Source organism: Aegilops tauschii, chromosome 4 (genome assembly GCF_002575655.3).
Source record: "Aegilops tauschii subsp. strangulata cultivar AL8/78 chromosome 4, Aet v6.0, whole genome shotgun sequence".
In the NCBI taxonomy this organism is placed as follows: Eukaryota; Viridiplantae; Streptophyta; class Magnoliopsida; order Poales; family Poaceae; genus Aegilops; species Aegilops tauschii.
The window spans coordinates 22,689,016-22,761,104 of NC_053038.3; the positions used below are offsets into that span (position 1 = coordinate 22,689,016).

General features: G+C 43.2%; 3 protein-coding genes across 4 annotated transcripts; all 3 read right to left on the reverse strand.

Annotated features, from left to right (window-relative positions):
- Nucleotides 1–19,679: 19,679 nt before the first annotated feature.
- LOC123493498 (uncharacterized) lies at nucleotides 19,680–23,448 on the reverse strand. Its single transcript, XM_045227198.2, has 3 exons — nucleotides 21,910–23,448; nucleotides 20,018–21,597; nucleotides 19,680–19,835 (listed from the first exon to the last, which is right to left on the reverse strand). The coding sequence occupies exons 2-3, from the start codon at nucleotides 20,426–20,428 to the stop codon at nucleotides 19,680–19,682; spliced, it is 567 nt and encodes a 188-aa protein (XP_045083133.2). The 5' UTR covers nucleotides 20,429–21,597; nucleotides 21,910–23,448.
- LOC141020634 (protein FAR1-RELATED SEQUENCE 5-like) lies at nucleotides 21,040–22,414 on the reverse strand. Its single transcript, XM_073497462.1, has 2 exons — nucleotides 21,910–22,414; nucleotides 21,040–21,452 (listed from the first exon to the last, which is right to left on the reverse strand). The coding sequence occupies exons 1-2, from the start codon at nucleotides 22,412–22,414 to the stop codon at nucleotides 21,040–21,042; spliced, it is 918 nt and encodes a 305-aa protein (XP_073353563.1).
- A 3,655-nt stretch (nucleotides 23,449–27,103) lies between the features above and the next one.
- Nucleotides 27,104–37,563, reverse strand: LOC109780745 (translocon at the outer membrane of chloroplasts 64). Of its 2 annotated transcripts, XM_020339327.4 has the most exons (13): nucleotides 37,172–37,562; nucleotides 33,385–33,537; nucleotides 33,081–33,205; nucleotides 32,017–32,142; nucleotides 31,730–31,912; nucleotides 31,513–31,657; nucleotides 30,861–31,020; nucleotides 29,368–29,502; nucleotides 28,682–28,882; nucleotides 28,110–28,237; nucleotides 27,905–27,956; nucleotides 27,634–27,703; nucleotides 27,104–27,550 (listed from the first exon to the last, which is right to left on the reverse strand). In XM_020339327.4, the coding sequence occupies exons 1-13, from the start codon at nucleotides 37,375–37,377 to the stop codon at nucleotides 27,468–27,470; spliced, it is 1,767 nt and encodes a 588-aa protein (XP_020194916.1). In that variant the 5' UTR covers nucleotides 37,378–37,562; the 3' UTR covers nucleotides 27,104–27,467. The 2 variants fall into 2 exon arrangements, with proteins under 2 accessions (XP_020194916.1, XP_073352217.1); XM_073496116.1 differs by having other exon boundaries at nucleotides 27,905–28,237; nucleotides 37,172–37,563.
- Nucleotides 37,564–72,089: the final 34,526 nt, after the last annotated feature.

Genomic DNA, 72,089 nt, shown 5'->3' on the forward strand with positions numbered 1-72,089 from the left:
TGGTAACACTGTGGGTTTTGTTCGTGATGCATGATCCGTTTTCGCGATCTGATCCATCGATTCGCGGGCGGGCGCGGATCGGAACCCGCACCGGATAATCGTGTTAATCAGTCGGCTTCACGGGTTACGGCGCTGTGATCGCGTTCCCCCATCTGACCTCCCCGCCCCCGATATATGCCCCTGCTCCTGGCCTCCTCACGTGAACCAACGAACGAACGAACGAATGAAACCCGGGTCTTCAGCCCAGCGGCGCCGCAGAATTCCAACGAGAAAAGAAAAGAGATGCGTTGCCTGTGCTGCTGGCTGGACCATGCGCCGTCAGAGTTGCTTGCCTGGCCCTTTTTTTTGAAAGGTTCGAAATGTCGCACGGCACAGGGGATTGCTCAAACCGAGCAGTGCTAGAGTTTTCAAACGGCATTGGTTCTGATGAGCGCTGCGAGATTCTCCACGAGCTCAGATAATTTGGCCATCCTCGACAGTATCTCTCTCCGAAAACTGTGCGCTACGTGCTGATCTATTAGTCCAACCATTACACAGTTATAGAAGATGTGACATGCACCATCGCCGGCATACTTGAACTGTCCCCAACGAACGATTCCAGGCATGCAACTGCGAGAGTAGACCCATACTGTCCGGTCCAAGATCGCGAGAAATTCCGCCGGGTCATTTTCGAGCAAATGGGCTTGCACCGGTGGCGATGAGCGGTTGAGGGGCTCACCCGGATGGGCGAATAATTTTTGTTCGACCGCGACAGCGTTGGTCCGGTCGGTTCACCAATCCATGTCTCTCCACGGCCTGGTTCCTATCCGAATCCGAGCACAAAGCATGCATGCGCCTTAGCAAGATACATACACCACTTAAATCTCAATGAGATCGAGATGCCCTAATTAGTCGTTCCGTCGCATACATTTGGCCCCCTTTACGTTTGGTTGCTCTGAGGTTGACACCCCGCTCTATCTAATTTTCTTATCACCAAGATATTAGTTGTTCACCCTATTCTAGACGTGGATGAACAATGCTGTGTGGTTCTCTGGTGCCCTCGCCAGTCGCTACCTTCTATTCTCCATCTTTTTTTTTTTTGAAGTGCTTTTGCTCTCTGCATCTCTTTTTTTCTTTTTCATGTTCCATCTTCGTGCTGGCTAGGGGCCGGCTATACCATCTTTGACGAAAGGTGAAAGACGTTACTACGAGCGTACGGCTTGTGAGAACGTGAGGAATGAAGCATAGCTCGCCATGGTACAGTGTTACGTACCGTAAAGCTCCGCCAATCCTGTTCTGAGCGACTACGTGCCATGCCATGTACTAGTACCGGCGTAAATACATGCATGACTTCAGCCTGATGATTCGGATGTCGCCTTCTTCTTATGGTCAACTTTTTCTCGAGGACTCTCCTGGTAGGCTGGTACGCGTCAGAACGTGAGTGAGATATCAGGTTTTGGACCGGAGGAGGAATGCGCCTGAGAAAGTCACCTGTGTCCGTCGGAAGAAGAGAAAACATTTTGTCGTTAAAAATTATACCTAAAATCTAAAAAGCGGCCGGCCACCAACTAACAGAAACAGGCGGCTGATTCCTGGCCGTTCGATCGCGCCAGCGATCGCGCCCAGATCCGCCAGGTGCCACCTGGTCTGGATTGGCCCCGCGCCGCGGTCGTGGGCGGTTGTCCATATCCGGATGTGGGCAGGCCCACCTGTAAGCGGTAGAGGAGGGGAGTAGTGGGGGTCGTGGGCGGCGGTTTTCGAAATCCGTGCATGAAATCCCTCGCCGCAGCGTGCTCTCTCCCCATTCCGTCTTCGTCTTCCTCCTCACCATCCTCTCCACCGAACGGGGCGTCGCGGCGGAGTGCTCAGATCGGCGGCGGCCTGCGGGTGGTTCTCCTCGCGGGGGAATCGTTGGTGCTCCTCGCCGTCGGAGGTATGCTCGCCCTCCACTTCTACATGCTTCTCCTCCCTCTCTCTATCTCGCGGAGCGCGGATGGTGCCGAAATGTGAGGGGAATGCTCTCTAGGGTTCGGGAACGGCGCGAACTACCCCCGCTTATCCTCGATTTTGGTCACGTTGAGTTCCCTTCTCCTATCTCGTAGCACGCGCCCAACGGTGGTCGGGATCTACAAGGAGGCGTAGTTCACGGCACGGGGTGGCTGGCCAGGGTCAACGTGTAGTTGGCCAGGGTACGCGGTAGTCGTTAGGTAGAAGGGATGCATGTCCATGGCGCCCGTTGCGCGATTTTAGGGCGATTTGACTGTTTAGTTCATGTTCCGTTCAATTTTGTAGAGGTTTGAGATCTGTTCATGATTCTTAGTCATTCTGCAAGTTGTATTAGATGTGCGCAATGTTGTGTGCAATGCATTGGCTGATTTCGTAGTTGGTGTTCAGAGATTTAAGTGGTTAGTTGCACAAAATTCTCCTCAGTTGGCTGCGTCCATATAGTACTTGGCTGTCCATATGCTCTGCAGTTGCAGCAGTTGTCTTGGTCAGTTGGCTCACTGTTTTTACTAGTTGGTTGTCTATACGGTGTTCAGTTGCACAAGTTGCCTGCTCAGTTGGCTGTATCACTTTTACTAGTTGGTTGTTCATATGTTATACACTTGCGCTAGTTGCTCTACTTAGTTGGCTTTGCTGTTTCCCCCTCTGCTGTGTGCAACCAGGGACTCTTGTTTGTGTAATTTAGCACCAATGCTTGCCAATTTTCCAATATAGTCTACCCAATCTACCAGCCTTGTGGTGGCTGTGCTGGTTCATGTGTTTTCTCCTGCTTTGTGCAACTAGGGCCCCTTGATTGTGCAAATTAGTACCAATGCTTGCCAATTTTCCAATTTAATATTCTCAATCAGCAAGTCTTTGTTGTGGATGTGGTTGTTTTCATGGGTTTCCCCTCATGTGTGCAACTAGGGACGCTTATTTTTGCAAACTAGCACTAATGGTTGCTAATTTTTCAATATAGTATACCCAATTGTTTTGCTGGATTTTTTGCTTTGCATTTTTTGCTTGTTCCAGTTTGCACAAGTTATCATACTGAGCTTGTTGCCTTTAGTTAACTATTTTCTGCCTAGTTATTACTTGCCACAGTTGGCAAGTAATAACTAGGCAGAAAATAGTTAGTTGGCTTATATGCTGTCCAGTTTGCACAAGGTTTACTGCCCAGTTGGCTGCATCATTGTAGTAGTTGGTTGTCCACATGTTTTTTCGTTTTTTGCAATATGTGTCCTGCTTATGTGTAGATGTCTGCAGATCAAAGCAACCTTCTATGATTTCTCTAGTTTGTTTCCACATCTTCTAACTATGTTTTCTTTTGTTGTATTTCCTCCCGCAGGGCAAAAATGGTTATAATAGGAGGAGATGCGGATGGCAATGAAGAAGATGTATTTTTTCACTTTTTTCTGTGTTTTTGAGTTGTTTTCATCTTATGCATGTATGCTAATGTCCTTTTTTCATGTTTTCTTTTGGTTGCTTAATCAGTGTTCTAGAACTCAGTCGCTTCGCCGGAACTCGAAGCGTCCTGCTAATCGCTAGCCACGACCTGCGCGGAGTGTTGAGCAGGGAGAGGATGTTGAGGTAAGTGGCATGCTGATGAAACAAGCCCATTTTTCGGTTTTGTTTGGGTCATATAACATTTTTTTGTTTTTTCCCATGCTCATGTTTTTTATTTTTTCTTAGGATGCTGATCAGTTCCGTGTTGTAAAGCGGACTAGACGTGCAGCACTTGGAAAGGGAGCTGAGTCATCTTCTAGGGTAAGTAAATTCTCGAATATAAGTGTTTCTCGCTTTTTAGACGCTGATGAAATTATGCAGCAGTTCGCACCACTATTTTTGTTTTTAGTTTGTCAATAACAACCTTGTAGTTGACATCTCTAGTCATCTTGATCTAAATACAGTTGACATTAGTTGGCATCTTTTATAGTTGACATCACTGGTCAATTTTTTGTGCAGGCAGCAGTTGCTGGAGGAGCTGTCGCATCTTCCGCAGCAGATGCTGAGGTATGTGGGTTTTTTTGTGTATTTATGAGCTATTGAACAGTTCCTTGCAAACCTTTTTTTTAGTTGCTGTTATCTTGTTGCAATATCATTTCTTATTATTGCACATCCGCTAGAACTTTTTGTAGTTTCCAGGTCTCGTATATTTTCTTAGTTTTTTTTTGAAGGTTGCACACTGGCAGTCTTCAGTTGTCCTCATGAGCTTTATTAGTTGCACAAATACATCATATTAGTTGGCATGATCCATTTTATGAATATATAGCTTATTCCAATACTGATCCAAATGATGATTGCTAGTTTTTTTTCATTTTCATTTTTTCTCTTGTGTTTAATGTTTCCTTAATGTTTTTATCTTCTCATCAACAGGCTAGCGGTGAAGGAGTTGAGGTGGCTGCAGGGGAAGATGTGGAGCGACCATCACAAGCAGGCAGGATAAGGGCATCACTAGCGCGGTTTGCAAATTTCAACGCCTCTCTAACCCCACTACAGAAGTCAGAGCTAGTTTCGAGGTTGTTCGGGGGGCTATTGAACTTATCAGACACACTTCCAGCGGACCTCACTAAGTTCCTGGTGCAGTCCTACCAGCCACAGACCTCTGAAATGGTTTTCCCAGGAAGGGGAAGGATCCGTGTCGATGCTGACAGTGTTCAGAGGGTATTTGATCTCCCAAACAGGGGTCAAAAAGTCAAATATTTAGTTGACAAGGATGCCACTAGGAGATTCAAACAGGATTTCAACATAACTGGAAATTCTCATCCCCAGATCACTACATGGCTTAAGATGATTCAGGATATGTGATACGTCTCCAACGTATCTATAATTTTTGATTGCTCCATGCTATGTTATCTACTGTTTTGGATAATATTGGGCTTTATTATCCACTTTTATATTATTTTTGGGACTAACCTATTAACCGGAGGCCCAACCCAGAATGTTGTTTTTTTGCCTATTTCAGAGTTTCGCAGAAAAAGAATATCAAACGGAGTCCAAACGGAATGAAACCTTCGGGAGCGTGATTTTTGGAACGAACATGATCCAAGAGACTTGGACCCTACATAAGAGAAGCTTTCAGGAGGCCATGAGGTAGGGGGGCGCGCCCTCCACCCTCGTGGGCCCCATGTTGCTCCACCGACGTACTTCTTCCTCCTATATATACCTACGTACCCCCAAACGATCAGAGACGGAGCCAAAAACCTAATTCCACCGCCGCAACCTTATGTACCCACGAGATCCCATATTGGGGCCTGTTCCGGAGCTCCGCCGGAGGGGGCATCCATCACAGAGGGCTTGTACATCAACATCATAGCCTCTCCGATGAAGTGTGAGTAGTTTACCTCAGACCTTTGGGTCCATAGTTAGTAGCTAGATGGCTTCTTCTCTCTTTTTGGATCTCAATACAATGTTCTCCCCCTCTCTCGTGGAGATCTATTCGATGTAATCTTCTTTTTGCGGTGTGTTTGTTGAGACTGATGAATTGTGGCTTTATGATCAAGATTATCTATGAACAATATTTGAATCTTCTCTGAATTCTTTTATGTATGATTGGTTATTTTGCAAGTCTCTTCGAATTATCAGTTTGGTTTGGCCTACTAGATTGATCTTTCTTGCAATGGGAGAAGTGCTTAGTTTTGGGTTCAATCTTGCGGTGTCCTTTCCCAGTGACAGTAGGGGCAGCAAGGCACGTATTGTATTGTTGCCATCGAGGATAACAAGATGGGGTTTTATCATATTGCATGAATTTATCCCTCTACATCATGTCATCTTGCTTAAGGCGTTACTCTGTTTTCATGAACTTAATACTCTAGATGCATGCTGGATAGCGGTCGATGAGTCGAGTAATAGTAGTAGATGCAGGCAGGAGTCGGTCTACTTGTCTCGGACGTGATGCCTATATACATGATCATACCTAGATATTCTCATAACTCTGCTCAATTCTGTCAATTTCTCAACAGTAATTCGTTCACCCACCGTAAAATACTTATGCTCTTGAGAGAAGCCAATAGTGAAACCTATGGCCCCCGGGTCTATCTTCATCATATTAATCTTCCAACACTTTGTTATTGCCTTTGCTTTTTACTTTGCTTTTATTTTACTTTGCATCTTTATCACAAAAATACCAAAAATATTATCCTATCATATCTATCAAATCTCACTCTCGTAAGTGACCGTGAAGGGATTGACAACCCCTTATTGCGTTGGTTGCGAGGATTTATTTGTATTGTGCAGGTGCGAGGGACTCGCGCGTAGCCTCCTACTGGATTGATACCTTGGTTCTCAAAAACTGAGGGAAATACTTACGCTACTTTGCTGCATCACCCTTTCCTCTTCAAGGGAAAACCAACACAGTGCTCAAGAGGTAGCAAGAAGGATTTCTAGCGCCGTTGCCGGGGAGTCTACGCAAAAGTCAACATACCAAGTACCTATCACAATCCCTTATCTCCCGCATTACATTATTTGCCATTTGCCTCTCGTTTTCCTCTCCCCCACTTCACCCTTGCCGTTTTATTCGCCCTCTCTTTTTCGTTCGCCTCTTTTTTGCTTGCTTTTTGTTTGCTCGTGTGTTGGATTGCTTGCTTGTCACGATGGCTCAAGATAATACCAAATTGTGTGACTTTACCAATACCAACAATAATGATTTCCTTAGCACTCCGATTGCTCCTCTTACCAATACTGAATCTTGTGAAATCAATGCTGCTTTGTTGAATCTTGTTATGAAAGATCAATTCGCCGGCCTTCCTAGTGAAGATGCCGCTACTCATCTAAATAGCTTCGTTGATTTGTGTGATATGCAAAAGAAGAAAGATGTTGATAATGATGTTGTTAAATTGAAGCTATTTCCTTTTTCGCTTAGAGATCGTGCTAAAGCTTGGTTTTCGTCTTTGCCTAAAAATAGTATTGATTCTTGGAACAAGTGCAAAGATGCTTTTATCTCTAAGTATTTTCCTCCCGCTAAGATCATCTCTCTTAGAAACGATATTATGAATTTTAAGCAACTTGATCATGAACATGTTGCACAAGCTTGGGAGAGGATGAAATTAATGATACGTAATTTCCCTACTCATGGTTTGAATTTGTGGATGATTATACAAAAAATTTATGCCGGATTGATTTTTGCTTCTAGAAATCTTTTAGATTCGGCCGCGGGAGGCACTTTTATGGAAATCACTTTATGAGAAGCTACTAAACTTCTAGATAATATTATAGTTAATTATTCTCAATGGCACACTGAAAGATCTACTAATAAAAAAGTGCATGCGACAGAAGAAATTAATGTTTTGAGTGGAAAGATGGATGAACTTATGAAATTATTTGTTAGTAAGAGTGTTTCTTCTGATCCTAATGATATGCCTTTGTCAACTTTGATTGAGAATAATAATGAATCTATGGATGTGAATTTTGTTGGTAGGAATAATTTTGGTAACACGTATAGAGGAAACTTTAATCCTAGGCCTTATCCTAGCAGTTCCTCTAATAATTATGGTAATTCCTACAACAACTCTTATGGAAATTTTAATAGGATGCCCTCTGAATTTTAGACTAGTGTCAAAGAGTTTATGAATTCGCAAAAGAATTTCAATGCTTTGCTTGAAGAGAAATTGCTTAAAGTTGATGAATTGGCTAGGAACGTTGATAGAATTTCTCTTGATGTTGATTCTTTAAAGCTTAGATCTATTCCTCCTAAGCATGATATCAATGAGTCTCTCAAAGCCATGAGAATTTCCATTGATGAGTGCAAAGAAAGAACCGCTAGGATGCGTGCTAAGAAAGATTGCTTTATGAAAGCGTGTTCTTCAAATTTCTATGAAAATAAAGATGAAGATCTAAAAGTTATTGATGTGTCCCCTATTAAATCTTTGTTTTGCAATATGAATCTTGATAATGATGGGACTGAATATGATCCACCTTTACCTAGAAGGCGTTCCAAGAATTCGGAGTTTTTAGATCTTGATGCTAAATTTGATAAAAGTGGGATTGAAGAAATCAAAACCCTAGATGTTGCTAAACCCACTATTTTGGATTTCAAGGAATTTAATTATGAAAATTGCTCTTTGATTGATTGTATTTCCTTGTTGCAATCCGTGCTAAATTCTCCTCATGCTTATAGTCAAAATAAAGCGTTTACTAAACATATCGTTGATGCCTTGATGCAATCTTATGAAGAAAAGCTTGAGTTGGAAGTTTCTATCCCTAGAAAACTTTATGATGAGTGGGAACCAACTATTAAAATTAAGATTAAGGATCATGAGTTCTATGCTTTATGTGATTTGGGTGCTAGTGTTTCCACTATTCCCAAAATTTTGTGCGATTTGCTAGATTTCCACGAATTTGATGATTGCTCTCTAAACTTGCACCTTGCGGATTCCACTATTAAGAAACCTATTGGAAGAATTAATGATGTTCTTATTGTTGCAAATAGGAATTATGTGCCCGTAGACTTTATCGTTCTTGATATAGATTGCAATCCTTCATGTCCTATTATTCTTGGTATACCTTTCCTTAGAACGATTGGTGCAATTATTGATATGAAGGAAGGGAATATTAGATTCCAATTTCCATTAAAGAAAGGCATGAAACACTTCCCTAGGAAGAAAATAAAATTTCCATATGAATCTATCATGATAGCCACTTATGGATTGCCTACCAAAGATGGCAATACCTAGATTTATCCTTGCTTTTATGGCTAGCTAGGGGCGTTAAACGATAGCGCTTGTTGGGAGGCAACCCAATTTTATTTTTATTTTTTTTCTTTTGCTTCTGTTTAGGAATAAATCTTTGATCTAGCCTCTGGTTAGATGTGTTTTTATGTTTTAATTAGTGTTTGTGCCAAGTTAAACCTATAGGATCTTCTTGGATGATAGTTATTTGATCTTGCAGAAATTTCCAGAAACTTTCTGTTCACGAAAATAATTGTTAAAAATCACCAGAACGTGATAAAATACTGATTCCAATTGCTGTTGATCAATAAACAAATTTCCTAGGTCTTCCTATTTTGGCTGATTTTTTGGAGTTCCAGAAGTTTGCGTTAGTTACAGATTACTACAGACTGTCCTGTTTTTGACAGATTCTGTTTTTCGTGTGTTGTTTGCTTATTTTGATGAATCTATGGCTAGTAAAATAGTTTATAAACCATAGAGAAGTTGGAATACAGTAGGTTTAACACCAATATAAATAAATAATGAGTTAATTACAGTACATTGAAGTGGTCTTTTGTTTTCTTTCGCTAACGGAGCTCACGAGATTTCTGTTGAGTTTTGTGTTGTGAAGTTTTCAAGTTTTGGGTGAAAGATTTTGATGGATTATGGAACAAGGAGTGGAAAGATCCTAAGCTTTGGGACGCCCATGGCACCCCCAAGATAATCTAAGGACACCAAAAAGCCAAAGCTTGGGGATGCCCCGGAAGGCATCCCCTCTTTCGTCTACTTCCATCGGTAACTTTACTTGGAGCTATATTTTTATTCACCACATGATATGTGTTTTGCTTGGAGTGTCTTGTATGATTTTAGTCTTTGCTTTTTAGTTTACCACAGTCATCCTTGCTGTACACACCTTTTGAGAGAGCCATACATGATTTGGAATTTGTTAGAATACTCTATGTGCTTCACTTATATCTTTTGAGTTATATAGTTTTGCTCTAGTACTTCACTTATATCTTTTAGAGCACGGTGGTGGATTTGTTTTATAGAAACTATTGATCTTTCATGCTTCACTTAGATTATTTTGAGAGTTTTAAATAGCATGGTAATTTGCTTCAATAATCCTAATATGCTTGGTATTCAAGATTAGTAAAAACTTTCTTATGAGTGTGTTGAATACTAAGAGAAGTTTGATGCTTGATGATTGTTTTGAGATATGGAGGTAATAATATCAAAGTTGTGCTAGTTGAGTAGTTGTGAATTTGAGAAATGCTTGTGTTGAAGTTTGCAAGTCCCGTAGCATGCACGTATGGTAAACGTTATGTAACAAATTTGAAACATGAGGTGTTCTTTGATTGTCCTCCTTATGAGTGGCGGTCGGGGACGAGCGATGGTCTTTTCCTACCAATCTATCCCCCTAGGAGCATGCGCGTAGTGCTTGGTTTTTGATGACTTGTAGATTTTTGCAATAAGTATGTGAGTTCTTTATGACTAATGTTGAGTCCATGGATTATACGCACTCTCACCCTTCCATCATTGCTAGCCTCTTCGGTACCGTGCATTCCCCTTTCTCACGTTGAGAGTTGGTGCAAACTTCGCCGGTGCATCCAAACCCCGTGATATGATACGCTCTTTCACACATAAACCTCCTTATATCTTCCTCAAAACAGCCACCATACCTACCTATTATGGCATTTCCATAGCCATTCCGAGATATATTGCCATGCAACTTTCCACCATTCCGTTTATCATGACACATTCATCATTGTCATATTGCTTAGCATGATCATATAGTTGACATAGTATTTGTGGCAAAGCCACCATTCATAATTCTTTCATACATGTCACTCTTGATTCATTGCATATCCCGGTACACCGCCGGAGGCATTCATATAGAGTCATACTTTGTTCTAGTATCGAGTTGTAATCATTGAGTTGTAAATAAATAGAAGTGTCATGATCATCATTTAATAGAGCATTGTCCCAATAAAAAAAGGGGGAGAAAGGCCAAAAAAAAGAAGGCCCAAAAAAGAAATAAAAAGGGGCAATGCTACTATCCTTTTTTCCACACTTGTGCTTCAAAGTAGCACCATAATCTTCATGATAGAGAGTCTCTTGTTTTGTCACTTTCATATACTAGTGGGAACTTTTCATTATAGAACTTGGCTTGTATATTCCAACAATGGGCCTCCTCAAGTGCCCTAGGTCTTCGTGAGCAAGCAAGTTGGATGCACACCCACTTAGTTTCTTTTGTTGAGCTTTCATACATTTATAGCTCTAGTGTATCCGTTGCATGGCAATCCCTACTCCTTGCATTAACATCAATCGATGGGCATCTCCATAGCTCATTGATTAGCCTCGTTGATGTGAGACTTTCTCCTTTTTTTGTCTTCTCCACATAACCCCCATCATCATATTCTATTACACCCATAGTGCTATATACATGGCTCACGCTCATGTATTGCGTGAAGGTTTATAAAGTTTGAGATTACTAAAGTATGAAACAATTGCTTGGCTTGTCATCGGGGTTGTGCATGATGAGAGCATTCTTGTGTGACGAAAATGGAGCATGACTAAACTATATGATTTTGTAGGGATGAACTTTCTTTGGCCATGTTATTTTGAGAAGACATAATTGCTTAGTTAGTATGCTTGAAGTATTATTATTTTTTATGTCAATATGAACTTTTATCTTGAATCTTTCGGATCTGAATATTCATACCACAATTAAGAAGAATTACATTGAAATTATGCCAAGTAGCAGTCCGCATCAAAAATTCTGTTTTTATCATTTACCTACTCGAGGACGAGCAGGAATTAAGCTTGGGGATGCTTGATACGTCTCCAACGTATCTATAATTTTTTATTGCTCCATGCTATGTTATCTACTGTTTTGGACAATATTGGGCTTTATTATCCACTTTTATATTATTTCTGGGACTAACCTATCAACTAGAGGCCCAGCCCAGAATTGCTATTTTTTGCCTATTTCAGAGTTTCACAGAAAAAGAATATCAAACGGAGTCCAAACGGAATGAAACCTTCGGGAGCGTGATTTTTGGAATGAACATGATCCAAGAGACTTGGACCCTACCTAAGAGAAGCTTCCAGGAGGCCACGAGGTAGGGGGGCGCGCCCACCCCCTCAGGGCGCGCCCTCCACCCTCGTGGGCCCCACGTTGCTCCACCGACGTACTTCTTCCTCCTATATATACCTACGTACCCCCAAATGATCAGAGACGGAGCCAAAAACCTAATTCCACCGCCGCAACCTTCTGTACCCACGAGATCCCATCTTGGGGCCTGTTCCGGAGCTCCGCCGGAGGGGGCATCCATCACGGAGGGTTTCTACATCAACACCATAGCCTCTCCAATGAAGTGTGAGTAGTTTACCTCAGACCTTCGGGTCCATAGTTAGTAGCTAGATGGCTTCTTCTCTCTTTTTGGATCTCAATACAATGTTCTCCCCCTCTCTCATGGAGATCTATTCGATGTTATCTTCTTTTTGCGGTGTGTTTGTTGAGAGCGATGAATTGTGGGTTTATGATCTAGATTATCTATGAACAATATTTGAATCTTCTCTGAATTCTTTTATGTATGATTGGTTATCTTTGCAAGTCTCTTCGAATTATCAGTTTGGTTTGGCCTACTAGATTGATCTTTCTTGCAATGGGAGAAGTGCTTAGCTTTGGGTTCAATCTTGCGGTGTCCTTTCCCAGTGACAGTAGGGGCAGCAAGGCACGTATTGTATTGTTGCCATCGAGGATAACAAGATGGGGTTTTTATCATATTGCATGAATTTATCCCTCTACATCATGTCATCTTGCTTAAGGCATTACTCTGTTTTCATGAACTTAATACTCTAGATGCATCCTGGATAGCGGTCGATGAGTGGAGTAATAGTAGTAGATGCAGGCAGGAGTCGGTCTACTTGTCTCGGACGTGATGCCTATATACATGATCATACCTAGATATTCTCATAACTATGCTCAATTCTGTCAATTGCTCAACAGTAATTCGTTCACCCACCGTAAAATACTTATGCTCTTGAGAGAAGCCACTAGTGAAACCTATGGCCCCCGGGTCTATCTTCATCATATTAATCTTCCAACACTTTGTTATTGCCTTTGCTTTTTTACTTTGCTTTTATTTTACTTTGCATCTTTATCACAAAAATACCAAAAATATTATCCTATCATATCTATCAGATCTCACTCTCGTAAGTGATCATGAAGGGATTGACAACCCCTTATCGCGTTGGTTGCAAGGATTTATTTGTATTGTGCAGGTGCGAGGGACTCGCGCGTAGCCTCCTACTGGATTGATACCTTGGTTCTCAAAAACTGAGGGAAATACTTACGCTACTTTGCTGCATCACCCTTTCCTCTTCAAGGGAAAACCAACGCAGTGCTCAAGAGGTAGCAATATGGCTGGAAGAACGGATGACACATTCTTTATGGCCTGGCTTGCGGTTGCCTTCAGCACTTTTCTAGCACCAACCACGGCCTTGAAGCTCAGCCCAAAGTGCTACGGACTTGTGCTAGATCATAAAATGCTCAAGAACACAAACATCTACCTCTTTGTAGCAGAACACATTCATGAAGCTTTCCGAAACATGGACCAGGAGAAGCAAATTGTCTGCTGCCTTGTATCACTTGATGGTTAGTGAAAACGACCACTTCCATCTGTTCTTTTTCTTTTGTGCAGTTATAGTTTGCTGAAATACTCATAATAATGACTGAACTTGGCTTTTCTTTTGTTGGGTCTGGTGCAGATACTATAACTTGATGCGCTCGTACATGACATCCCAGTAAGCAACTGCGCGATACGATCGAATGCATGGGATAGTACTCTAATTGCCAAGGTGATCAAGAAGGATACTATCTCTCCTGGTGTGTTCGGCAAATTACAAGTGAGTTCTCTTTGTTTTTTTCCAACAGTGTCTTCTTTTTATGTTCTTTTGATGTCTGGTCACTTTTTTGGAAATTGCACAAAAAACTGTCATCAGTTGGCACAACAATGCATGTAGTTGCACACCTTGTAGCTTTAAGTTTGGCAATTGCACACATGTTCATTTTAAATTGGCACACCATCTTTTTTAAGTTGCACAGTTTTACTAATCTTGTTGCACAGATGTGTGGCATCAGTTGGTAGAAACTTTTTTTAGGTGCCATATGGGTTGCACAGTTTTTGTGTCTTTGTTCAGTTGCATATATGTATAGTCGAATTGTCTACCCCATTATCTTGTTGTAGTTGCACAGGTTATAATGTTTGGTTTCGTTCAACACACAAATCTGTTTTGATAACCTTGTTCTTTTCTTTTTCTCTTTTTTTACATCAGCTTAAAGAGGAGTATAGAGGCACGGAGCAGACACCACTGTTTGGTGGAATTTTGCAAGCTGAAGCATTCGTGGCATCCAAGTTACCAATAACCTACAATCCGCAGGTTAGTGTTTTGCATACAGAAATTTGTACCACTTACCAACAGTTTCTTTTGGCTGGGATGTATGTTCAGTTGCACATGTATAACTTTTGTAGTTGCGAGAATACAGGATTCAGTTGGCTGGGATGTATGTTTAGTTGCACATATAAGCTTATGTAGTTGCACATGTTCTTTGGACAGTCAAAGTGTTCGTTTGCAACCATTGACATCAAGTTGGCAGAATGCATGTTTTTAGTTTGTGCCACAGTGCATGTGTAGTTGGCTAGAATCATGTTTTTAGTTGGCCAGAAAGTGTGTCTTAGTCGGTTTTTGCTTATCACATCATGGTCAGTTACAGACATTTTACTTTTTAAAAAAAAAATCTAATTGAATCAGTACTGAATCTTTTTTTTTATGCAGAAAAAGGCAAAGATTGCGAAAGTGGTCAATGACCTGTGCAAGGCTGTAACTGAACAGGTTGGCACCTTCATTGAAGCAGTTGCCAAGATCGATGACGAGGAACCGGATATTGATCCTTACGTACAGCGGCCATCAATGGGTACCGGGCCGTCACGCCGTGCTCCAAAAAGAAAGAGACGGGGGTCAACTATACAAGAAGAAGAAGAGTTTGTTGAGGAGGAGTCGGAAGAAGATGAGGAAATGGAAGCAGCGATAGATGTTGACGATGACGAGGACACAGATGCGGATGAATCAGAGGAGGAGGACAAGGAGGAGGATGACAAAGAAAAAGATGTAGAGGAGGAGGAGGAGGAGGAGAAGGAGGAGGAGGACAAAGAAGAAGAGGACAAAGGAGAGGAGGAGGACAAGGAAGAAGATAGTGAGGCAGAGGAGGAGGAAGAAGAAGAAGATGAGGCCAAAGAGGGGGACGGGGACAAAGGTGCAGCAGTTGATGGCAGTGAGAGGGGAGAAGACAAAGGTGCAGCAGTTGATGGCAGTGAGAGGGTAGAAGACGACGATCAAGAAGACGAGGATGGTTATGGTGATGATAAAGGGGGATCCAATGGAGGCAGCGACAGCAGCGATGATGATGATGACAACGCCCCTGGTTCTGGTGGTACAGGCGGCAACACATCCAGGAGGACTAGCACTTCTGCCACCCCTGCCAGCAGCAGCAATTCATTGAGTAGCAGGAGCACACTACAGATGTTGATTGACAAAACTTGCTGGAAAGACAAGGATTTGCCGAAGTCAAAGAAAAATGACGAAGCAGAGTCTCAGGGCAGCATTGATATGTTCAAGCTCTGCAACTTGAAGCCAGCTTTGCCAACCACCTTTTCCGTGCCAGATTTTAGCGACCAAGATATGTGTGAGAAGATCAACTTTGCCATTGACAAGAGCATGTTCTTATCAAGTGATGCTGAAAAGAATCAAATTGACATGGAGGAAGCAGGAAAGGGTCTTGACTGGGTTCATTCAAAGGAAAAATACAAGGAATATTTGAAGCAGCTTCCAGACCTAAGCTCCAGCAAGAGCAAGGCAGCATCCATGGCAAACCCTCACGTGGTCCAGAAGCGTAAAGCAGTTTCAATGAAGAAGAATCTGCAGTTGCCTCAAACCAAGGAGAAGATGGTGAGTGCAGATGCTGAAATAAATATGGTCAAGGAAGCAGTGCTTCAAACTGATATGCCAACTGTAGTGAGCAGAGAGATCACAGGAGTTCAACAGATCAAGGGGAAGACTCCCCTTTCAACAGTCCCACCAAAACCACCTAAGCAGCAAAAGATTGTCAAGTTTGCCAGGGGCACAAAGGGGGAATAGGCCACAAAAGGCTTGGGGTTCAGAGACGAGAGAGAACTGCGCGCCGCGGCCATTGATGCAGGGATGCCAAGTTCTGCTAGGTTGCTGCCAACTCAGACTGGAAAGATGCCAACTACAGATACCAGTGTGCCAACTGATGTGTCAGTTAGCAGCGTGGTCACAGTCAAAACCACCACAGCTGCTCAGGAAGGCACCACTGCAACTGCAAGCCCCAAGGTGCCTACTCATAGAGATGCTTCAATGCCAAACACAAAAGGAGGTGATCCTACTACCAAAGTGTCGTCCCCAAGAGCTAGCACACAGCAGCCAAGCAAGCCTGCATCACCAAGAGCTGACTTTCAGCAACCATTAACACAAGAGGAGGTGTTCAACATTATAAGTAGGTGCAAGCCTCCAAGGCCGCCAACTACAACACTATTGCGAACCAAGCCAGTGAACGATGCACCCGTGTTTGTGCCTCAAAGAGATGCCCTGGTCCTTGAACCCATACGAAGATCAAAGTCTTATCATGGTGACGGGTTCTGCGATGCACCATCTTTTGACCTCGGCATAGATGGTGATGCTCCAGCACCTGCTCCAGCAGCAGAAACAGCAGAAGCCGGTGTGATTTGCATTGATGAGTGTGAGTTGGACCCAGCAGCTGTGAATGAAGGATGCGCTGCTGCAGATGCTGGCAAGGCAATAGCTCAAGAGCTAGATGTTGGATCACCAGAGAATTGCCACACCCCGATATGCACAGAACCAGAAGTTGGCACGAGCAGTTCTTCGGGACCACCTCTTGCACGAAGACAGAGGAGGGTAATAACGCCCGCAGCATCTCAAAGGTCTCCATTCATTGACTACAACAAGATGAAGACGTTCAGCTCCAATGAGGCAGTGAACAAGCTTTACGCTGCCCTCTTGTATTGGGTCAGGCATCACCCAGGAGCAAATGATGAAGCTGCCAGGTAAACTAACTCCCCACAGCCTACATACATATCTTTTTCAGTTGCACAGGACCAGCCACTTAGTTGCACAGAAAGCATAGCATGTTGCACAGAACAGGGCTTTTAGTTGCACACTGTTTTGTTTCAATTTCATGCACATTTTTTTTGCTGCTGTGACCCTTCGAGCTAACTTGTCTTTTTATTTCTTTCAAAAAAAACCAGCCCTGAGATAATCAGGTTTGGTGCTTTCTACATTTCTTTAAAGGAGTTAATTGATTCGATGAAGCTGGTTCAATGGCTGTCAAAAATTGTTATTGAGACTGGAATCTTACACATCATGGATAACTTACCAAAAGGGTCAAAGAAGGTCATTATGCCACTGAGGTTTTCTGTAAGTTTTTCCAAAACCTTCTTTACCCTCATCTTTGTTATGTAGTACTTTTTTGTTGACCAATTGAGGGAGGCCTTTCATCTACTAAGGAGTTTGAGGCATGCTTTATAATCTCTGCAGATGAATTTACAGCAAGGAATCCACAACGTGAATGAGATAAACAAGAAGTTTGATTACAAGAACCGTCTCGGCAAGAAAGACTTGGTGAGTGATGTGCCCACATGATCCATCTCTTTTAGTTGGCACCCACAGCACGTTCAGTTGCACATGACACATCTGTTGGTTGGCAAATACTAGTTGCAACCTGTTTTTAACTTGACCAAGTCTTTTACTGTTTTTCTTAGCTACAGCCTGTATCTGTGTCTAAAATCGTTCACGCTTGCAGGTCATGCTGCCAGTGCTCGAGTGCGCTGATGTAACCGATAAGGAGGGAGGGAGGCATTATTGGGTCTTCAATGTCAACTTGAGGGACGGACGCTTCGAAGTTCTTGATTCAAACAGGAAGTTGGACAACATTGAGCTGATGAACACTGCCTCTACCATCGCGGGGGGCAGTATGCCAGCTATGGAGGAAGCATTAGCCAAAGTTCAGCATCGAGCACTTCCAGATTATTGACATTGACGTACCAAAGTAGCTCGGCAAGTAAGACATTAAGAATGGCATTCTTCTCAATTTCTCACCATCAATTTGTAGTTTTTACAATTTTTCTACTTGTGCAATCTTTAGTTTTTCAGGACACAGAACTAGTCTGCAATTTGTTTATCATTTTTATGAGTTTCTAATGGATTATCTAGCCAGTTGCAGAGTGGCACATAAGTAGTTGCACACTGGCACATAAGCAGTTGCACAGTGGCACATAAGCATTTGCACAGTGGCACATAAGCAGTTGCACAGAGTGCATTATCTTTATTGGTTTTAATTTTATGTGACAAATTTTTTTTGCCCATCGCAGTAATGAGTGTGGGCTGTTCGCACTGCTTAACGCCACCGAGTGGAACGGTAGCCAACTGCCCAACTACGAACCCAAGGAAGTACTCAACATCAGGAAGAAGCTGGCATATGATTGGGTCACCAGCGTGCACAACACCGCCCCATGGAGGAAGTTGCTGAGATACGACAAGGACTAGGTCAGTACTCTTTTTGTTTCTCTGCTCCATGGAGGAAGTTGCTGGTTTGCACAATTTTTCAGCAGATTTTGTAGTTGCACACTAGTAGTAATTCCGTTTGCAACTCAATATCATCACTTTTGTTGATACATTAGGAGCACTGGACATACAATTGTTCAACAACTAAATATTTAACCAGTTGCCAACAAAGGCACAAATAGCAACCTTTTTTACACAGTGCATGAACTAATTCAAGGAGCATAAATTAGATAAAGAGAAATCATAGATGTTGAATGTGTCCACTTGGTCCCAACATTGCTCAAAAAACATCATTCTTTTCCTTTTTTGTCCCAAAGTTACAAACGATGAAACAGAATCACAGTAGACTGAGTGGACACACACCAGCAGTGTGCTTTGTAGATTGGCACTGGCTGCATTTGTTTTTCTTCTTTGGGTGTAGCTCCAGCGCCGATTTGTACCGTCGACTCTTTACCCTACCCTTTGTAGTAGACCTTGGAGGATCCCTGGGCACAAAATCATCAGAAGCTTGTGCAGGGGATGCAGCCTCCAACGGGGCAGTAGGACCATCACGATCACCTGTGTAATAATCATATAAAAAGTTTAGTATTTTTTTGTTGTGCAACCAGCACTGATGTTCTCTGCAACCACACAGCCCATGTTGTTCAACTAACTGGTTGCTGTGTGCAAGTTAAGTTGAAAAAAACACCTGTAGTAGCACGGCCCGTCATGGTACTTGGATTGTAATCGCCTATGGGCAGAACAGGAAAAACAAGTTAGATTTTTAGCTTGATCCTCAAACTAACATAGCGCACGCAACTAGGCAGCATGTTCTGTGCAACTGGGCACTATGATATGTGCAACTAAAGTCACACACCCTAGTTTTGTTGGGAGTTGGGGAAGGTATTTACCTGGGTGATGAGCCCCCTGAGTCCTGCCTGTAGGTCCATTAGGAGTAGCACGCAGGGCACTGCTAGTTGGGCTAGGAGGGGGAGGAGGTCTTTGAGGGTTGGCATCACCTATAGCCAGAACAGGACAAACAAGTTAGTTGTGTTATCTTTGATGCTCGAACTAACACAGCGTGCGCAACTAGGTAGCCTGTTCTGTGCAACTGGGCACCATGATGTGTGCAACTGGAGTTACAGACCTAGTTTGATGGGGAGTTGGGGCAGGTAATTACCTGGACGATGAGCCCCCTGAGTGCTGCCTGTAGGGCCATTGTGAGGAGCACGCGGGGGAGGAGGTGGCGGAGGATGCCGTGTACAGCCAGGAGGTGGAGGAGGTCTTTGAGGGTTGGCATCACCTATAGCCAGAACAGGACAAACAAGTTAGTTGTGTTATCTTTGATGCTCGAACTAACACAGCGTGCGTAACTAGGTAGCCTGTTCTGTGCAACTGGGCACCATGATGTGTGCAACTGGAGTTACAGTCCTAGTTTGATGGGGAGTTGGGGCGGGTAATTACCTGGATGATGAGCCCCCTGAGTGCTGCCTGTAGGGACATTGGGAGGAGCACACGGGGGAGGAGGTGGCAGAGGATGCCGTGTACAGCCAGGAGGTGGAGGAGGTCCTTGAGGGTTGACATCACCTATATCCAGAACAGGAAAAACAAGTTAGTTGTGTTATCTTGATGCTCGAATTAACACAGCGTGCGCAACTAGGCAGCCTGTTCTGTGCAACTGGGCACCATGATGTGTGCAACTGAGCACAATGATGTGTGCAACTGAAGTTACACACCTAGTTAGATCAGGAGTTGGGGCAGGTAATTACCTGGATGATGAGCCCCCTGAGTGCTGCCTGGAGGTGGAGGAGGTCCTCGAGGGTTGCCATCATCTGATGGCCCCGTGGCAGCAGTCGTTTTTTCTTCTTTTTCTTGGACTTGTTCAGGTGGCCGATCTCGGTACGTGCTGCGCGCATATGCTTGTATACAATAGCTTGTGCTGGATCAGAACCACTCGCAAACTTTGCTAGTTTCCGAAAATCGTATATCATGTTCCTCTCCCTTATCTGCTTCTTTGATTGAGGAGGCATTTCATCCGGTTGATCATAACCAGTCCCTGGCGCACTAGGTACAGCAGTAGGTGTCCACCGTCTTAGCAGGTACCTTTCCGGTATGACATCAACCCCAATATGGGTGAACACCTTGAGGATGTGGCAACAGAGGATGTCGTCCTTGTCCATTTTACAGCACTCACACAAATAGGAACCCTCCTCCACCCTTGCCTGCACCAAGTAGTTTCGAGAACCATATTTGGCAACAAATTCCTTGTTCGGTCTGAGCTCAAATTTATCAGCACCAACTTGGAATGCATTATAACGTCCAATCAGCTCAAACTCTTCTCTGAACTTGCGGTAAAGGTCCCTAGTGTAGGTTTTGTAAGCTTGCTTCTCTATTGGGAAGTTGGACCACAGCTCAATCCCAAGGTGTTCTGTCCTGTAATCATTGCAGCCTTCCTTGGCAAGGATGTGGTTCTGGATTTTTTTTCATATTGCTTGACGAAGTTCAGCATTGAGTTGTGTGGGTTCACATATCTTTTTAGGACGGCGTTGAACCCCTCACTACGCTATGTAGACTGTAGGAAGGGGAAGAACCTGTGTTTGAAGTAGCACGGCACCCAAGTTGACCTGTATTCGTACAACTTCTCAAAGTGCATGTGTGTCATAGCCTCGTACTTCATCATTAACCCAGCCCAATTCTACTCAAACTCGTCTATAGTGAAGCTGAATTCAACACACTTGTTGAAATCATCAGAGAGTCCTGGATTCCAGCACAGCAGCCAACCAACTTTTTCCTAAGCCTTTTTCATGATGTGCCATCGACAACAGCGGTGCACGGTGGTTGGAAAGATGCTCTGTATTGACTGCCTCATTGCACCATCCTGATCGGTGATGAAGTTGTTAGGAGGTTTGCCATCCATAGCCTCTAGGAATGCTCCAAAGACCCAATCAAAGCTCGATGCCAACTCCTGCCTCACAAACGCGCAACCCAGCATGAAAGATTGGCCATGTCGGTTTATTCCTATGAAGGGCGCGAACGGCATATTGTACATGTTGGTCATGTAGGTGGTGTCAAACGATATGCAATCGTGGTACGCCTCCGCATAAGCTTTTCGAGCTAAGCCATCCACCCAAAATATGTTGACAACTCTGTCCTCTTCATCATATTTCACCTTATAGAAGAAGTCTGGATCGGTTTTTGTATATCCTTAAAGTGCGCAATTGTCTCAATCAGATCACCCTCCTTTGTGTCATCTCTACGGAAACTTGTACACAGATTTTTTATTGCTTTGGTCCGAATGGCACCATCATCTCAGATCCATAGAACTCTGCCATTACATGCATCATATGTCCTGCATAATACAAAAAGAAACAATATACATTTTATTAGTCGTACGAATGCACATATCCAGCTGCACAATAATACGATATGAGTTGGCACAGAAGATAGTTGCAGGAAATTGACAACCAGCTGCCCCTTTTAAAAAACACTTTCATTTTGCACACAGGACATTATGTAGGCGCACAGTGAAGGTGATCTAGCTGCACAGGAACATTATGTAGTTGCACGGTGAAGGTAATCTAGTTGCACACCAGTAACATAACAGTTGCACACTGGACTGCCTAGAGGGAAACTTAATTCTGTAAGGGATATAGAAACACACCTGTAGTCAAGTTGCAGTTATACAAGATGCGCAAAAACTCCTTTTCATCAGGAGAGATGCCTTGGTGGGATCTCAAGTATTTGGACAATGAAGGTCTATTCACCAGCGGATGATTGTGGTCACGAACAAAATACGTCACCTCCCATCGCCCATCCATTAGCTTCACCAACATTTTCGCTTTGCATTGAGTCTGCTTTATTGTCTCGCGTTTTCGTTTCTTCTTTTTCTTACTAGCACCAGCCTCCTCTTCAGCAAAGATTGGAGGTTCATCTTCCATTTCCTCATCAGTGTCAACAGGTCTTGGATCTGGTATAGGGTCCAGGATAGGAGGAGCCTCAGCTCCACCATCATCAGCTTTTGGCTTCTTATACTTGTTGCAGCAAAACTGCTGTTTTACCAATACATTGCCTGTCCGCCTGGAGGTGTTCATTTTGACAGAGAAACCCATCCGTAAGGCGTAGTTGTTGTAGTGATCCTTAGCAATTTGAAGGGTGTCAAACCTCATGCCAACATAGGTTCCATTGGCTGAGAACCAGCCTCATCTTCTCCTTCTTCTCCTTGCACAGCACCGTCAACAGCGCCAGCACCGAGCTCAGTCCTGGTTGGACCAGGAACATTTGCCGCGGTGCCCGTGTCATCAAGAGTATGACTCTCTGACTGCAAATACACCACTACAGGGACACCACGGGTTGATGACTGCCGTGCCACATTGTCATGGCCCATAGGGTTAGGCCCACGACTTGTCTGCGTGTAGTAAACAGAGTGCCCATTTTCTGTCAAATTCCCTTGCGGTATGATGGGTTGTTGCTGATCCATATCACGAGGAAGCTCATTGAGATCAGGAGGCAACTCATTGAGATCAAGCATTTTTTTCCTTTTTCAGGCTGCTGCCACACATGCACTGCATATACAAAACAAGGAAGTGATGTCGAGTTTTAATCATCAAAGAGTGTTTGAAACAACCTAAAAACTTAGTAAATAGGTAGTTGCACACCATTTTATGACAATCTTAGTTTAAAAAGCAACATCTCTATAGCAGAATCTGTTATTTATAACAGGTATGCATTTTTTTGTTTGCACAGCCTTGTTATGTTAGTTGCACAGTTTGCAGTAAATGGTTGGCAAGAACATGACTTTTTTTAGTACAGAGTTTCTCTGACTTTTCCCTTTGTTTGTTCCAATGATCTGCAGGTTTTCTGTTGGCAAGCAGCTGATCGAGATTTTTCTGCACATAATTTGGACATAATTTGATGCCACAATTGAGACGGTGAAATCCAGGTGAAAGAAGAAAGAAGAATTGGATGACAGATTATAGATATATGTTTTTCATCGTTGTTTCTGTTTCTACTTCTAGTATATTGAACATTTTTTACACTATAGCTTTGCAGTAGGTTTGGCACCAGAATATATGTGTGGGACAAGATTACATGTGTGACTACTTTAATATTTGGTTTGTGGTTTCGTTTGCTATGTACAAAAGTTTCTTGTGTTTTTGCTGTCGTACTACAAATTTTTTGTTTTGGCTAGAATAGATGTCTCGGTTGGCCAGGATGCATTTTTTCAGTTGGCCAGCATGCATGTTCAGTTGGCCAGCATGCATGTTCAGTTGGCCAGGATACATGTTTTTATTGCACATATACTCCAGGTTTTCTATAGTGTTCACTCAAAATACATGTTCAGGATAGCCATTCTGGAGGAGCAGTTGATTTAGCAATTTTTAGTCTTCATCCATGTTCAGTTTTGCCTAGCATGCACGCTGAGTTGACAGAATACAGGTTCAGTTGGTTGGGATGCATGTTCAGTTGCACACTTATGCATTTTCTGTTGGCTACAATGCATGTTTAGGTTTTTGGCTAGAACCATGTTTCAGTTGGCCATTGAACTTGCTTTAGTTGGCTTCTTTAACACATCTAGGTGGAGGAAACTTGGCTGGCATGCATGTTAGAAAAATGTTCAGTAAAGTTGGTCTCAAACCATGTTTGGTGTGCAACTAAACCTAATGACTTGTGTTTAGTTGCACAACCAGGAAACCGTAGGCCTCTATCCATGATTAGTTGCACAGCAATTCGTGGTACTTCTTTTCAGTTGCAGATATGACACTCATGGGAGGAGGGTGGTGTTATTGGAGGGGTTATTTGCCAGGTCCACCTCTTTTTGAAGCAGCTTCTCCATGGATTTCTGCTAGATCCATGGAGGAAGGGGGGAAGCAGCTTCTCCAGGGGGTTGACATATGCAGTAGAAGAAGGGGGGAGTGAAGAGGGGCAGAGGGAGGGAAATTACCTGCCCTGATGTTGCTGCCTGGTATGGATCTGACCACCCTGCCCTTAGATCTTTTCTGAAGCAAGTTCTTCTTCTACTTTGGGGCTGCAATGGCTGCTATGTAGGAGGAGGAAGAAGGGCCTTGGATCCCTTCTTTCGTGTAGAGGAAGAAGGAACCGTGGTGGCGTGGGGGCGAGCGGGCGTGGGAGGGCTGGGTAGGTACAGCTGGCCACGTGTGGGGGGGACTTTTCTTCTCGTTCTGTTTGCGTGTATCGCGAGCAGTCGCTCGATGGCGCGGGTTGGTGCTCAGTTTCCTTTTCTGGACCGCGGGACCGCGGGGGACAGGTACTTACCTTTTTAGGCCGGCCGCTCCATCGCACTAGTGGGCAGCCGGCCGTCCACTAGACGCGTCCAAAATTATAAGTAGCGGGTACTTTTGTTAGTGCTCCTGTGCTACGTGCGTAGCACATCATTCCGTGAGAGAATCAGAGGAGGGATGGCATTGGCAAGTGACGTCTTGTCCGGTCGGAGTCGGTGCTGGTTGCGCACATAGCCATAGCCAGCACTGCACCTCCTCGACGTCCGTCAGGTCCCGTCGGCTTTATTTTGCTTTTCCGGCCGTGCCCCGCGAACCGAAACTCTCTGAAAGAAAGAAAGAATTCGCCGGTGAAAAAGAAAACAGCGCGTGATGTTTACGTGCATGTGTCGCCTCTCTGCTTGAGCCTCTCGCGCGCGCTGTGGACGACGCACGCGCCTCACCTGTGGGCAATGGCGCTGGCAGAGCGAGCTCTCACGGGCGGAGGCGGAGCGGACGGGCCCGGCCGGCGGGCGCAGGAAAATCAGTGAGCGCGGCGGTGGGTCAGGGGTGGGGCGTACATAGCCAGAAAATAGATCAATCAAACTACTCGATTGACCATGTAATTAAATTGCAGGGCATATATGTTCCCCGCGCTTTAGCCAAGCAGCCAGTTCTAGCAGTAGTACGTAGTACAGGCCATGCATGCAGGGCCCATCTTGCTCGAGCTTTGACGAGAGTAAATGACTGGTTTGTTAACCGCCGTGTGAACGTCTGCATGCCAAACAGAGCATACTACTCGTACCTGCGTTGCATGCACAGTGTTTATTACAGCCCATCACCCACAAAGTTGCAGCCATGCATGCATGCACTGACCCGGCCGGGATCCACCACATGCACGGAAAGGAAAGCAGACGCCACATGCTGGCGCTGGCGCTGGCAAGATGAATGCTACACAAGGCCCGTCAGGCGTCAGATAGGTAGATCTCGCAGCGGGAAGCCAAGCCATGCAGCAAGGAATGCGATGCTGTGGTTGGTTCCAATTGCATGGTGGTCCGTCCTCTCGTACGTTCGAGGTCGAGGTCGGCAACAGCAGCGCACGCAGCCAACGTATCATTCGCCATGGGCGCTGCTGCAGGAGCGTGGTAGCCCAGGACGAGGATTGGAGAGCAAGTTGGTGTAGGCCCAAGATAGAGCTGGTGGATCGATTATACCGGTCCATGGTAGTACACTGTACAGTGCATGATTGATCCGATCCGGCCGTGCTAGACTTGGTAGACCCCCGACCCAACCCCAAGCTCGAGATGAATAATGGTACAAGCACGCACCACATGGGCATGTTGATTAGAGAGTATGTTGGTTGCTTTATTTAACATTTTGCTCGCATAAAAAGGTAATATCTCTCCCACTCCTGGTAGGGTATAGGGTCTCGATGAAGGTGGTTGCTGGTACTGGGATTTCATGTACTACTCCCTCCGTCCCATAATGTAAGACGTTTTTTGACACTAGTGTAGTGTCAAAAAACGTCATATATTATGGGACGAAGGGAGTAGTTCTTAGATGAAATCGGCCGGATGGGGGCTAAATTCGTTGGTTCATCAGTCTCGCATGATCGCCACGAGTCGTGCCGGCGCGTACGTGGTCACGCCCTACTCATTCTCTCCCCGTCTCGTAACCTCTCGGTGGCTCCGATAAGGTCCGCTCGTGCAATCGTGCAAGGGGCGGCCGAGTGATTCCTTCCCCCCGGCTCTGCGATGGCGAAAGGGATCGGCCACTTTCCGTTGGGCAAACGCTAGTGGAAGCCAAGTCAAAGGAGAGCTCCTGTCCTCCGTGGATAGATGCAGTTGGGGATGCTTTTCTTTTTGTAACGTCCTCCAATGATAAAATCATTTCTCTTCCGGAAACAAGCAAGTTGGAGATAGCTTTGGCGCCGGCGCCGGCACCTTGCCGCGTGTGTCCGTACCAGTCGAAGCACAAGATCAAGCTGTCCTCTTTACCGCTAATTAATATATTACTCAGAGCGCGTGTGAACTGGTATTGATATTGGTTGGCCTGATACAATCATTCCTTAACCGATGATGGCACCTGAATGTCTAGATTAGCACGGAGCAAGCTGGGAATCATCATGCACCGAGACATCTGGGGGCAGACACCTATGATGCCAGCTTTTCTTTCCCTCCCAGGCCGCTTGATTGCTAGTATTCTATAACCAACGAGTCAATGACCTAGGGCACAGCTGGTGCTCCTGTACTTGATCCAAAAGTGACCCAACAGACTAAGCCTAACTTCGTCAGTGACACAACGCCCAATTAATCGAACAAGAGTTGGCCTCAGACCCCACTTTCATGCCCATGCACACAGTAGGGTCCCGTGCTGAGCAATCCACACCATCATATTAGGCACACATCACTGACGCAGACACCTTCCTTCCGATACAGGAAAATTCAGTGAGGGGGACATGCAAACAACCAAACCTAAAGGGAAGGTTGAAATGTCTTCTAAATTCAGTGAGAGCAACATGCAAGCAAAAAGGGTTGTTGCCCAACAGCCTCAGTGAGACTTCACCTGAGGCTGCCGTTTAACCTGAACACCTCATCAGTCAGGATAGCAAAAGGATGCATACGGCAGCACTGCGGACCATTTCACTGGCAAAATCAAGATGTTTCAACAAATAATTGTCAAAATCGATATTATACATGGCGGGAGCGCATTGGTAGATCACATCTGAGGACATTGCTGCTATGATCGACTCTCCAAACCTATGCTTTTTTTACTTTGCTTTATCAAAACTTGGGGGAGAACATGTAAAATGACTCCACAGATGACAACTCCGTTGCCACCAGCAATGACGATTCAGTACCTTGCAAAGCCCACAAGAGCATATGTGGCATCACAGATCCATGGCGCTCAGGTACTTCCGTTCCATCCCCAAGACACGAAGAAGTTGTTTGTGCACAAAATCAGCAGCCAAATTTTCAGAGAAATAATTCCATGGGCTTGGCACTTACGGGAATAGCTTCTTTAATCTATTAATAGCTACACCAGCCGTCTTGTTCATTGGTTCTAGAACAAGGGCATGGCTAAAATCTGCAAGACGCAGTCGACAAGTAAACAATTAGTTTTTCATCCAGATTACTAGAGTATCAAGCAAAGGGAAATGAAAGACAGACCGTCGACAGCATCCTTATAGTATCCAAGCATCTCTCTTGCCGTGCCTCTTCGCAAGTAAGCTTTGACAATCTGAAACGTTACATAAATAGCAACTCAACCAATCACGCAAAAACTCACAAACCATGACAATCTCAACAGATTTAGAACATACATTTTTATCTCGTTGCCTACACTTACATTTATAAAGTTGAATATAATATGTAAATGTGAAGGTATATGTCGTATCATGCTTCAAAGTTGAAAGTTGAAAATAAGAAAGCAGATACTAACCTTTGGATCAATATCGATGGCGCTAGTGCAATCTGTCTCAGCTTGGCGGTAACTGAAAGGTCCAAAACGGATAATCATGAGTAACCGAAGTGCCAAATAAACACTCATGCATCCAAGCTCTTCAAAGATAAATGGCAAACATTCATACATGCCAGCTCTCAAAGATAGATTGGAGACAAAATTACAAAGGGAGAAAAGATCGTACTTAGCTAGTTCTAGAAAAGCCGCGGCCCTGTTACTGTAGTATGTGGCTACTTTGCCATTTAATTTGATTGCTTCAGTATATAAATTTATTGCCTTTTGCCATTGCTTCTCCTTAAATGCACTGTTACCCTGTCAAGTAGCAAGTGATAGAAAAGAACACCAAGTAAGAACAAAGACAATATAATTAACACTCACAATCCTGTATGGGAAGCTTTGCTTCTGAGTCAAAAGTGATAATAATTCTGGGACATGAAAAACAGGTTCAGTGCACAACTAAGGATTTGTGTGTGTGCATCCATATACAGAGCAAGTCCCTAGATGCAGAGACTAGCACTTCCAATCTATCAAGTACTAGAATGTAACACCCATAAAGTGCAATTCAATTTGTTAAACGTTAAGATGTAACACCTATCAGTTCTTTCTTCAAGTAGTGAACTACTGTCGCATTGGCATAGTATGGTACCGTAACTACTGTAAGATAATGCTAGGAAAAAGCAGTGGTTGTGGTTCTTTAAGCAAAAGTTTGAAAAACAAAAGCTACTCGTAGATGACCATAATAAGATGGGAACTGACTTTCTCTTTAGCAGCTTCAGCAGCTTCTTCGTTCATCGCCTCTTTACTTGAAGGATTAGATTTTGCTAGGATCTCAACTTGCTCTTGGATGGTGGCATATATGGCTTGAGTGGTGTCCAGCAAAAAGCGATCACCACCATGCCTCGCAATGAAGGAAACCGAAATAGGACACTTGTCATGTGTACCGATGGGAACAGTAACCTGAAAAAGGCATCGATATTGTTGAATCGGTAAAAGGGCAGTAAAGGCTTATTAGGAATGAAAATCCATGCCTTGTAGCTAAACCCATGGGTAAATTCATACCCTCACCAACATTTACAAATATGATCAATATATCTACAACCTTCACACATGATGGATAGATCGTGGGAATAACCACTAAAATTCATAGCCATGGACAGAATAATTAGCTTCTCCACAAATATCAGAAGTAAAATCTCAGAGATAATTTGCTTCTCTACCCACACATCAATTAACTGAAGCAATTAAACAAAAATAAGCAATTGTCAGTTTTTCACGGTTGGCATGTGAAAGGTCAACAGGTCAATGCATTCATACCACTAGCTATCATCCACATGCAATAATAACAAGGTCCAAAGGCAAAAAGAAGTACAAAGGAAGCTCATCAGAGGTGATAACAAGGTTTGCATGCTAGTAATCTGAAATTACACTGAAAAATACTATACCTGACAACACCCAGACATACTAGATAAAGATTGAAGGCATAATGTCTCAGCATTGTAGCTTGTAGACGAGAGCTCCCTGGCATTAAGTTTTGGAGGGCATCCCAGAGCAGTTGGGATGACCAGAATTCCATCATCCTAAGGATAACATAGCATCACCATTAGAAAAGGCATTTCTACAATATCACTTAATAAGATGATCATTCATCACAGCACATACAGTTGCATGCAAGATTGCAAAACAAGTACAAAAAGCAGCAAACAAGCAGAATGGGAAAATTATCTCCTCCCATCAAGGATACAGTAGGCAAACTGTTGGCAGGGCTTTCTTTTCCAATAAGAATTTTCACTCAGATACTGTGCACTACTAGGTGAAAGTACACTGCAATGAACGTTTACTTCACTCCAGCACACGCAGGTTTAGAAAAGTAAGAGAGCTCGAATTTGCTCCGAAGTCTAAACTCTGATGTTAAAGATAGAAACCAAAAACAACCACGGCAGACCAGAAGAATTGGCTCCAAATTCCAAACTCTGACTTGCCACTTTTCAGGTTCAGCCAGTTTTGGCCCATCAGCCGGGTCAAAGCCCAACAAAATAACAAAACGATAAATCTACTACAACCTCCGTCCCAAATTACTTGTCTTTGATTTTTCTACTAGATACGGATGTATCTAACAGAGTACATTTTTAAGGAAAATATAATTCATAAATAATATTTTCTTTAGGGGAAAATAAAAACTATTTTCACACGCCAGGTCTGGTCTTGCGGGCCAGGATAGGTCCATATGGGCCTTTCAGGGCCAGGATTTCCCAGGCCCAGCCAGGCTGATGAAGATTTCTGTGACAGAAACATGCCAGTTTGAGTTCCCTTAAAAAAAGGCAGGTCAATTGCAAAGAATAATGGCAGAATTATTGGGGTTGAAAAAAAGTGATAGTATTTGTTTGGCCAGTAAAGATGGCCATTTTCCATGATTTGCACTACTTGATGCTATATAAACTCCAAGGAATTATCTGAATATCATATTCCAATAGCACCTAATATTCCTGATAATTGTGAACGGCTTAGGGCAAACCAAGCAGTTTGCCAAGTCAACTCACCAAACTTGTGGGTAAAACCTTCGCAGTTAACCGTGTACTTGCCTTCCAGCAGAAATATATATATATTCAAGTTTACCCTCATAATCAGTTGATTCTTGATTTGATCCACTTGGCACATAATACATAAATTTCATATAAAAAACATCTCTAAACACTACAAAACACTAGCTTTGTTTTACCAATTGAAAGTCCACAAGCTTTGAGCAGCTCACATTTTCAGAATCAAAGAGATACAGTATACGGTTTTCTTCAGTGAAATATACCCAGCAAAACTATAGGTAATGGCAAATGAATGCGCCAAGAAACTAATCACAGGATCAACAATGGTTTTTCCTGATAATGTACGCAGTTACATATACAATAATTACACAGAATTGTAGTATGAACTTAATATTTACCTTAAGAAGTGTGTTGAGAGCTAAGCGCACTTCCTTTCTTGCATCTTGGACGATATTAATAGTTGAATCACCATCATCAGACAAATTACCAACTATGGAAGCATCAACAGCAGACTTTGCTGAGTTTATCCACTCGTTATGCTGATCTCTAAATTCATGCCTGGATTGAATAACAAAATAGCACTATTACATTGCATCACAACGACATGTCCAAGTATGGCAAAGTGAAAGAGAAATTTGCATATATGTAAGGTGAAAATTCTTATATCATCAGATATATCATTAAAAACTACAAGAGCGTTCATCTCAATTATAGAACAAGTCCAAAATTTCTACACCAAAGCCAAACCAAAGTAAGACAAGCATGCCAGCCAGATTCTTTTATATGTACTAATAGCATTTGATATTCTTTGTTGGTGACCACCAAAACATGAAATAGTTATAAGAAAAGAAGAGAACAATGCAACCCTACGAAGTTCAACTAACAGCACCGTAAAATGAACCTACAACACGACCACACCTGCTTTTACATGGCTAGCAGCTAGATAGCAGACAGAAACCAAATGAGGAAATCTAAAAATCACAATTCACAATGAACCATTATTTCCTTCATTTTGGAACAATAGGATCTGTAATAATGCAGTAACCATACTTGTGAAGCAACTGCATGGCACTAGAAAGTGCTTGCAATGAAGAAAACTTTGAGTCCCCATTCTTTTGCCCGTTTGAATAGTTCCGCAGACTGGGTATTTTTGAAGCCAAATAATTTCCAAGATTCACATGACTCAAGACTTGTCCTGAGGAAAGGCATGAGTTAACTTCCAGCAAATAAAAAAAGACAAGAGATGGTGTAAAGAGGATGTACTTACTTCCGTACAGCTTTTCCACAGATTTTGTGACCACCTGAGTTAACCTTCTTGCAGGTATCTTTGAAATTTCAAAACAATCATCTGCTATGTAGAAGTGTCTTGGTAGACGAATATCAGTATAAGATAATTTCAGAAGAAGATGACCAACACGACGCAGTACAATCGGATCCTTTGCGAACCAGCCTACAACAGAAAGAAGAAAATAACAAGACATGATGATTTCTGTTTAGAAGTCAAGACCTATAAATTTCATGTAGTTTAGATGAATAAAGATACTTTAGAGGTACCTATAGTGTCTAGGCTAGGAGCTACAGGAATAACACCACTGTTGGATATAACAGCGTGTGAAGGCCGGAACGCCAGTACGCCACAATAGCCACCTGGTACCCTTACTCCTCCAATGGAATCAATACCTACCACACCACATTATCAGTGTAGCACTTATCTATGTAAGTTAAGAGACATGATAATAACATTATAAGAAGCATAGACAGTTTGACAGAAAAAATAACAGTCAAGAAAGATCCAGTACAAACAGTGGCGGATTTCAAGATCCAGAAGCTCTTAATAGTCCAAGCCTCAGTAAGAAACTGTGCTGGAATAACCCCACATATATTTAGTAACAAGAAGGGGGAAAACACAAGTTTGTCTCTTTTATGCTTGGCATCTACAGAGTAAAAATAGCAGACCCACACTGAGCAGGAATACGAATTAAATGGTTATAATTCTATATCCTTGCAGACCGGTTATCTTCCTCTCCATTATATTATTATTTCTAGTGGTGTCCAGAGTAAACTCGATAGATAGTGCAGACCGGTTATCTTCCTCTCCATTATATTATATTATTTCTAGTGGTGTCCAGAGTAAACTCGATAGATAGTAACTATTGTCTTGTTATGTTTGGTAGAATATGCTGAATCATCGCAAGAAAAAACAATCTTTGTCTGCAAAAAGGTCACATAATGAGCTGTGAGATGTGACTAAAATCCGGTTAATCCATCAAGTGCACAAGCACAACTTAGTAAAGTATCTGTTAATCAAAAGAGAACCAAGTTTAACTATGGGTATGGTTTCACATTTCACCACATGAAAACAATCTTGAACACTGTCGACTTGTCGAGTGGCGAGCAATACCACTAGTAAAAACAAAATGCTGCAAACACTAGTAAATGAGACAGTAAGTATCATAAGTTGCATGCAAATGCTACATTGGGAAAAATTCCCCTGGTTCTCGCTACTTTCAATATTAAAGATCTGGCATCAGAAGGATAATGAAGCACCAGCAGCAAATAATAATGTTAATAAACTTCATTTTTTTGCTTAAATAAGAATGCTCCAAAGAGCAACTTACCCAAGGCAAAATCTACCATGCCACCAGCAACAGCAACAGCTGATCCACTTGAGCATCCTCCAGGTACTCGATCGGAAGCTGCAGGATTTGTTGGTGTACCAAAATGTTTATTCTCGCCATGGATACTGGACAGGCAATGTACATTAAGTCAGCACGGACACAAGATTATTTGTAAGCTGGAAAGCTACTCCGTAAATCTAAGGAACATGTATCATCTTTATGTCATCAGCACTAAAAACTAAAGAAATAAAGAAAAAATTAAGCCTTCCCGCGAAGCTACGTACAGAAAGCAAAATGAAAATACCTATATGCCATCTCATCGATAACAGTTTTCCCAACACAAATAGCACCACCGTCTACAAGAGTTGAAACCACTAGAGATGTTTGTGTTGCTGCATCGTGTGTCTTCGCCCATTCTAGGCTGCCAAAACTTGTTATATAACCACTGACATGGAATCTGCAATCATCAACGCAAGTGTATCATACAAGTGCTCAAGGACAAGTAATACCTGCAGAAAGGACTGTAACCATGTAGATGAACTGGTCTGTAATCATACAAGTGCTCAAGGACAAGTAATACAAGTGCTCAAGGCAGTGGGGTGTACATTGAAGAATAGAAGCAACACAAATATACATGGTAACATGGATGCTATTGAGCACCAAATAATATACCACAGACATTAATTGGATGCTTATTCATACGATACAATTGAAGACATGGCTGTAAAGTAGCAACCATCTATTTGGAATTTTGGATAAATAGCTTACACCCAAAATGGTGCCGGTAGGATTGCATGGGATAGCATTTCCTCAATGAGCGCCAAATAATACTATCTCCAATCCAAAATGTAGGTGTTTTTAGCATTTCCTTTTTCGTTAGTCAAACATTTATACATTTATAAGTTTGACTGTCTATTAGAGAAGATTTATGATTGCTAACCAGGCCTGCCGCCCGGTAAGATTTACTTAGTATATTAAATTAAACATCAAATTGATATTACAAGATCTATCATGAAATATACTTTTATAATGTATAATTACTTTAATGTGAGGCAACATATTCGCACAAAAACTGATGGTCGAAGTACTAGCTTGAAGACTTACAATATCCTAAAGGACATAATTTTGGATCGGGGGAAGTATGCCACAAGCATATATTGATGCTTATTTGTATAATACATTCAAGGATGGCTGTCAAGTACAAACCATCTATTCGGAATTTTGGATGAACAGCTTACACCCGTGGCGGCAGGGTTGCAGGGAAATAGAATTTCCTCTAGGAAACGGATATAGCCCACGACAAAGTTTCCAGAGAATAACTCAAGTACTAAAGCTCATTTTGGGAAATATTTAAAAGATCGGTATAGATTTTTAGAATTGCTATAGCACTATAGCTAACAAATATATCTACACTGTGTTCGGATGTCTGAATTAGAGCCTTTGTATTGGATTTGGTATTGGCTACTTGCCAATTCAGGCTTTCGGATGTTTACAGAAACGAGCGGACCGAAACGAGCCCAATACAGTGTGGAAATCGCGTCCACTAGCGTAGCCATCCCGCAATACAGAGGTCTGGGGCTCCGATTTGGGTTGAATTGAGCTGATCCCCCAAAACGCAACGCTTCAGGAGGCAGCGGCGGCCTGCCCCTTTCGTCCCCACGTGAGACCTGCCCTTTCCTCCCCGCTTGAGACGGAAGCTTGAGGAGGCGGCGACGCAGGTATGGATCCCCGGTCCCTGCCCCTCCTCCCCTGTCCGGTGGCGGCGGACCTTCAAGCCCGCGCAACTGCCGCACGTTTCCCCCTGCATCTAGCTGCCCGGCGCCCTCCATCCCGCTGGTCGGTGAAACCCCCCCCCGCCCCCCATCCTGCCCATCTTCTTCTTCCACTTCTTTTCTGCCATTTTCTTCTTCCACTTCCTCTTCCATCTTCTTCCCCCTTCCCCGGATCCCCCTGTTTCTCTTCTTTACTTGCCCAGGCAGCCCCTTCTAAGTTCCTCCTCTTCCCCTTTTCCCATTCTTCCCCTGTTCCTATTCTTCCCCTGCTCTCCATGCACATGAATGTACTAACCACAGATTCATCTTTTGCAGGTCCTGTTCAGGGTGTGCGAATATTATTTGGTGTCGTCATACATTTTTAGAATATTTGTAAAAAAAATATTGATATATGATCATTCAATTATACTCACACATTGTATAGATTTTGATTTGATGCATAAAGCACAAAGCATAAGCAATTCCATAGTTTGTCATCCGAACATGATTTGGTATTGAAAACTCATTGAGATTCCAAGGCCCAATTCCATGAGCATCCAAACATGTGAACTCGTATTCATGTCCATTACAGTTTCCTCCCTGAATTGAAATTGAAACCAATTCAATATGAAGGCCTTCAATACAGACATCCAAACACAGCGCTACATTTTAAAGGTTTAGCTGTACATATTACAGTTACTGAAAGCAGATCATATTTGCAGTGCAATTATGCGGATTTTACTTTAGAGATACATAATTGTGGTTGATTTTTGCCCAAAAATAGGCCCAATGAACTACTTCAGCCGAAGGAGTCAGCAGCCTGACCAATAGACAGTAGAATATGAAATGCTAGGACCGTTTTAAATAGGACAAAGATGGTCAGCATTTCAGGCTTTGAGTTGGTCCAGGTGAGAAAATATTCTGAAAACTATGAAACTATGGTGTTATCAACATAATCAATCCATGTGTTTGTTGAAGTACTTAATAATTAAGTTTCCATTCATTTTATCAAACAGGACAAAAGCGTCTGTGCCGCAATGATTTCACAACAGCATCACCAAACTGAATTTATTGAGTTTTAAAGCACAAGCCATGAGCCACCACAAGCCTTAGGTTGAAAAAACTAATACGCCTTTAGTTTGGTATAAGATGATGACTAAGGAAGTTCAAGAAAATTGTTTTGCTTCCATAAATTCCTATGATAAAATAAGTTATAATCTGGCAATGTACTGATGTTCAAATACCACCTCTGTCAGAAATGTCACTTCAGGGTAGAGTAATTGACATACCAGTAAACAAAATTTAAAGCAAAATGTGATTAGAAAATTACCCAAAACATCTCCACTAGTTCTTTCTTTTTCCTGAGCAGCACCCTCAATTTTTTTGAGGAGTTTAAATCAACCTAGCGGGCAAGAAATTACGAGTATCTAACAGGGGGTTAAGTATGTTTCTACAAGAGCCTGCTTATGAAAAAGAGAGTGGAAGGTCAGCGTGCAACACAACATGTTAGCGTCAACAGCTGACAGTCGCAACTCCCAATGCTTGCCAAATTAGCACCTCATCAACAAATAACGGGGAAGATTGTTTGAACAGTCACCAACGAGCACATAAACCAATACGTTCGGTACAGGAAACTGAAGGGGTGAAGTTCACCCCTACCAAAAATGTGCTTCAGAAACCAGCAGTGGATGCCTAAATTAGTCTGTCCTATAAATAGTTTGTAATCTTCCCTTAACCTCAATCACAACTCCCAAGATTACCTCTAGCAACTCATAATTGGCATGGCAAAACTAACCAGATAAATTTCGTGAAGAGAAGGTACTATTAACTCATTATTATTATGTCACCTACTGCCTATGGAATCTAACATCTTATAGTATAAACCACACCACGAGCCACGATGCATGCTGAAACTACTGAGCTGCCTATTTCTAGGGTAGATTGTTAAGTAACTATGATAGATAACACCATAATAGTTGTATCCAATACCAACATTCATGTGCTTGCAGGGCACTGTTTTCCTTTTTGGGGTCAGCCATTAAAAGTTAGGCTAGTCATCCATGAAGCTGCCCCATGCGAGGCAGAGGCATTGCAGTCATTCAAATAACATAGAAACAATTCGGCAGATACAATGCTCCGTGCTGAGTAAATTCCACAGCACGGCCCACTGGTACAAGCAACACTAATTCAATCCCCATAAACAACAATACCCAAATTAGTGCTAGTGCGATCGAGTTATCACCACGTTAATGCTAAGTGGCCCCCTACCTGATCCAATCCAGGTTAGGACTCAGAACGTATCACCAGCCAAACAAGAAGGGGTGGGGGGCGAGAGCTTACGCGTCGGCGATGGCGAAGCAGAGGTCGGTGAGGGGGTGGCGCGCCTGAGGCGGCGGGGGCTGAGGGGGCGGCAGGAGCTCGAGGCGCGACACGAAGGCGCCGTGGTCCGGGCGGGCGGGGCGCTTGAGCCGCTTCGCCGCCAGAAGGACGCCGGCGATGCCGAGGCCGAGCAGCACCCAGAGGTTGGCGGCCGTCGAGGACGCCATGCGCAGGGGAGGAGGGGCCCGTACGCTCCGAGAGGGCGGACCGGCGGGGGCAAATTCGAGGGCTAGGGTTTTTAGGGGGGCGGGGTTTTTGAGGCGAGGGCGGTGGGGATGGGGGGAGGAGGAGGAAGACGGCGAGGCCCGGAAGGAGAAGGCCGCGTGGTGGATGGATAACAAGCGCCGTGGGGATCCGTGGGTGCCGCTGCTGGCTTCGCGGAGCTATATACCAGGGGCGATACGAGAGGTGAACTCTCTTCAAACAGATACCAGTTTGAATACTTCACGCCACGTTTTGGTTTAACCTAGGTGATGGGAGAAGTGTTTTTTGGTGAAATTTGAGAAACTAGTTTGTTTTGTCGCTTGGATTTCAAATGCTAAAACATTTTAATTTCTCCGTAAACTTTTTTTTGATGAGGAAAACTTTTGATCTATTCTTCAATTGTCATTACGGTACAAAAAACACCAGAGGTGACAAAAATCGCATCCGATTTCGTAGACCACCTAGCGCGGCTATAATCATTGAAAAACTATCACACACTCTAAATGAAGAAAATATGTGTTGATCTTTTCATAACATTGACCAAATGCGTGTATTTTTTCTAAACTCCAAGAGATAAATTGAAAAACAAAAACATATATGCACAAATGTGGGGTGATGGGGGGCATACTACTACCAGCCCCTGCCTCCATCACTGAATGCAAGATATTATTTACACACGCCCACTGTTCTATGCTTGAAAAGTCAAATGGAGCCTAGTTTACATGCAGCCTTTGTTGAAAAAATTGAAGACATTATTTTTAGACCTCATTCCGAACAATAATTTGCACATGTACTTTATATGTGTGGTATGAACGTACCAGTTTTCACCATACATCTTTTTGTACTTGTTGTGCACAAAAATTACAAATATGAAAATCAAAATAGGGTATCATTTTCCTCTTCTTTTTTAGCCACAAAATTGTCTTTATTTTGTATAACATACAAGTCGATGTATTATTTAATGGAAGTTTACATGTAAGTAGATAAGATATGTCTGTAAAAAAAAGGAATTTCTGGAAATTTTGGAGGAAAAAATAATCTCCTTTAACATATGGAGCACCATGGTGTCGCGGAGCCAAATAAAACACTTGTCTATGCTATGTTATGCAAATATCACGTGTGGTTTGGCGTATTAGATTATACAACGTACAAATATTTCAAAATTTTAAGACGAGGTAATGATTACTCTAATCAAATATAAATTATATTAACCAAAGGTTGTATCATTGAGAAAGAATGTTTATACAAATCCAGTGGTACCTTTATGTTACGTGTAACTCACCTTTTTACCGTCAGAACGTTTAACCAAATTTAAACATTCGGATGGCGTGAATAATTTATATTTGTAGAACAGGTGAATTATTGATCTGGTTTGGTAGAGCATGAAACCACAACAAGTGATATCATGAGCTTCCCAAGAAGAAGCTAAACATGGTGATTTTCAAGGTCATTTTGAGAAGGCATGTCATAAAGTAAAATTGTCTATCTCCAACAACTATCTGCATGAAAAGGTTTGTACTACAACAGTGTAACTGATTGCAAAGTTTTTTTGAGTAGGAAGTGTCAGCATCAAAGTTATTGATAACATTGGCCATTATTTCCAGACTATAAAGGATTTGACTCAAGGATATTTCACGCCTCTGATAATCTTCGGTATCATCGTTGATATACCTGTCATTCTCACTACAACGGTCAAGGAGGATGAACCAGCTATTGCTACCAATCTACACATGGGTGATGATGTGGTTTTCCATCCTCCAATAAGCGGATGGTGACATTATGAAGGATGGGGGGAGAGGGGGTTGTTCCAGCCAATCCTTAGTGCTTCAATGGTGTGTCAGTCGAGCGCTTAGCGATGGAGCGTGGCAACAACTGCTACAAAATAACTACCTCCACTCCAACACTCTATCACAAATGAACATAAGACCCACCAAATATTCTGTTTGGAAAAGGCCCGATGAGGGTTATGATAACCCACAAGTATAGGGGATCGCAACAGTTTTCGAGGGTAGAGTATTCAACCCAAATTTATTGATTCGACATAAGGGGAGCCAAAGAATATTCTCAAGTATTAGCAGTTGAGTTGTCAATTCAACCACACCTGGATAACTTAGTATCTGCAGCAAAGTATTTAGTAGCAAAGTAATATGATAGTAGTGGTAACGGTAACAAAGGTAACGGTAGCAAAAGTAATATTTTTGGTGTTTTGTAGTGATTGTAACAGTAGCAACGGAAAAATAAATAAGCGAAGAACAATATATGAAAAGCTCGTAGGCATTGGATCGGTGATGGAGAATTATGCCGGATGCGGTTCATCATGTAACAGTCATAACATAGGGTGACAAGGAACTAGCTCCAATTCATCAATGTAATGTAGGCATGTATTCCGAATATAGTCATACGTGCTTATGGAAAAGAACTTGCATGACATCTTTTGTCCTACCCTCCCGTGGCAGCGGGGTCCTAATGGAAACTAAGGGATATTAAGGCCTCCTTTTAATAGAGTACCGGACCAAAGCATTAACACATAGTGAATACATGAACTCCTCAAACTAAGGTCATCACCGGGAGTGGTCCCGATTATTGTCACTTCGGGGTTGCCGGATCATAACACATAGTAGGTGACTATAGACTTGCAAGATAGGATCAAGAACACACATATATGCATGAAAACATAATAGGTTCAGATCTGAAATCATGGCACTCGGGCCCTAGGGACAAGCATTAAGCATAGCAAAGTCATAGCAACATCAATCTCAGAACATAGTGGATACTAGGGATCAAACCCTAACAAAACTAACTCGATTACATGATAGATCTCATCCAACCCATCACCGTCCAGCAAGCCTACGATGGAATTACTCACGCACGGCGGTGAGCATCATCAAATTGGTGATGGAGGATGGTTGATGATGACGACGGCGACGGATTCCCCTCTCCGGAGCCCCGAACGGACTCCAGATCAGCCCTCCCGAGAGGTTTTAGGGCTTGGCGGCGGCCCCGTATCGTAAAATGCGATGAATCCTTCTCTCTGATTTTCTTCTCCCCGAAAGTGAATATATGGAGTTGGAGTTGAGGTCGGTGGAGCGTCAGGGGGCCCACGAGGTAGGGGGCGCGCCCCCCACCCTCGTGGACAGGGTGTGAGCCCCCTGACGTGGATTTTTCTTCCAGTATTTTTAATATTTTCCAAATAGATGTTCCGTGGAGTTTCAGGTCATTCCGAGAACTTTTGTTTCTACACATAAATAACACCATGGAAAGTCTGCTGAAAACAGCGTCAGTCCGGGTTAGTTCCATTCAAATCATGCAAGTTAGAGTCCAAAACAAGGGCAAAAGTGTTTGGAAAAGTAGATACGACGGAGACGTATCAACTCCCCCAAGCTTAAACCTTTGCTTGTCCTCAAGCAATTCAGTTGATAAACTGAAAGTGATAAAGAAAAACTTTTACAAACTCTGTTTGCACTTGTTGTAAATATGTAAAGCCAGCATTCAAGTTTTCAGCAAAGATTATGACTGCCCACATTCATAATAACTCTTAGGTCTCATGTTTACTCATGTCAATGGCATAATCAACTAGCGAGCGATAATAATAAAACTCGGATGACAACACTTTCTCAAAACAATCATGATATGATATAATAAGATGGTATCTCGCTAGCCCTTTCTGAGACCGCAAAACATAAATGCAGAGCACCTTTAAAGATCAAGGACTGACTAGACATTGTAATTCATGGTAAAAGAGATCCAGTCATAGTCATACCCAATATAAATTAATAGTAATGAATGCAAATGACAGCAGTGCTCTCCAGCTAGTGCTTTTAATAAGAGGGTGATGACTCAACATAAAAGTAAATAGATAGGCCCTTCGCGGAGGGAAGCAGGGATTTGTAGATGTGCCAGAGCTCGGTTTTAAAGCAGAGATAAATAATATTTTGAGCGGCATACTTTCATTGTCAACATAACAACCAAGAGATGGCGATATCTTCCATGCTACACACATTATAGGCGGTTCCCAAACAGAATGGTAAAGTTTATACTCCCCCTCCACCAACAAGCATCAATCCATGGCTTGCTCGAAACAACGAGTGCCTCCAACTAGCAACAGTCCCAGGGGGAGTTTTGTTTGCAATTATTTTGATTTAGTTTGCATAAAGCATGGGACTGGGCATCCCGGTGACCAGCCATTTTCTCGTGAATGAGGAGCGGAGTCCACTCCTCTTGAGAATAACCCGCCTAGCATGGAAGATACGGACATCCCTAGTTGATACAAGAACTATTCGAGCATACAAAACAGAATTTCATTTGAAGGTTTGGAGTTTGGCACATACAAATTACTTGGAACAGCAGGTAAATACCGCATATAGGAAGGTATAGTGGACTCATATGGAATAACTTTGGGGTTTAAGGGATTGGATGCACAAGCAGTATTCCCGCTTAGTACAAGTGAAGGCTAGCAAAAGACTGGGAAGCGACCAACTAGAGAGCGACAACAGTCATGAAAATGCATTAAAATTAATAAACATTGAGTGCAGGCATGAGTAGGATATAATCCACCATGAACATAAATATCGTGAAGGCTATGTTGATTTGTTTCAACTACATGTGTGAACATGTGCCAAGTCGAGTCACTTAAATCATTCAAAGGAGGATACCACCCCACTATACCACATCACAACCATTTTAATAGCATGTTGGCACGCAAGGTAAACCATTATAACTCATATCTAATCAAGCATGACACGAGCAAATATGATATCTAGTTGTCATTGTAAACATGTTTTATCCAGGAACGATGAACTAATAATATTTACAAAAACAAGAGAGGTCGAGTTCATACCAGCTTCTCTCATCTCAGTCAGTCCATCATATATCGTCATTATTGCCTTTCACTTGCACGACCGAACAGTGTAAAATAATAAGAGTGCACGTGCATTGGACTAAGCTGGAATCCGCGAGCATTCAATAAATAGGAGAAGACAAGGCAATATGGGCTCTTGGTTAAATCAACAACAATGCATATAAGAGCCACTTCAACAATTTAATTATGATCTTCTCCTATCGACCCCCAAAGGAAAGAAAAGAAATAAAACTATTTACACGGGAAAGCTCCCAACAAGCAAAAAAGAACGGGAAATCTTTTTGGGTTTTCTCTTTAATTATTACTACAACAAGAAAAGTAAACTAACTAAAAGCTACACTAATATTATTTTTTTGTTTTTCTTAAGGTTTATCAAACACACAAGAAGAAAGCAGGAAAAGAAAATAAACTAGCATGGATATTACAAGGAAAGAGTATGAGCACCGACATCTAGCAATGAGTGTGTAAACATAAATATAATGTTGGTGGGAAATACGTACTCCCCCAAGCTTAGGCTTTTGGCCTAAGTTGGTCTATTGCCACGGGTGGCCTGGCGGATATCCATAGTTGTAGCTGGGGTCGTACTGCGATGCTGCAGTTATTGCCTCCTGAGCTGCAGCGTGGCGGCGAGCTGCCTCCGCCCTCCTCTCGTACTCATCTGCCTCCTCTCTGGTAATAAAATGCTTTCCTTTTGCCTGATAATCAAAGAAGGCAGGAGCAGGGAGAGTAATACGGACAGCACGACGTCTGTCAAAGATTAAGCGATACCGGAGAGGTGATTCATTCCTCTCGACAAACTGGTGGTGAACCATAGCATTAAAGTCTAAATAAGTAGGAGGCAATTCAATATCATCATCACGTATGGTTACACCAAGAAAATCAGCTAGGCGGGTTGCATAAATTCCGCCAAAGAAATCTCCATTAAATCTATTATGATGCAACCTACGTGCAACAATGGCTCCCAAATTATAAGTTTTGTCTCCTAACACAGCACTCCTAAGACAATCGTTGAGTGAACTGTATCTTATTCGTATTATTTGACCTAAGCCGCACCATTATTGCAGGGGTGGGGCTCGGCCTCCGAACCGTACGTGGGACGAGTTTCTGCCTCATACAGCAAATACTGAGGTCAGGGACACACATGTGACATGCTTCATCCTTACCATTTATGCACCTACCTATGAAGAGAGCAAAATAATGTATAGCAGGAAAATGAATGCTCCCTATGGTAGCTTGTGCTATATCTCTAGATTCCCCCACAGTTATACTAGTAAGAAAATTTCTAAATTCAGATTTGCGAGGTTCACTAGCACTACCCCATTGTGGAAGTTTGCAAGCAGTAGTAAAATCCTCTAAGTCTATTGTATAAGATTTTTCATAAAGATCAAACATGACAGTTGGAGAATTACGTGAAGATGAAAATTCAAACCTCCTCACAAATGAACTAGTGAGATAGTGGTATTGCCGGCACTTCTTTGCCTCGAAGCTCACAAGATCGGCATTACGCAAATATGCGTTAAATTCTTCCTTGATTCCCGCTCGATCCATAAAGTTTTCTGAAGGCCATTCACAAGGTCGCACTGGAGCATCCCTTGGTGGCTCATCGTCAGCATCACGCATTGCAAGCCTGGGTCCTTGTTTCCTTGAAGAACCACCTTGGAACATTTTCCTAAGCATATTTCTTTCTCTGAAAAATTTCTAAAATTTTTAGTAACTTCAAAATAAAAGTGAACCAAGCTCAACAAAATTGATAGCAACTACTCCTACAAGTGCCTAGAGCCACTACTTGGAACCATATAAATTTGACATGCGAGCTCAAGAACATGGTCACCTAGGCAGCACAAATTTGCAATGAATAAAGCACTAGAACAAAAACTAATTGGACCAATGGAGGAGTCACATACCAAGGAACAATCTCCCCAAACAGTTTTGTGAGAGGTGCTTTGAGCAAGGAGATCGAAAATCGCAGCAAAATGAGCTAGAACTCATGCTTGAGCTGGATAATGGTGTTTGTGGGAGGAAGAAGGAATGTGTGGGTGCAGGAATAAGTGGAGGAGGGCCACCGTGGGTCCACGAGGCAGGGGGCGCACCCTGTAGGGGTGGGGGCGCCCCTAACCCTCGTGGCCAGGTGCCTGCCCCTCCTGCTGTGTTCTCAGTGCCAGATATTCTCAAATATTCTAGAAAAAATCATATTCCATTTTCAGGGCATTGGGAGAACTTTTATTTTCGGGGTATTTTTATATTGCACGGATAATTCAGGAAACAGACAGAAAAATACTATTTTTACTTTATTTCAACTAAATAACAGAAAGTAGAGAAAAGGTACAGAAGGTTGTGCCTTCTACTTTCATCCATCTCATGCTCATCAAAACGAATCCACTAACAAGGTTGATCAAGTCTTGTTAACAAACTCATTCCGACTAACATGGAACCGGAGAAATTTCGAATAACACTATGTTACCTCAACGGGGATATGCACATCCCCAATAATAAGAATATCATATTTCTTCTTGACAGTAGGAAGAGGAAATTCAAAACCTCCAAAAAATAATCGATGGAATTTTTCCAATTGAATTGATACTGTGGACTTGAGGTTGTTTCCTCGGAAAACCGTATGCTCATTACCATTAACAAGAAAAGTGACATTGCCTTTGTTGCAATCAATAACAGCCCCTGCAGTATTAAAAAAAGGTCTTCCAAGAATAATAGACATACTATCGTCCTCGGGAATATCAAGAATAACAAAGTCTGTTAAAATAGTAACGTTTGCAACCACAACAGGCACATCCTCACAAATACCGACAGGTATAGCAGTTGATTTATCAGCCATTTGCAAAGATATTTCAGTAGGTGTCAACTTATTCAAATCAAGTCTACGATATAAAGAGAGAGGCATAACACTAACACCGGCTCCAAGATCACATAAAGCAGTTTTAACATAGTTTCTTTTAATGGAGCATGGTATAGTTGGTACTCCTAGATCTCCTAGTTTCTTAGGTATTCCACCCTTAAAAGTGTAATTAGCAAGCATGGTGGAAATTTTAGCTTCCGGTATCTTTCTTTTATTAGTAATGATATCCTTCATATACTTAGCATAAGGATTTGTTTTAAGCATATCAGTTAATCGCATACGCAAAAAGATAGGTCTAATCATTTCAGCAAAGCGCTCAAAATCCTCATCATCCTTTTTCTTGGATGGTTTGGGAGGAAAAGGCATGGGTTTCTGAACCCATGGTTCTCTTTCTTTACCATGTTTCCTAGCAACAAAGTCTCTCTTATCATAACGTTGATTCTTTGATTGTGGGTTATCAAGATCAACAGCAGGTTCAATTTCTACATCATTGTCATTGCTAGGTTGAACATCATCATTAACATTTTCACTAGTTTCATGTTCATTACCAGATTGTGTTTCAGCATCAGAAATAGATATATCATTGGGATTCTCAGGTGGTTCAGGAATAGGTTCACTAGAAGCATGCAAAGTCCTATCATTTTTCTTTTTCTTCTTTTTAGAAGAACTAGGTGCATCTAAATTATTTCTCTGAGAATCTTGCTCAATTCTCTTAGGGTGGCCTTCAGGATACAAAGGTTCCTGAGTCATTTTACCAGTTCTAGTAGCCACTCTAACAGCATAATCATTATTCTTACTATTCAATTCATTGAGCAAATCATTTTGAGCTTTAAGTACTTGTTCTACTTGAGTGGTAACCATAGAAGCATGTTTAGTAATGAGTTTAAGTTCACCTTTAACTGTAGACATATAATCACCCAAGTGTTCAAGCGTATCGGGATTATATTTCAATTGTCTACCAAAATAAGCATTGAAGTTTTCTTGTTTGACAATAAAATTATCAAACTCTTCTAAGCATTGCCTAGAAGACTTATAGTGAGGAATATCACCTTCATCAAATCTATAGAGAGAATTTACCTTTACTACCTGTGTCGGGTTATCAAGACCATGAGTTTCTTCAATAGGTGATGGATTAAGATCATATGTTTCTTCAACAGGCGGTAAATTAAGACCATGTATTTCTTCAATAGGAGGTAAATTCTTAACATCTTCAGCTTTAATACCTTTTTCTTTCATATATTTCTTTGCCTCTTGCATATCTTCAGGACTGAGAAATAGAACACCTCTTTTCTTCGGAGTTGGTTTAGGAATAGGCATAGGAACTGGCTCAGGAAGTGTCCAATTATTTTCATTGGTCAACATATTATTCAATAGAATTTCAGCTTCATCCGGTGTTCTTTCCCTGAAAACAGAACCATCACAACTATCCAGGTAATCTCTGAAAGCATCGGTTAGTCCATTATAAAAGATATCAAGTATTTCATTTTTCTTAAGAGGATGATCAGGCAAAGCATTAAGTAATTGGAGAAGCCTCCCCCAAGCTTGTGGGAGACTCTCTTCTTCAATTTGCACAAAATTATATATATCCCTCAAAGCAGCTTGTTTCTTATGAGCAGGGAAATATTTAGCAGAGAAGTAATAAATCATATCCTGGGGACTACGCACACAACCAGGATCAAGAGAGTTAAACCATATCTTAGCATCACCCTTTAATGAGAACGGAAATATTTTAAGGATATAAAAGTAGCGAGTTCTCTCATCATTAGTGAACAGGGTGGCTATATCATTTAATTTAGTAAGATGTGCCACAACAGTTTCAGATTCATAGCCATGGAAAGGATCAGACTCAACCAAAGTAATTATATCAGGATCAACAGAGAATTCATAATCCTTATCAGTAACACAGATAGGTGAAGTAGCAAAAGCAGGATCAGGTTTCATTCTAGCATTAAGAGATTGCTGCTTCCATTTAGCTAATAATTTCTTAACATCATATCTATCCTTGCAAGCAAAGATTTCGTTAGCAATTGCTTCATCCATAACATAGCCCTCAGGCACAACAGGTAATTCATATTTATTAGGGGAAGAGTCTTCATCATCACTTTCATCAATATTATCAATAATTTCATTCTCTCTAGCCCTAGCAAGTTGTTCATCAAGAAATTCACCAAAGTGGCACAGTAGTATCAAGCATAGAAGTAGTTTCATCATAAGTATCATGCATAGCAGAAGTGGCATCATCAATAACATACGACATATCAGAACGAATAGCAGAAGCAGGTTTAGGTGTCGCAAGCTTACTCAAAACAGAAGGTGAATCAAGTGCAGAGCTAGATGGCAATTCCTTACCTCCCCTCGTAGTTGAGGGATAAATTTTTGTTTTCTCATCTTTCAAGTTCTTCATAGTGACGCAGATATAAATCCCAAGTGACTCAAAGAATAGAGCTATGCTCCCCGGCAACGGCGCTAGAAAATAGTCTTGATAACCCACAAGTATAGGGGATCGCAACAGTTTTTGAGGGTAGAGTATTCAACCCAAATTTATTGATTCGACACAAGGGGAGCCAAAGAATATTCTCAAGTATTAGCAGTTGAGTTGTCAATTCAACCACACCTGGATAACTTAGTATCTGCAGCAAAGTATTTAGTAGCAAAGTAATATGATAGTAGTGGTAACGGTAACAAAGGTAACGGTAGCAAAAGTAATATTTTTGGTGTTTTATAGTGATTGTAACAGTAGCAACGGAAAAGTAAATAAGCGAAGAACAATATATGAAAAGCTCGTAAGCATTGGATCGGTGATGGAGAATTATGCCGGATGCGGTTCATCATGTAACAGTCATAACATAGGGTGACACAGAACTAGCTCCAATTCATCAATGTAATGTAGGCATGTATTCCGAATATAGTCATATGTGCTTATGGAAACGAACTTGCATGACATCTTTTGTCCTACCCTCCCGTGGCAGCGGGGTCCTAATGGAAACTAAGGGATATTAAGCCTCCTTTGAATAGAGTACCGGACCAAAGCATTAACACATAGTGAATACATGAACTCCTCAAACTACGGTCATCACCGGGAGTGGTCCCGATTATTGTCACTTCGGGGTTGCCGGATCATAACACATAGTAGGTGACTATAGACTTGCAAGATAGGATCAAGAACACACATATATTCATGAAAACATAATAGGTTCAGATATGAAATCATGGCACTCGGGCCCTAGTGACAAGCATTAAGCATAGCAAAGTCATAGCAACATCAATCTCATAACATAGTGGATACTAGGGATCAAACCCTAACAAAACTAACTCGATTACATGATAGATCTCATCCAACCCATCACCGTCCAGCAAGCCTACGATGGAATTACTCACACACGGCGGTGAGCATCATGAAATTGGTGATGGAGGATGGTTGATGATGACGACGGCGACGAATTCCCCTCTCCGGAGCCCCGAACGGACTCCAGATCAACCCTCTCGAGAGGTTTTAGGGCTTGGCGGCTGCTACGTATCGTAAAACGCGATGAATCCTTCTCTCTGATTTTTTCTCCCCGAAAGTGAATATATGGAGTTGGAGTTGAGGTCGGTGGAGCGTCAGGGGGCCCACGAGGTAGGGGGGCGCGCCCCCACCCTCGTGGACAGGGTGTGGGCCCCCTGACGTGGATTTTTCTTCCAGTATTTTTAATATTTTCTAAATAGATGTTTCGTGGAGTTTCAGGTCATTCTGAGAACTTTTGTTTCTGCACATAAATAACACCATGAAAAGTCTGCTGAAAATAGCGTCAGTCCGGGTTAGTTTCATTCAAATCATGCAAGTTAGAGTCCAAAACAAGGGCACAAGTGTTTGGAAAAGTAGATACGACGGAGACGTATCAGGTTACAAAGTAGTTTGTAGCAGTGGTTCATTCGTTGCCGGGGCTAACACTGATACACATTTCTGAGAAGATTCATGGCTAGGAGACACACCTCTAAGTCAACAATACCCTAACACTTGTAGGCGGAACATGCCTCTGTGGCATATGTTATGATCGACCCACTGTCGAATATTAGTTTTCGATGGACCCTTGGATGTGATAAATGGACGAGATGTTATATTATTGGATAGCATTTTATGGATACCAACTTAGCATATGAGCATGGTGTTGTTCACTAGAATCTTCATGTTTTTGGTCTATTCCCAGTCAATGTGCGCCAACTTGGTGAATGTTAATCAACACTTATTGGAAACAAGAGTTCATATAGATTTAAATTTGTGTATGGTATTTATGTGTAGGGTGATCTTAAGGAAAGAGAGCATGCCCATGCGCGACTTGAATGGAAATAACAAGTGTTGATTGCGATGAGGAGGAAGCAACACATCACTTATCCCTTTCATGTACCTTTCTGCGTAATTTTTTTGGTAGGTTATGAATGTAGCTTTTAATTTACCTCCGTTGACTAGCACATCAAATATGCCTATGAATTGGTTGGATGGATTAAATGGAAATTTGAAGATTCAGAACCATGTGTGTGGGGGGGGGGGGGAGGGGGGTATGTTTTGTCTATTTGAAATTTGTACTATTAAAGGGGAGTTGGTAGGTTCGCCTCCAGTTTTTTCTCTCCACGACCCCATCAATGTCGCACAAAACAAAAAACCAAAGTATATAGAGTAACTTGAAATAATCCGAACCAAATCGATACTTTCCTTTTCTTGTCCTACGCATTCCCCTTAAAACAAAAACAACATATCTACCATTAAAGGCAGTTGATAGGTTCGCATTACATCCTCCTCCGTTTTTCCCACGCCCACGTCCTTGCTTGGTTTTCTGTGAATTTTTCGTAATCTCAACCTATGTTGCACCAAACAAAAACCCACGTATATAGAGTAACTTGGAATAATCTTAACCAAATCGATACTTTCATTTCCTTGTCCTACTAATTCCCTTAAAAACAAAAACAACATCCATTAGTTTATGGAAAGTATCATCTAACGTTGGACAGAAGGGTTAAGTTAGTTATGAAGAATATAAGTCTTTTGCAGTTTTGACTATGGGAAATGCTTTAGATCAACCAACTAATCACGCAACTGATTCATGGGTCTCTTCATACCGTTCATACATGTTTGTCATTTGCTATAGCCAACCATGTGCCCTTCACAACCTCACCTTATCCCTAGAAATATTCGTTGACATCTTCTTCCCGCCATTCCCCTTCATCTGCCTTTCTCAATCTCTCTCTCCCCGTACGATCCATCTCGCTGCCAAGGCGTTGTACGAGGCCGCAAGTGGTGCTGTTGTAGAAGACCGTCGACACATGCCAGCAGTTGTTTGCTGCAATGGGCGGTCGGCATCCTGCTATGAGCAAATCCGCGTAGTTGCGACCTACGCAGTGAGCAAAACTATAGGGTCGCCATGTTTCTTTGCAACAAAGGTTTTTGTTACGGTTGCAACATAGGGCATTTTGCAACGTTAGAAGAAGGTTCGAACCAGAGTGCAAAAGGGATCATGTTGCAAAGGGCAACATCATCGTTGTTGCAAAAGGTTGTGGCTGACAGGCGGAGATGGGACGGCCGTTGGTCTCGCCGAAACTTTGTATGGATGGACCAACAAAAGGGGATTTCATTGCAGTTGCAACATAGGCATTGTTTCAGAGAAGAAGAAAAGTTCGGCTAAACGGTAAATCAAGCAAGAAAACACTTCGGCAGGTAGCGCAATAGAGCTCGTGTTGCAGAGCGCTGAGTGCAACACGACCCTTTTTGCAAAAGCTAGCGTTCACGGGGAAGAGATCGGATGGCTATTTGGCGCTACTCCCTCAGCTTTTGACGTGGTTGAGCTTTTCAGATTATCTATCGACCGACGCATAGCGTCGCCCTTTGACTATAACATGCATAGTGTGGTTAAATACCTCAAGCGACAATCTCCTTAACTTAGGGAAAGTATCATTTATGTGGGTTCCTCCTAAAATATCTCATTCCATTTCCATCATCATCATATGATGCTACCCGAGGACGTCGATGTGACATGGGACATAGAAAAAAAACTCGTTACATCTATGTTGAATCACGAAAATATGTTTGCCCTCGTGGCAACACACGTGCGATTAGCTAGTTGTTGTAATTGCCATGTTTCTAACGGAATTAGAGTTTTAGTTTGTTTTACAGTTTATTCAAAATACTACACACTGGACCAACATTTGGTGTTCACCGCAACATGTGGAGTCACCGGAGTATGTGTTCTCTGGACGCAACCAGCTGGTGAGATGGTAGCTCGGGCCATGTTCAACCAATATGGATGACTATCTAACGACATGATTAGTAATGGATATAACATTTATGTGGTTGTTCTAGCCTACAATGTTCCTTTATCTTATGCATGGAGAAAGTTCAGGACACTGAGCCCAAGCTCAATAAATTATATCGGGATTCTTCTATGCACACCAATGTTCTTGTTCTTTTTTCTTGAAATGGGGTAAAATATTTACATCATTGATTAGTTAACCATAATAGGACTACCTAGTTAATTACTCAAAATTGGGCGGAAATCGATGCAAGAGATTCTATATGCAGACCACTCCCAAAGTACAGATGCACAAAGCTACCAGACGATGACACCTTGGCAACACAAAGGCACCCCCAATTAGAACATCTAGGCAAAAGACATCGAACACCACCAAAATAACGAAACTAATCCCAACAATGAGGTCGACAGACTGAAGACCATCATCAATCAAGCGGACGTGGACATATTCGCTATGAGGCCACTCTTTTGGCCTTTCCCCGTTATTGTTTTTGTTACTCCATCAATACAAATAGGATCTAATACATTTTTCGAGGCTATCTTTGATCTTTGATAAGATTAATAATATATGATATAAGAAATATATTAATAGAAATTTCTTTCATATACTATTCTGACGGTATACTTTTGTAACATACACGTCATATATTAGGCAACTTTGAAAAACGTATTAGACCTGACATATTTGCGTGGAGGGAGTAGGATACATAGTCGTAGGGGTAACAACAACTGAAGAATAAACAATATAAGATCTGGCAGCAACCCGTTTGCATGGTAAAAGATTGATTAGCTACTAGTTTTATGGCCTCAAACACTAATCATGAAAATAAACAACTTCACGAGCACGCTATTGAACTATTGGTGCAAGTAAAAGAATAGAGGTAATCAGTGTTCGAGAAACAATCATTTGAACCTCTCATGGGTAGTAGTGTAGTACAGGAGTGTTTGGATTTGTACGAAGAGATAATACTTCGATTAGACACCCATCCATTTGTAGTACGTGTTTCCTTTCGGGACCATTTGTATCATGCTTGATGGCATAACTTTCATTAGTACCTGATGGTAGTTTTATGTCCTTCGATTCATTGCACCACATGCATTGAAATGAACATGCTTTCCCGTTCAATCTCCTTCCAAGCCCAGCGCATAGTTCTAATTCTGCCTGACCTGTTCTTCGGGTCAAGTGTCGAGTCTGCCCAGCTCTATGCCTCATAATGGAGGTACCTTTCTCATGACTCCCATTTGCATCGCATGATTGATTTCAGTAATGTCATTGCAACATAATGTTTTTATCTGAAATTGCACGACCCTGTCTTTTTTTGTTGTTGTTCAAATTTTCACTGACCCTGTCTTTGTTTAGACCCGGGCGAGTTTTACACAGGGCCGGGCTGCGCCGAGCCGTATGTCTTTTTTGGGGTACAATTCAGACTTTCAGCAACTTTTCTTTTACGGGCAGCCCAACGTGAGCCATAGGCGGCTTCCCTGGGTTGGAGGGAGCCTGGAGCTAAGAGCATCTCCAGCCGCGCCCCCAACAGGTCCTTCGAGGCGATTTTTCCGCGCGTGTATTAAAAAATCGGTCCAGTCGCGTTCTCAAGAGCCTTTTTTTTGCTAGTTTGGGCCAAAACTGGCACCGGCGGACCCAGGCCGAACCAGGTGTGCTGGGGGGCGTCCGGGGGTGCCGGGGCGAGCGATTTTGGCGCGAATGAACTGCGGGCCCGCCGAGTCAGCGGCACTTGCCTCGTCATCCTCACAACATCTCGGTTTCCCGCGGGGAACCAATGCCAAGGCTGCCGCCGGTCAGCCTTCCATTGATTCCTCACGGCCGGCGCGGCGACGCCCCCTCCCGCCACGCGTACACACGATAAAAGCAACACCTCCCCCTCGCCTCTAGCCACACCCGCCCACAGCTGCCGCCGAGCTCTGCCTCTCTTCCCATGCGCAACCGCCGCCGACGTTCCTCCCCTCTCTCCCCAAGCCCGGCTGCGATGATGGGCGAGCGATTCCCCGGCGATGGGGCGGCGACCAACGGCTTCGGCCGCCGCTCGCTGCACGAGTGCGAAGCGTACTGGCTCTTCGAGGCCAACATCCCGGCGCCTCGCGACATGCGCGTAGGGCCGGGGGGAGGGGGTGGAGGCTCAGCGCCGGTGGCATCCCCATTCCCCCGGTGCCCGACGTCGACGTGCGCCCCGACTACTTCGCCGACGAGGTTGACCGCGTGCGGGCGTCGCGGACGGACGAGCAGCGGGCCCTCCCGCAGTACGCTGTCGGCAACCACGAGGCGTGGGCGGCGTACTTCCAGCACCGGCAGGCGCAGTGGCTAGTCTCCACCAACGGGGCGCCGGTGGTGCGGGGCACCAAGAACAACGAGGGGCGCCGCCTGTGGTGGGGCGCCACCGGCCGCTCGCTTCACGCCGTTCTCCGGCACCTCGAGGGCGGCAACGACCCGCCCTTGACGTACCCTGCCGCCCCGGCCCGGAGCGGCGGCCAGTGGATGCCGAGGAGGACGACGTCCTCTTCTTCCTCCTCCTCCGGGTCGCCGGCGCTGCTCAATGTCAAGGCCAAGCCCGCCGAGACGCCACTCGGCCGGCGAACACGCAGCGCCGGCATCGTCATCAACGATGGCGGGCACGCCTTCTCCTCGGCTCCTCCCTGATTCGTCAGGCCGAAGACGGAGCCGGGGCTCGCCGCCGTGAAGACGGAGCCCGGTCTCGCCGCCATCAAGACGGAGTCAGGGCTCGCCGTGGTGAAGACGGAGCCGGGGCTCTCCGACAAGGCGGCCTTGAAGTGGGCGCGCGAAGATTGGGAGCGGACGGAGCTAGAGCGCCAGTGCGCGCCCTAGAGCAGTTCGCCGCTCGGCGCCGTGGCCGCGACGAGGGAGGCGTCGTCGTTCTCGACGACGACAGGACGACGACGCGCCGCCACCGGTCCGCCAGGGCGACCCCTGGCAGGGGTCCAGCAGGGGCGGCCGCGTCAAGGAGGAGAAGGACGATGACGAGGACAATGGCGATGGCAGCGACGACCGCGACTTCGCCGCGCTCAGCGCGTTCTTCCTGTAGTCTAGACCTTTGTTTTTAAGTAAATTTTAAGTTTGGTATGTAAAAACTGTTTAAGTCGCCGAAGTTTATGCCCGTTTGCCGAATTATAGCCGAATGTCTTTAAAAAATAAAATAAAAAAAGCCTTCTGGGGCAACCCTGGGGCCGACGGCTGGGAACCTGATCGGCCCCAAGCCGATTTTTTCGCCGGGTCGCCCCCAGGCGGCGATTTTTCGAGCCCCCTGGGGGGCCAACGGCTGGAGATGCTCTAAGGACCTGGACGCCACCTTCGTCTCCATGATTTTACCGGTTTTTCTTTTATTTCACAGTTTTTATTTACCGGTTTATTTTTCCTTTCCTTTTTCCTTTAGTTTTTGTGTCTTTTTTCAATTTTTACTGTGCTTTGCTTTCTTTGTCTTTTCTTTGTTTATTTGTGTTTATTTGTTTTTATTGGTATTTCCGTATTCTTTGTATAATTTTTTACATACACCAGTAACATTTTTCATGTACATGTTTCATATTTTACAAATATGCGATTAACATTCTTGAAACTTATGTTTCTCCATGTATAAATTTTTATACATATTTTTACAGTTTTTGTATACACCAGGAACATTATTCATACACATCTTTAAAATTTTAGAAATACATAGTTAATATTTTTTTAGAACATATATTTATTGATGTCGACTTTTTACATAAACATTGTAAATTTTTTGTATACATCAGGTAAATTATATATATAAACTTTTAGTATTTTTCAAATACATGATTAACTTTTTTGAAATATAATTTCTATGTCTACTTTTTCCATACACATTCGATTTTGGTTGTAAACATCAGGAACATTATTCATATACACATTTAACATAGTCCAAATACATGATTAACGTTTTTAAAACTTATATTTTTTGTGTCTACTTTCTTCCATACACATTGTACATTTTTTGTATACAGCAGAAACATTTTTCCATATGGATTTAATAATTTTTCAAATGCATGATTAACAATTTTTTAAACAAAACTGAAAACCTTTTTTATTTCTACTTTTCTCCATACACACTGTATCTTTTGTATAAATCGAAATCAATATTCCTATAATTATTTAACATTTTCTAAATGCATGGAATTTTTCGAAATTTTATATAAAGTTATTTTTATAATATATATATTCAGAGCATTTCAAAATACAAGGAAAAATAAAAATATATGAATGCGAAAATATCTCCACAACTATTAAACAATCAAACAAGAACTTTCTTATGTGCACCCCGCAATTAGCCCCATAACACCACACGATCAAATCAGCGCCACAGGATTAGCCACAAATCTCCATCTAACAGCTATCTTTAATCTAATCTGATCCCTGGTGTGCAGTTAGTAATTTAACATGACTGACCGTACTCCACCGCGGAGGAAAACACCTCCGCACAGAACGCACGAAGCGTTTTCCTCTATATTATCCCTTCCGCCAATCGCTATCCTACCTCGCCCACCCCGCACTCCCGATCTCCGTCACCACCTCCTGCATCGACCTCCGCTCGTGCCGCTACCTCCTATGCCCCCGCCCCCCCAACGCCGACCTCCGGTGGCGCTCCTCCCGTCCTGCACGCCCAACGCATCTTCACCAGAGCCCCTCCACGCAGAGAACGCCGGGGCGCATGGGGAACCTCCATTGCACTCCCTTCCGACGGGCGCCCGGTGGTAACTCAGCTCCTCCCCTCTCTCTTCTTCACCACCAACCGAGCCCACGAATGACGAACCAAGACGAGGAGGTGGCGGCTGAAAATTTGGATCGCTCACAGGGTGCACAGATCCAACAAGCGACGGGGCGGCGCTTCAAGCTCTGCAGGTATTGCCCCCCCTCCCCACCATGTTTCCTATTTATTTGACTCTCTCTGGACATGGGGAGGTCCGCCGACGGGGAACTGGCAGCACCCACGGTGCGGCTTGGTTTGTGCAGACGTCCAGTCCACTATAATTAACACCCAGCACCTCAACCCAGATAGATTTCATGGCAAAATCAAAGCTTGTCATGTGTACCTCTATTGCAGGAATAGGATTAATGGCACGCGAGAAGAATTCGTCAAACACGCTCTCGTCCTGATGTAAGTACTACTTCTAGGCAAGCTTTTGGATGACACCAGTTCATAATTCAACAAGCATACCAAGCTTCTCAAGACCCGGAAGTTCGCGTCCAAGCTTGACCATAAGGTTATGTTTTTTTAATGTCCAGGTTAGTTTTTTTTGTGCCCTATGCCTCCATTGATAATTCAACAAGCATACCAAGCTTCTCAAGACCCGGAAGTTCGCGTCCAAGCTTGACCATAAGGTTATGTTTTTTTAATGTCCAGGTTAGTTTTTTTCGTGCCCTATGCCTCCATTGAGTTCTAGCTTTCAGAGTGGAATTAACTATCAAGCGTGGGTTCAAGTTAAACTCTAATTTATTTATTTCTTTGGATTCAGGTGGACATGTCATAGGTGCAGATGGGCTTGATTAAGCCGTGAAATCAACTTCATTTACGGACTGACGTAAAGGTGATGTTTTTTAGTAGATATTTCTTCAACATATGAATGGTGCTTGCTTCCTGCGTCCAAATATGATTCACTGGTTTGTTGCTTCAAATTAGGTTTGAACCAACCATGCCTACAGTGAACATATCATAATTATGAGCTGAATTTTTTTGTGTTCCATTAATTTTTGTAACATGTTTTTTGGCATTGTTGTTGCTAATTTCTTTGACATTGATTTTCATAGCTTGCCCCGTTTGACACCGTCGGCCTCGCGAACCAACCATACCTACAGTAAGCAGATCGCTATTATTAGCTGAAACTTTTTGTATTTCATTGATTTTCATAGCATGCTTTTATTTTGCTAATTTCCTTGACATTGATTTTCATAGCATGCTGTTTGACACCGTCGGCCTCGCCGTACTCAGTCAGGTTGCCACAGGAAGGCGTCAGGTAGCCATTCATCATGTTTCTCCTATTTTCATTCTCCATGCATTCGTCCATCATGTGCTTCGAAAGCTGCTATAGGTTCATGGCCCGATTTACTTTCGGGAGTTCCATATGAACTGGTTGACTGTGGGTGTGGGCATGGGTTCCTCGGAGAAGGGATCCACTCTTTCACAGCTAAGTATTTTTTACCTAAAAAAAGATCCATGTCTACACTGCTATAGATTTGGTGTAACTCATATTACAAGTATGCCTCTATATATGTTCCCAAATGAGCGAACCCCTTGCAATGTCAAGGTTATGCATGTCTTTCACATTGTTGCTTCCCATTGCCCATTGGTATCTGCCTCGGATGGCTTCACCATTGCAAAAGCTATTGTAGTCGTGCACAACATACTTCACTGAACTCTTTGTAGCTTTGTAGAATTTTGCTAAAAACTGTTGTTACTATTTCAGCATCGAGAGTGATGTTATTTTCTTCCTATGTTGTAGACGGCAGAAACGTTTGGTGAAAGGGAACACCATCATGGTCTTTTATAGAGCTACAAATGAATCTTTACCAATGTTTTTCCGTAGGCAATTGTTTGCTCTGCTTGAAACTGTGAGGTCGGTATTTTGATTTTGATTTTTTTTTCTTAACTGCAGATTTCACCAACTATTACGTACATATATTGTGTTACTGCACATTACCTCTATATGTGTTCACTTGAAAAGATAAGACTATTTTATCGACCAATATTTTCCACTTCCATTTGAAGGGAATATTATGGTTCTCTAGGGATTTATGTTATCTTACCGTTCTATATGATGAAAATGATTCTCTTCTTCATTCCCTTTCTATCCACCTCTAACATGTTGTTTGCTGCTTTTTCCTTGTTATGATTTTTCCTGCTCTTTTAAAAATCATTAACTCATTAGGCATATAAGAAAAAGAATGCAAGGTTTAGTAAGGTGCTTTTGGAACTTAAAAAAGGTTCATTCTTATTCTAAAGGAGGGTATGCAATCAATATCGTGGCATTCTGATGGCTCTTGTAAGTTTCAAATGGGAGATTATGGGACAACTTGATTGTTAACCTCCACTACTATTAAACAATCAAACTAAAACTTTCTTACATGCACCCCGCAGTTAGCCCCATAACACCGCACGATCAAATCAGCGCCACAGGATTAGCCACAAATCTCCATCTAACAGCTATCTTTAATCTAATCCGATCCCTGATGTGCAGTTAGTAATTTAACATGACTGACCGTACTCCACCACGGAGGAAAACACCTCCGCACAGAACGCACGAAGCGTTTTCCTCTATATTATCCCTTCCACCAATCGCTATCCAACTCGCCCACCCCGCACTCCCGATCTTTGTCGCCACCTCCTGCATCGACCTCCGCTGGTGCCGCTACCTCCTATGCCCCCGGCCCCCGCCCCCCCAACGCCGACCTCCGGCGGCGCTCCTCCCGTCCTGCACGCCCAACACATCTTCACCAGAGCGCCTAAACGCAGAGAACGCCGGGGCGCATGGGGAACCTCCATTGCACTCCCTTCCGACGGGCGCTCGGCGGGAACTCAGCTCCTCCCCTCTCTCTTCTTCACCACCACCGAGCCCACCAATGACGAACCAAGACGAGGAGGTGGCGGCTGAAATTTTGGATCGCTCACAGGGTGCAAAGATCCAACAAGCGACGAGGGCGGCGCTTCAAGCTCTGCAGGTATTGCCCCCCTCCCCAGCATGTTTCCTATTTATTTGACTCTCTCTGGGGAGGTCCGCCTACGGGGAACCGGCAGCACCCACGGTGCGGCTTGGTTTGTGCAGACGTCCAGTCCACTATAATTAACACCAAACACCTCAACCCAGATTGATTTCATGGCAAAATCAAAGCTTGTCATGTGTACCTCTATTGCAGGAATAGGATTAATGGCACACGAGAAGAATTCGTCAAACACGCTCTCGGCCTGATGTAAGTACTACTTCTAGGCAAGCTTTTGGATGACACCGGTTCATAATTCAACAAGCATACCAAGCTTCTCAAGACCCAGAAGTTCGCGTCCAAGCTTGACCACATGGTTACGTTTTTTTAATGTCCAGATTAGTTTTTTTTGTGCCCTATGCCTCCATTGAGTTCTAGCTTTCAGAGTGGAGTTAACTATCAAACGTGGGTTCAAGTTAAACTCTAATTTATTTATTCCTTTGGATTCAGGTGGACATGTCATAGGTGCAGATGGGCTTGATTAAGCCGTGAAATCAACTTCATATACAGACTGACGTAAAGGTGAAGTTTTTTAGTAGATATTTCTTCAACATATGAATGGTGCTTGCTTCTTGCGTCCAAATATGATTCACTGGTTTGTTGCTTCAAATTAGGTTTGAACCAACCATGCCTACAGTGAACACATCATAATTATGAGCTGAATTTTTTGTGTTCCATTAATTTTCGTAACATGTTTTTTGGCATTGTTGTTGCTAATTTCTTTGACATTGATTTTCATAGCTTGCCGTTTGACACCGTCGGCCTCGCGAACAAACCATACCTACAGTAAGCAGATCGCTATTATTAGCAGAAACTTTTTGTATTCCATTGATTTTCATAGCATGCTTTTATTTTGCTAATTTCCTTGACATTGATTTTCATAGCATGCTGTTTGATACCGTCGGCCTCGCCGTACTCAGTCAGGTTTCCACGGGAAGGCGTCAGGTAGCCATTTATCATGTTTCTCCTATTTTCTTTCTCCATGCATCCGTCCATCATGTGCTTTGAAAGCTGCTATAGGTTCATGGCCCGATTTACTTTCAGGAGTTCCATATGAACTGGTTGACTGTGGGTGTGGGCATGGGTTCCTCGGAGAAGGGATCCACTCTTTCACAGCTAAGTATTTTTTACCTAAAAAAAGATCCATGTCTACACTGCTATAGATTTGGTGTAACTCATATTACAAGTATGCCTCTATATATGTTCCCAAATGAGCGAACCCCTTGCAATGTCAAGGTTATGCATGTCTTTCACATTGTTGCTTCCCATTGCCCATTGGTATCTGCCTCGGATGGCTTCACCATTGCAAAAGCTATTGTAGTCGTGCACAACATACTTCACTGAACTCTTTGTAGCTTTGTGGAATTTTGCTAAAAACTGTTGTTACTATTTCAGCATCGAGAGTGATGTTATTTTCTTCCTATGTTGTAGACGCCAGAAACGTTTGGTGAAAGGGAACACCATCATGGTCTTTTATAGAGCTACAAATGAATCTTTACCAATGTTTTTCCGTAGGCAATTGTTTGCTCTGCTTGAAACTGTGAGGTCGGTATTTTGATTTTGATTTTTTTTCTTAACTGCAGATTTCACCAACTATTACGTACATATATTGTGTTACTGCACATTACCTCTATATGTGTTCACTTGAAAAGATAAGACTATTTTATCGACCAATATTTTCCACTCCCATTTGAAGGGAATATTATGGTTCTCTAGGGATTTATGTTATCTTACCGTTCTATATGATGAAAATGATTCTCTTCTTCATTCCCTTTCTATCCACCTCTAACATGTTGTTTGCTGCTTTTTCCTTGTTATGATTTTTCCTGCTCTTTTAAAAATCATTAACTCATTAGGCATATAAGAAAAAGAATGCAAGGTTTAGTAAGGTGCTTTTGGAACTTAAAAAAGGTTCATTCTTATTCTAAAGGAGGGTATGCAATCAATATCGTGGCATTCTGATGGCTCTTGTAAGTTTCAAATGGGAGATTATGGGACAACTTGATTGTTAACATCCACTATTATTAAACAATCAAACTAAAGCTTTCTTACATGCACCCCGCAGTTAGCCCCATAACACCGCACGATCAAATCAGCGCCACAGGATTAGCCACAAATCTCCATCTAACAGCTATCTTTAATCTAATCCGATCCCTGATGTGCAGTTAGTAATTTAACATGACTGACCGTACTCCACCGCGGAGGAAAACACCTCCGCACAGAACGCACAAAGCATTTTCCTCTATATTATCCCTTCCGCCAATCACTATCCTACCTCGCCCACCCCGCACTCCCGATCTCTGCCGCCACCTCCTGCATCGACCTCTGCTGGTGCCGCTACCTCCTATGCCCCGGCCCCCGCCCCCCCCCCCCAACGCCGACCTCCGTCGGCGCTCCTCCCGTCCTGCACGCCCAACGAATCTTCACCAGAGCGCCTCCACGCAGAGAACGCCGGGACGCATGGGGAACCTCCATTGCACTCCCTTCCAACGGGCGCCCGGCGGGAACTCAGCTCCTCCCCTCTCTCTTCTTCACCACCAACCCAGCCCACCAATGACGAACCAAGACGAGGAGGTGGCAGCTGAAATTTTGGATCGCTCACAGGGTGCAGAGATCCAACAAGCGACGGGGGCGGCGCTTCAAGCTCTGCAGGTATTGCCCCCCCTCCCCGGCATGTTTCCTATTTATTTGACTCTCTCTGGACATGGGGAGGTCCGCCGACGGGGAACTGGCAGCACCCACGGTGCGGCTTGGTTTGTGTAGACGTCCAATCCACTATAATTAACACCGAGCCCTTCAACCCAGATTGATTTCATGGCAAAATCAAAGCTTGTCATGTGTACCTCTATTGCAGGAATAGGATTAATGGCACACGAGAAGAATTCGTCAAACACGCTCTCGGCCTGATGTAAGTGCTACTTCTAGGCAAGCTTTTGGATGACACCGGTTCATAATTCAACAAGCATACCAAGCTTCTCAAGACCCAGAAGTTCGCGTCCAAACTTGACCACAAGGTTAAGTTTTTTTAATGTCCAGGTTAGTTTTTTTTCATGCCCTATGCCTCCATTGAGTTTTAGCTTTCAGAGTGGAGGTAACTATCAAACGTGGGTTCAAGTTAAACTCTAATTTATTTATTCCTTTGGATTCAGGTGGACATGTCATAGGTGCAGATGGGCTTGATTAAGCCGTGAAATCAACTTCATATACAGACTGACGTAAAGGTGAAGTTTTTTAGTAGATATTTCTTCAACATATGAATGGTGCTTGCTTCTTGCGTCCAAATATGATTCACTGGTTTGTTGCTTCAAATTAGGTTTGAACCAACCATGCCTACAGTGAACACATCATAATTATGAGCTGAATTTTTTTGTGTTCCATTAATTTTCGTAACATGTTTTTTGGCATTGTTGTTGCTAATTTCTTTGACATTGATTTTCATAGCTTGCCGTTTGACACCGTCGGCCTCGCGAACCAACCATACCTACAGTAAGCAGATTGCTATTATTAGCAGAAACTTTTTGTATTCCATTGATTTTCATAGCATGCTTTTATTTTGCTAATTTCCTTGACATTGATTTTCATAGCATGCTGTTTGATACCGTCGGCCTCGCCGTACTCAGTCAGGTTGCCACGGGAAGGCGTCAGGTAGCCATTTATCATGTTTCTCCTATTTTCTTTCTCCATGCATCCGTCCATCATGTGCTTTGAAAGCTGCTATAGGTTCATGGCCTGATTTACTTTCAGGAGTTCCATATGAACTGGTTGACTGTGGGTGTGGGCATGGGTTCCTCGGAGAAGGGATCCACTCTTTCACAGCTAAGTGTTTTTTACCTAAAAAAAGATCCATGTCTACACTGCTATAGATTTGGTGTAACTCATATTACAAGTATGCCTCTATATATGTTCCCAAATGAGCGAACCCCTTGCAATGTCAAGGTTATGCATGTCTTTCACATTGTTGCTTCCCATTGCCCATTGGTATCTGCCTCGGATGGCTTCACCATTGCAAAAGCTATTGTAGTCGTGCACAACATACTTCACTGAACTCTTTGTAGCTTTGTGGAATTTTGCTAAAAACTGTTGTTACTATTTCAGCATCGAGAGTGATGTTATTTTCTTCCTATGTTGTAGACGCTAGAAACGTTTGGTGAAAGGAAACACCATCATGGTCTTTTATAGAGCTACAAATGAATCTTTACCAATGTTTTTCCGTAGGCAATTGCTCTGCTTGAAACTGTGAGGTCGGTATTTTGATTTTGATTTTTTTTCTTAACTGCAGATTTCACCAACTATTACGTACATATATTGTGTTACTGCACATTACCTCTATATGTGTTCACTTGAAAAGATAAGACTATTTTATCGACCAATATTTTCAACTACCATTTGAAGGGAATATTATGGTTCTCTGGGGATTTATGTTATCTTACCGTTCTATATGATGAAAATGATTCTCTTCTTCATTCCCTTTCTATCCACCTCTAACATGTTGTTTGCTGCTTTTTCCTTGTTATGATTTTTCCTGCTCTTTAAAAAATCATCAACTCATTAGGCATATAAGAAAAAGAATGCAAGGTTTAGTAAGGTGCTTTTGGAACTTAAAAAAGGTTCATTCTTATTCTAAAGGAGGGTATGCAATCAATATCGTGGCATTCTGATGGCTCTTGTAAGTTTCAAATGGGAGATTATGGGACAACTTGATTGTTAACCTCCACTACTATTAAACAATCAAACTAGAACTTTCTTACATGCACCCCGCAGTTAGCCCCATAACACCGCACGATCAAATCAGCGCCACAGGATTAGCCACAAATCTCCATCTAACAGCTATCTTTAATCTAATCCAATCCCTGATGTGCAGTTAGTAATTTAACATGACTGACCGTACTCCACCGCGGAGGAAAACACCTCCGCACAGAACGCACAAAGCATTTTCCTCTATATTATCCCTTCCGTCAGTCTCTATCCTACCTCGCCCACTCCGCACTCCCGATCTCTGCCGCCACCTCCTGCATCGACCTCCGCTGGTGCCGCTACCTCCTATGCCCCGGCCCCCGCGCCCCCCCAACTCCGACCTCCGGCGGCGCTCCTCCCGTCCTGCACGCCCAACGCATCTTCACCAGAGCGCCTCCACGCAGAGAACGCCGGGGCGCATGGGGAACCTCCATTGCACTCCCTTCCAACGGGCGCCCGACGGGAACTCAGCTCCTCCCCTCTCTCTTCTTCACCACCAACCAAGCCCACCAATGACGAACCAAGACGAGGAGGTGGCAGCTGAAATTTTGGATCGCTCACAGGGTGCAGAGATCCAACAAGCGACGAGGGCGGCGCTTCAAGCTCTGCAGGTATTGCCCCCCTCCCCGGCATGTTTCCTATTTATTTGACTCTCTCTGGACATGGGGAGGTCCGCCGACGGGGAACTGGCAGCACCCACGGTGCGGCTTGGTTTGTGTAGACGTCCAATCCACTATAATTAACACCCAGCCCCTCAACCCAGATTGATTTCATGGCAAAATCAAAGCTTGTCATGTGTACCTCTATTGCAGGAATAGGATTAATGGCACACGAGAAGAATTCGTCAAACACGCTCTCGGCCTGATGTAAGTGCTACTTCTAGGCAAGCTTTTGGATGACACCGGTTCATAATTCAACAAGCATACCAAGCTTCTCAAGACCCAGAAGTTCGCGTCCAAGCCTGACCACAAGGTTAAGTTTTTTTAATGTACAAGTTAGTTTTTTTTCGTGCCCTATGCCTCCATTGAGTTCTAGCTTTCAGAGTGGAATTAACTATCAAACATGGGTTCAAGTTAAACTCTAATATATTTATTTCTTTGGATTCAGGTGGACATGTCATAGGTGCAGATGGGCTTGATTAAGCCATGAAATCAACTTCATTTACGAACTGACGTAAAGGTGAAGTTTTTTAGTAGATATTTATTTAACATATGAATGGTGCTTTCTTCTTGCGTCCAAATATGATTCACTGGTTTGTTGCTTCAAATTAGGTTTGAACCAACCATGCATACAGTGAACACATCATAATTATGAGCTGAATTTTTTTGTGTTCCATTAATTTTCCTAACATGTTTTTGGCATTGTTGTTGCTAATTTCTTTGACATTGATTTTCATAGCTTGCCGTTTGACACCGTCGGCCTCGCGAACCAACCATACCTACAGTAAGCAGATCGCTATTATTAGCTGAAACTTTTTGTATTCCATTTATTTTCATAGCATGCTTTTATTTTGCTAATTTCCTTGACATTGATTTTCATAGCATGCTGTTTGACACCGTCGGCCTCGCCGTACTCAGTCAGGTTGCCACGGGAAGGCGTCAGGTAGCCATTCATCATGTTTCTCCTATTTTCTTTCTCCATGCATCCGTCCATCATGTGCTTCGAAAGCTGCTATAGGTTCATGGCCCCATTTACTTTCAGGAGTTCCATATGAACTGGTTGACTGTGGGTGTGGGCATGGGTTCCTCGGAGAAGGGATCCACTCTTTCACAACTAAGTATTTTTTACCTAAAAAAAGATCAATGTCTGCACTGCTATATATTTGGTGTAACTCATATTACAAGTATGCATCGATATATGTTCCCAAATGAGCAAACCCCTTGCAATGTCAAGATTATGCATGTCTTTCACATTGTCGCTTCCCATTGCCCATTGGTATCTGCCTCGGATGGCTTCACCATTGCAAAAGCTATTGAAGTCGTGCACAACATACTTCACTGAACTCTTCGTAGCTTTGTGGAATTTTGCTAAAAAAGGTTGTTACTATTTCAGCATCGAGAGTGATGTTATTTTCTTCCTATGTTGTAGACGCCAGAAACGTTTGGCGGAAGGAAACACTATCATGGTCTATTATAGAGCTACAAATGAATCTTTACCAATGTTTTTCCATAGGCAATTGTTTGCTCTGCTTGAAACTGTGAGGTCGGTATTTTGATTTGTTTTTTGTCTTCTTAACTGCAGATTTGTCACCAACTATTACGTACATATATTGTGTTACTGCACATTACCTCTATATGTGTTCACTTGAAAAGATAAGACTATTTTATCGACCAATATTTTCAACTACCATTTGAAGGGAATATTATGGTTCTCTGGGGATTTATGTTATCTTACCGTTCTATATGATGAAAATGATTCTCTTCTTCATTCCCTTTCTATCCACCTCTAACATGTTGTTTGCTGCTTTTTCCTTGTTATGATTTTTCCTGCTCTTTTAAAAATCATCAACTCATTAGGCATATAAGAAAAATAATGCAAGGTTTAGTAAGGTGCTTTTGGAACTTAAAAAAGGTTCATTCTTATTCTAAAGGAGGGTATGCAATCAATATCGTGGCATTTTGATGGCTCTTGTAAGTTTCAAATGGGAGATTATGGGACAACTTGATTGTTCATCTCCACTACTATTAAACAATCAAACAAGAACTTTTTTACGTGCACCCCGCAATTAGCCCCATAACACCGCATGATCAAATCAGCGCCACAGAGTTAGCCACAAATCTCCATCTAACAGCAATCTTTATTCTAATCCGATCCCTGGTGTGCAGTTAGTAATTTAACATGACTGACCGTGCTCCACCGCGGAGGAAGACACCTCCGCACAGAATGCACGAAGCGTTTTCCTCTATATTATCCCTTCCGCCAATCGCTATCCTACCTCACCCACCCCGCACTCCCGATCTCCGCCGCCACCTCCTGCATCGACTGCCGCTGGTGCCGCTACCTCCTATGCACCCGGCCCCCGCCACCCCCAACGCCGACCTCCGGCGGCTCTCCTCCCGTCCTGCACGCCCAACACATCTTCACCAGAGCGCCTCCACGCAGAGAACGCCGGGGCGCATGGGGAACCTCCATTGCACTCCCTTCCGACGGGTGCCCGACGGGAACTCAGCTCCTCCCCTCTCTCTTCTTCACCACCAACCGAGCCCACCAATGACGAACCAAGACGAGGAGGTGGCGGCTGAAATTTTGGATCGCTCACAGGGTGCAGAGATCCAGCAAGCGACGGGGGTGGCGCTTCAAGCTCTGTAGGTATTGCCCCCCTCCCCAGCACGTTTCCTATTTATTTGACTCTCTCTGGACATGGGGAGGTCCGCCGACGGGGAACTGGCAGCACCCACGGTGCGGCTTGGTTTGTGCAGACGCCCAGTCCACTATAATTAACACCCAGCACCTCAACCCAGATTGATTTCATGGCAAAATCAAAGCTTGTCATGTGACCTCTATTGCAGGAATAGGATTAATGGCACACGAGGAGAATTCATCAAACACGCTGTTGGCCTGATGTAAGTACTACTTCTAGGCAAGCTTTTGGATGACACTGGTTTATAATTCAACAAGCATACCAAGCTTCTCAAGACCCAGAAGTTCGCGTACAAGCTTGACCACAAGGTTAAGTTTTTTTTAATGTCCAGGTTAGTTTTTTTCGTGCCCTATGCCTCCATTGAGTTCTAGCTTTCAGAGTGGAATTAGCTATCAAACGTGGGTTCAAGTTAAACTCTAATATATTTATTTCTTTGGATTTAGGTGGACATGGCATAGGTGCTGATGGGCTTGATTAAGCCGTGAAATCAACTTCATTTACGGACTGACGTAAAGGTGAAGTTTTTTAGTAGATATTTCTTTAAAACATGAATGGTGCTTGCTTCTTGCGTCCAAATATGATTCACTGGTTTGTTGCTTCAAATTAGGTTTGAACCAACCATGCCTACAGTGAACACATCATAATTATGAGCTGAATTTTTTTGTGTTCCATTAATTTTCGTAACATGTTTTTTGGCATTGTTGTTGCTAATTTCTTTGACATTGATTTTCATAGCTTGCCGTTTGACACTGTCGGCCTCGCAAACCAACCATACCTATAGTAAGCAGATCGCTATTATTAACTGAAACTTTTTGTATTCCATTGATTTTCATAGCATGCTTTTATTTTGCTAATTTCCTTGACATTGATTTTCATAGCATGTTGTTTGACACCATCGGCCTCGCCGTACTCAGTCAGGTTGCCACGGGAAGGCGTCAGATAGCCATTCCTCATGTTTCTCCTATTTTCTTTCTCCATGCATCCGTCCATCATGTGCTTCGAAAGCTGCTATAAGTTCATGGCCCGATTTACTTTCAGGAGTTCCGTATGAACTGGTTGACTGTGGGTGTGGGCATGGGTTCCTCGGAGAAGGGATCCACTCTTTCAGAGCTAAGTATTTTTTACCTATAAAAATATCCATGTCTGCACTGCTATATATTTGGTGTAACTCATATTACAAGTATTCATCTATATATGTTCCCAAATGAGCGAACCTCTTGCAACGATCGAATCTCGGGCAACTAACATACCGATAGACAAAAGGAATTGTATACGGGATTGATTGAATCCTCGACATCGTGGTTCATCCGATGAGATCATCGAGGAGCATGTGGGAGCCAACATGGGTATCCAGATCCCGCTGTTGGTTATTGACCGGAGAGTCGTCTCGGTCATGTCTGCGTGTCTCCCGAACCCGTAGGGTCTACACACTTAAGGTTCGGTGACGCTAGGGTTATAGAGATATTAGTATGCGGTAACCCGAAAGTTGTTCGGAGTCCCGGATGAGATCCCGGACGTCACGAGGAGTTCCGGAATGGTCCGGAGGTAAAGATTTATATATGGGAAGTCTTATTTTGGTCGCCGGAAAAGTTTCGCGCATTATCGGTATTGTACCGGGAGTGCCGAAAGGGGTCCGTGGGTCCAACAAGGGGGTCCACCAGCCCCGGGGGGCCACATGGGCTGTAGGGGTGTGCGCCTTGGCCTATATGGGCCAAGGGCACCAGCCCCAGGAGGCCCATGCGCCAAGAGATAAGGGAAAGGGAGAGTCCTAAAGGGGGAAGGCACCTCCGAGGTGCCTTGGGGAGGATGGACTCCTCCTTGGCTGCACCCTTCCTTGGAGGAAGGGCCAAGGCTGCGCCCCCCCTCCCTTGGCCCTATATATAGTGGGGGAGGGAGGGCAGCAATAGCCAAGCCCTGGCGCCTCCCTCTCCCTCCCGTGACACATCTCCCTCCTCCCGCAGCGCTTGGCGAAGCCCTGTTGGAATCCCGCTACTTCCACCACCACGCCGTCGTGCTGCTGGATCTCCATCAACCTCTCCTCCCCCCTTGCTGGATCAATAAGGAGGAGACGTTGCTGCTCCGTACGTGCGTTGAACGCGAAGGTGCCGTCCGTTCGGCGCTAGGATCATCGGTGATTTGGATCACGACGAGTACGACTCCATCAACCCCGTTCTCTTGAACGCTTCCGCTCGCGATCTACAAGGTTATGTAGATGCACTCCTTTCCCTCTCGTTGCTAGTAAACTTCATAGATTGATCTTGGTGATGCGTAGAAAATTTTGAATTTCTGCTACGTTCCCCAACAGTGGCGTCATGAGCTAGGTCTATGCGTAGTTTCTATGCACGAGTAGAACACAAAGTAGTTGTGGGCGTCGATTTTGTCAATTTACTTGCCGTTACTAGTCTTATCTTGATTCGGCGGCATCGTGGGATGAAGCGGCCTGGACCGACCTTACACGTACACTTACGTGAGACAGGTTCCACCGACTGACATGCACTAGTTGCATAAGGTGGCTAGCGGGTGTCTGTCTCTCCCACTTTAGTCGGATCGGATTCGATGAAAAGGGTCCTTATGAAGGGTAAATAGAAATTGGCATATCACGTTGTGGCTTTTGCGTAGGTAAGAAACGTTCTTGCTAGAAACCCATAGCAGCCACGTAAAACATGCAACAACAATTAGAGGACGTCTAACTTGTTTTTGCAGGGTATGCTATGTGATGTGATATGGCCAAAAGGATGTGATGAATGATATATGTGATGTATGAGATTGATCATGTTCTTGTAATAGGAATCACGACTTGCATGTCGATGAGTATGACAACCGGCAGGAGCCATAGGAGTTGTCTTAATTTATTGTATGACCTGCGTGTCAATGAAAACGCCATGTAATTACTTTACTTTACTGCTAACCGTTAGCCATAGTAGTAGAAGTAATAGTAGGCGAGACAACTTCACGAAGACACAATGATGGAGATCATGATGATGGAGATCATGGTGTCATGCCGGTGACGAAGGTGATCATGCCGCGCCTCAAAGATGGAGATCAAAGGCGCAAGATGATATTGGCCATATCACGTCACTTTATGATTTGCATGTGATGTTTGTCATGTTTACATCTTATTTGCTTAGAACGACGGTAGCATAAATAAGATGATCCCTCACTAAAATTTCAAGAGACGTGTTCCCCCTAACTATGCACCGTTGCGAAGGTTCGTTGTTTCGAAGCACCACGTGATGATCGGGTGTGATAGATTCTAACGTTCGCATACAACGGGTGTTGACGAGCCTAGCATGTACAGGCATGGCCTCGGAACACATGCGAAACACTTAGGTTGACTTGACGAGCCTAGCATGTACAGACATGGCCTCGGAACACAAGAGATCGAAAGGTCGAACATGAGTCGTATAGTAGATGCGATCAACATGGAGATGTTCACCGATGATGACTAGTCCGTCTCACGTGATGATCGGACATGGCCTAGTTTGACTCGGATCATGTATCACTTAGATGACTAGAGGGATGTCTATCTGAGTGGGAGTTCATTAATTAATCAGATGAACTTAATTATCATGAACATAGTCAAAAGGTCTTTGCAAATCATGTCATAGCTTACGCTTTGGTTCTACTATTTAAGATATGTTCCTAGAGAAAATTTAGTTGAAAGTTGATAGTAGCAATTATGCGGACTGGGTCCGTAAACTAAGGATTGTCCTCATTGCTGCATAGAAGGCTTATGTCCTTAATGCACCACTCGGTGTGCTGAACCTCAGCGTCGTCTGTAGATATTGCGAAACATCTGACATACACGTTTTGATGACTACGTGATAGTTCAATGCGTAATGCTAACGGTTTAGAATTGTGGCACCAAAGACGTTTTTTGAAACGTCGCAGAACATATGAGATGTTCCGAAGACTGAAATTGGGATTTCAGACTAGTGCCCACGTCAAGAGGTATGAGAACTCTGACAAGTTTCTTAAGCCTGCAAACTAAGGGAGAAAAGCTCAATCGTTGAGCATGTGCTCAGATTGTCTGAGTACTACAATCACTTGAATCGAGTGGGAGTTAATCTTCCAGATGAGATAGTGATGGTTCTCCATAGTCACTGCCACCAAGCTATTAGAGCTTCGTGATGAACTATAACATATCAGGGATAGATGATGATTCTTGAGCTATTTGCGATGTTTGACACCGTGAAAGTAGAAATCAAATAGGAGCATCAATTGTTGATGGTTAGTAAAACCACTAGTTTCAATAAGGGCAAGGGCAAAAGGGATACTTCATGAAACAGCAAATCATTTGCTGCTCTAGTGGAGAATCCCAAGGTTAAACCCAAACCCGAGACTAAGTGCTTCTGTAATGAGGGGAACGGTCACTGAAGCAGAACTACCCTAGATACTTGGTAGATGAGAAGGCAGGCAAGGTCGACAGAAGTATATTGGATATACATTATATGAATGTGTACTTTACTAGTACTCCTAGCAGCACCAGGGTATTAGATACCGGTTCGGTTGCTAAGTGTTATTAACTCGATATAAAAGCTGCGGAATAAACGGAGACTAGCTAAAGGTGAGATGACAATATGTGTCGGAAGTGTTTCCAAGGTTGATGTGATCAAGCATCGCATGCTCCCTCTACCATCGAGATTTGGTGTTTGCGTTGAGCATGATTGGATTATGTTTATCGCAATACGGTTATTCATTTAAGGAGAATAATGGTTACTCTGTTTATTTGAATAATACCTTCAATGGTCTTGCACCTAAAATGAATCTCGATCGCAGTGATACATATGTTCGTGCCAAAAGATATAAAATAGTAATGATAGTACCACATACTTGTGGCACTGCCATTTGA

Bases quoted from the DNA above. Each gene is read 5' to 3' on its own strand.
- LOC123493498 (XM_045227198.2), bottom strand. From the start codon at position 20,428: ATGGACAAGGACGACATCCTCTGTTGCCACATCCTCAAGGTGTTCACC. The intron at 19,836-20,017 runs GTAATTACCTGC...TTCTGGATATAG, and splicing joins TCAGGGGGCTCATCATCCAG to GTGATGTCAACCCTCAAGGA.
- LOC141020634 (XM_073497462.1), bottom strand. From the start codon at position 22,414: ATGAGGTTTGACACCCTTCAAATTGCTAAGGATCACTACAACAACTAC. The intron at 21,453-21,909 runs GTGTGTTTCTAT...GCGCACTTTAAG, and splicing joins TAACTGCAACTTGACTACAG to GATATACAAAAACCGATCCA.
- LOC109780745 (XM_073496116.1), bottom strand. From the start codon at position 37,377: ATGGCGTCCTCGACGGCCGCCAACCTCTGGGTGCTGCTCGGCCTCGGC. The intron at 33,538-37,171 runs GTAAGCTCTCGC...TGATGATTGCAG, and splicing joins TGCTTCGCCATCGCCGACGC to ATTCCATGTCAGTGGTTATA. The intron at 28,883-29,367 runs GTATAGTATTTT...TGCCTTTTTCAG, and splicing joins GTATGTCTGGGTGTTGTCAG to GTTACTGTTCCCATCGGTAC.